The 63,274-nt window shown below is 42.9% G+C and overlaps 3 protein-coding genes and 1 pseudogene across 6 annotated transcripts in view; 2 read left to right on the top strand and 2 right to left on the bottom strand.

The window, feature by feature from the left end:
- IST1 (increased sodium tolerance 1 homolog (yeast)) overlaps window positions 1-15,764 on the bottom strand; it is a 17,595-nt gene extending 1,831 nt beyond the window's left edge. The window contains exons 1-9 of one of the 2 annotated variants that reach the window (XM_006860195.1): window positions 15,738-15,764; window positions 9,985-10,084; window positions 9,416-9,596; window positions 8,913-9,000; window positions 8,575-8,658; window positions 7,955-8,065; window positions 6,790-6,996; window positions 5,582-5,674; window positions 4,374-4,419 (exon numbers count right to left, since the gene is read on the bottom strand). In XM_006860195.1, the coding sequence (XP_006860257.1) occupies window positions 4,374-4,419; window positions 5,582-5,674; window positions 6,790-6,996; window positions 7,955-8,065; window positions 8,575-8,658; window positions 8,913-9,000; window positions 9,416-9,596; window positions 9,985-10,084; window positions 15,738-15,764 (937 nt within the window). Of the gene's footprint in view, window positions 1-4,373; window positions 4,420-5,581; window positions 5,675-6,789; window positions 6,997-7,954; window positions 8,066-8,574; window positions 8,659-8,912; window positions 9,001-9,415; window positions 9,597-9,984; window positions 10,085-15,737 lie in introns of those variants that run through there. The other variant, XM_006860196.1, reaches the window with a different exon arrangement.
- A 6,645-nt stretch (window positions 15,765-22,409) lies between these two features.
- On the top strand, window positions 22,410-22,703 carry LOC102825581 (annotated as a pseudogene).
- A 2,649-nt stretch (window positions 22,704-25,352) lies between these two features.
- On the top strand, window positions 25,353-47,157 carry ZNF821 (zinc finger protein 821). Of its 3 annotated transcripts, XM_006860192.1 has the most exons (8): window positions 25,353-25,628; window positions 26,226-26,288; window positions 29,075-29,191; window positions 40,245-40,370; window positions 43,043-43,188; window positions 43,780-43,884; window positions 45,144-45,310; window positions 46,192-47,157. In XM_006860192.1, exons 3-8 carry the CDS (start codon window positions 29,152-29,154, stop codon window positions 46,844-46,846), a joined length of 1,239 nt encoding a protein of 412 aa, XP_006860254.1. In that variant the 5' UTR covers window positions 25,353-25,628; window positions 26,226-26,288; window positions 29,075-29,151; the 3' UTR covers window positions 46,847-47,157. The 3 variants fall into 3 exon arrangements, with proteins under 3 accessions (XP_006860254.1, XP_006860255.1, XP_006860256.1); XM_006860193.1 differs by lacking the exon at window positions 40,245-40,370; XM_006860194.1 differs by lacking the exon at window positions 45,144-45,310.
- Window positions 47,158-54,568: 7,411 nt separating this feature from the next.
- ATXN1L (ataxin 1-like) lies at window positions 54,569-60,146 on the bottom strand. The gene is made up of 3 exons (XM_006860191.1): window positions 60,014-60,146; window positions 57,984-58,051; window positions 54,569-56,755 (listed from the first exon to the last, which is right to left on the bottom strand). The coding sequence occupies exon 3, from the start codon at window positions 56,636-56,638 to the stop codon at window positions 54,569-54,571; it is 2,070 nt and encodes a 689-aa protein (XP_006860253.1). The 5' UTR covers window positions 56,639-56,755; window positions 57,984-58,051; window positions 60,014-60,146.
- Between the last annotated feature and the right edge of the window lie 3,128 nt (window positions 60,147-63,274).

Here is a 63,274-nt window from a genome sequence, read left to right as displayed (position 1 = left end):
GAGCGATGGAGCAGCTGGAGACTTTATATCCAGAGAGGGAGAGCAACTGTGTGCTGAAGACCTGGGGGGTACGGGGGAAGGATTGCATGGAGGGGATCATAACCATGGCAATGAGACGATATACGAAAGAATGAATGTAAAACTAATGTTCTCCCAAGTAAACTATCACATAATGCACAATAAAACATTTAAGGAAAAAAAAAGTGTACCTCTTCACAAAGGTATACTTCTGTAACAACAAAGTTCAAAGGGTGGCACTAGAATTTTGTTGAAATTTCCTTAACAACAAAAACCACTCTTAAAACTTAGGAAAAACTTCTGTATAAAGCATGACAATATTTATCTGATTTACAGAACCTGAACTGTACTTTTAGTCTTCGGTTTTAGATCTTATAATTTAAAATTAGCTCCCTCACCCCAATCTACTGCATGCATCTATTTCTATGTAAATTCTAGAACAGGCAAACTATAGTTATGGAAGATCAATGATCGGACCTACAATCATTCATGGGAATGGCACAGACCCATTTTGATGTGTTGTGCTTGGGGTCACCATGAGTTGGTGGCTGACTCAATGACAGCTAACAACATGGAATATCAGAACAGTGGTTATCTTTTGGAAGTGGGATAAAGCTGGTTGGAAAGAAATATGGGAAACTTTACAGGATGAAGGAAATGTTCCGTATCTTCATCAGAGTGGTGGGTACCTATAATTACAGTTATCAAAACTCACCAAACTATGTATTTAAAATCTTTGTGTTTTATTGTATATGTACTGGTGTGGCGCTGTGGGCTAATGCGTCAGACTGCAAAGTCATTTGAACTGCAAGGTTGTGGTTCAAGCTCACCAGCTGCTCCTTGGAAACCCTATGGGTTGGAATTGACTTGACGGCACTTAACAAGTATACTAAATAGAACAACTGTCTCCAATTTACAAAAATAAAAAAACCCCACTCTGGATTTCTTGCTCTGTGAAAAAATATAATCCACTCTGGATAATATTTTGCTCTGTGAAAAACTTACTGAGTAGTACATCCTCAAATTGTGCATATTTTCTCCTCTTAACACCCCAATTAAAAAAATACAAATGGACAATGAAAGTTGAAGCAGCAGAAGCATAAATAAAGCAAGTGATCGTGACTGAAAAACTGGAAGATAATTAGGAGTGACATGGCTGAGTCACAGTATGGAAAACAATATGGCGCTTCCTCAGAAAGTTAGAAACAGAACTACCGTATGACCAACCCAACTGTCCCTCTAGTCAGTATATAATCACAAGAAATAAAAGCCAGGACAGGAGTAGATAATACGCAACAAAATAATAATAATAATCACAGCACTATTCACCAAAGCAAAGGGATGGAGACAGCCTAAATGCCCATCAATGGAAGAATGAATGAAAAAAATTTTGGTATATACACACAATGGCATTCTCTGCAATGTTGAGTAACGAAGAATCTGTAAAGCACCTCATAACATAGATGAACCTGGAGGACAATATGTTGAGTGAAATTAGTCAATCACAAAAGGACAAATATAATATGAGACCGCTATTCTAAGAACTCAAGATTTTCATTCTTGATGGTTACCTGGGGTGGGAGGGTAGACACATACTAACTTGGTGACCGGGAGGGCAACATACAAGAGGGAGGCTTGCAGAATAATGAAAAAGACAGGTAAAGAGACAGGACTAAGGGTGATACAGTTAAATAGTGTTATATAAACAACCCAATGATACAGGAAGAAGTCCAAGAACTCCTTTGAAGGTATTGGCATAGAACAAGACACCGGGAATTGATGGTATACAAATTGAAATCTTCCAACAGAATGATTATGCCATGAAATTTGGAAAACAGCTACCTGGCCAACTGACTGGAAGAGATTCATATTTGTGCCCACTCCAAAGAGAGGTGATCCAGCTGAATGCGGAAATCGACAGTATCAATGGTATCACATGTAAGTATAATTTTGCAAACTATAATACAAAAATGACTGTAACCATATATTGACAGAGAACTTCCAGAGGTTCAAGCCAGATTCAGAAGATGCTGATGTCAGATGGATCTTGGCTGAAAGCAGAGACTACCAGAAAGATGTTTACCTGTGCTTTATTGACTACACAGAGGCTTTTGATTGTGTAGATCATGACAAGTTATGGACAACACTGCAGAGAATGAGTATTCCAGAACACTTAATTTATGTGCTCATGAGGAACCTGTACATAAACCATGACATAAGATGTTCAAACAGAAAAAGAGAACACCAAATGGTTTAAAATTAGGAAGGTATGCACCAGGGTTGTATTCTTTCACCATATTTATTCAATCTGTATGCTGAGCAAATAATCCAAGAAATTGGATTATAATGAAGAAAAACAGGCATCAGCATTGGAGGAATCCTCATTAACCACCTGCCATGTGTAGCTGATACAATCTTGCTTGCTGAAAATGAAGAGAACTTAAAATACTTAGGATAAAAATCAAAGATCACAGCCTTCAGTATGAGTTGCACCTCAATATAAAGAAAACAAAATTCCTGGACCAATTAACAACATCCATATAAACAGAAAAGACTGAAGTTGTCAAAGACTTCAATTTGCTCGTATCAACCATCAACACTTAAGGAAGCAGCAGTAAAGAAATCAAACGGCATACTGCATTAGGCAAATCTGCTGCACAAAACTTCTTTAAAATGCTGAAGAGCAGAGATGTCAGTTTGAGGACTAAGGTGCGCCTGATCCAAGCCATAGTATCTTCAGTAACCTCACCATGCATGTGACAGTTGGACAGGGAATAAGGGAAATAGAAGAATGGATACATTGGAGATAAGGTGTTCAAGTATATTAAAAGTACCATGGACTGTTGAACGAAAAAATAAATCTGTGTTGGAAGAAGTACAGCCAGAATGGCCAGACTCCATCTCTCATACTTCACACATATTAGCAGGAGGGACCTAGAGAAGGATAGCAATCATGTTTGGTAAAGTGGAGGGTCGGAGACAAGGAGGAAGACCCCCAACGAAATGGATTGGCACAGTGATAAACAGCATGGGCTCAAACACAGCAACAACTGTGAGACTGGCATAGGACCAGGCAGTGTTTCCGTTTGTTGTTCACAGGGTCACTATGAGTCGGTACTGGCTCAATGGCCCCCAATAACACAACATGTTAACAACCTTGCAACAAAAGTGTTCTTTGGGTAGATACATGGACAGAGACACAAGCTGAATAGATATGGGAGGAAGAGTGGAAGTATGCCCACAAATGTATGAGTCTGAAAGAGGATACTTATACATGGCTATTTACCATTCCTGCAAATACAAATATGATTGTGGTGGAGCATACAGCAGGCAAAATAAAGAAAACTCCTTAGATATTATCAAACATCTTAAGGCAATGAGTTGCTGTGCCCGGGGGCTCAAGACCATAGTCTCAGGAGACACCATGGTCAAATGGTACAACACAGTCTCACAATGTTCTATATCCTACTTTGGTAAGTAGCATATAAAAGCTCATGAACGGCTATCTAAGGTCTCTCCATGTGCAGAAGAAAAGAGTGATGAGACCTGAAGATGCTTGAAGTCAATTAGTCCAACAGACTAATGGAACATTTAAACACCAGTCTCCGTAACTTTGAGATCAGAAGAATTAGATGGTACCCAGCTACCACTACCAATTACTTTGAAAGGGATCACAGTGGAAGGTCCTGAATAGAGTGGGGAAAAATGTGGAACAAAACTCAAAATTAAAAAGAATGAGCTTACTGGTCAGAAAGAGACTGAAGGAACCCAAGACTATGGCCCTCAACTACCCTTCAGGACTGGAAAGGAAATCACCCTCATGGCCCAATTTTCAGCCATGAAATAGACAATATAGAGAGACACCACCACTAGATAAGGTTTTCTCACCAAGGGATGGCCAATAATTCAAAATCAAAGGGCAACATTTACTTAAGGACAAAGTTGAGAAGGGATGGGAAGGAGGGTGGAATGGAAACAGGAAGCACAGGGAGGAAGCAGGACAGCTGTTATCACATGGAGGGGATTGCAATCATTGAGAAGAAACAAAGTGTGTGATTTATTGAATATAAAACTGATGATCTTGTCAGTAAACCTTTACCCAACTCACAAAAAAAGTTTCAAAGAATGATAGTTGCCAGTGACAGAAACAGGGCTTGGTGGAATCTTTGAGCTATAGAAAACCGTTGTTTTAGAAGAGGGAAATCCCAAGTTATACATTTACTATATTGCATTTGGGGAGAGGACAGGGTGTATGGGTAGAATGTCATGGACATGAAAATACTTTTTGAGGGAGGAATTAGAGGAATTAACAGGGTAGGTTACCACTGAGCTTTAAGAGTTTGACTCATACTCACCAACAATCTGTGTAGAAGAGACATTCTTATCAATATTCACGTCAACCTGAAACACAAAGATGATTTAAAGAAGAGACAACAGCATCACTGGAAAAAAAGTACTGATATTATAAATGCCTCTGTGTTGTCCAAAAGCTAGACTGCTCACCAAAAGCAATACACACTGCTCCAAAGAAACTGTCCCTCCAACCCCGTACTTTTCCCTGACCCTCCTCCAACCACATAACACCATGTTGAATTTTAATAGTAAAGCAGAGAAAATGCAAATTCTTAATATACCCTAAACTACTTACTTTAACCTGGTTTTCTTCCCCTTTCAAGCAGAGAAGTACTCAACTACTGAAAACTTAGATAAGAACCCAGACCCACAAATATTGACAAAGATCTTCACCTAGTTCCTAGAGACAGTCATGAGCAAGGCATCAAGGCCAAAGCATAAGAAAAATTCAAGCCCCACATAAAACACATCAGCTGGAGAGAAAAACCACAGGAAAAAACACTAAGCAAGCTCAGGAACAGGGAGACCCTTCTAAAAGAATAATGTGCACTGCAAATGACATACCAGTTTTTCTGAGTAACACATCAAATAGAAATGAATCTCAAAAGGCATATACTAAAAGAGTAAACAAGGCTGGCAAAAAGAAAAAACAAGTGATCCTAAACCAAAACTGTAACAACCACCTAAAGTTCATGGTATCATTACCCTATTAGCCATTTATAGCAAGTTATAACTAAAAGTCAATGTGAAATTAATGCTAGAGGCTGAAATTTACTAACTGGATACTTAAATTGAAGATTAAAAACAAAAGCTTTAATAACACTATTATTCCTTTACATGAGTGTTGAGAACTTAAAAAACTAACATTTTTTATGATGATAACATTCTAGCATCAAGGCTGTACCAGCCCAATGTGATTCTCTACTTAGCCAATCAAGAAATGACTAAGTATCCTGGTAGGACTAAGAGATGTGAGGCTCCGTTCTGATTCCTGGCTTAACTGCAGACAAAGCATTGCCGCCACTCATGCTGCCACCACCACCACCACCGCTTCCATTTTCAGGGAAGTATGAAAGCAACACAAGAACCCCAAAGCAGATTAATGCCAGGACTAAAAGTCGATCAAAACTTTGCCTTCCCTGTGGCCATTATTTTGTTCTCCATGGGGAGTCACTCTCCTGCTGCTTATAAAAGAGGCTCAGGCACTTACAGATTCATACGATGGGGGAGTTGCTGGTATCTGAGGTGGATGAATATTAGGAAAGGCCTGATAAGTCCCCATTGGCAATCCATTGAAATCCGACTGCAAGAGGAGAAATGGAACATCAGAGACACTGCCTCCTATTTGTGATTTCTCAGGTTTTGTGCATGTGTGGAGGGGGCAGAATGTATATATATTCAAGAGCCCCAGTCCAAAGGAAAAAAAAAAAAAAGCCCCCAAGGGACCACATATGGCCAGGATTCTAAGTGTTTGAAAATCAACAGTCAAAGGACTAGTCTACAATCTATTAAATCAACTGCTTCAGTGTTTATAAGGGAAGGGAAGAGTCTAATCAAACTTTCTTCCTAACAAGAAAATTGTCTTCCAAGAAGGCTTTCCTATCTGATAGTGACAGTTAATCATTTTTAGAAAAAGTACTACCATCGCTGCAACCGTTCCTATAGGTGTTCAGTACACCTATATGAAGAAGGCTTCTCCAGCACCATCTCTCTAGATTTTCTTACTTCATCAGTTAACCACACGACAATCTCTGAATCCCAGTAATAAAATAGTTTTTCCCACAGTATGATTTTTAGACTAACAATATGGAACCCCAGTAGCACAGTGGATCACAAGCTGGGCTGCTAACCACAAAGTCAGCAGTTCAAATCTATCAGCTCCTCCACAGGAGAAAGATGAGGCTTTCTGCTCCAGGAAAGATTAAGTCTCAGAGAACCAATTCAATGGCACACAACCACCACTACACTAATAGTAACTAATGTTTTACTGTTAAATCCTCTTGACAGCCTATAATTTTTTAGTGTATTTACAGTTCTGAATTGTCATTTCTATTATACTTTCTAAAGTTCTGGTGTGGCACTGTGGGTTAATGTGCTAGACTGCAAAGTTAGAATGATCTGCAAGGTTAGTGATTCGAGCTCACCAGTCGCTCCTTGGAAACCCTCTACAGGGTCGCTATGGGTTGGAACTGACTCGACAGCATTTAACAACAACAAAATTATACTTTCTAGAGTTCTGCTTTGGCACTAGAAAATAAACACTGGACTGCTAACCGCAAAGTCAGCAGTTTCAAACCCACCAGCTGCTCCTTGGAAACCCTATACAGGGGTCAGTATGAGTCAGACCCAACTCGAGAGCACGTGACATTATATTTTCTACAGTTCACATTCACTCATGTTATTTATGAGTATACTTACTGGTCCCTTTGGAAGTGGGTATGAGAAAGGAGGACCAGGAGATAGCATGGGCATGGGCATAGGCATGGGCACTGTTCCATCAGGTCCACCAACTGGTGCAGTGAACCCACCACCACCACCTCCTCCTCTTCCAGGACCACCTTTCTTCACATCATTTGTGAAGCCAACATCAATCAGATCTGTCTCTACCCCCGGAGGAGCTTCTGCCTAAGAAAAAGAGAAGCTCAGATCATTATCAGGTGTCTCAGGCCACAGTCCCCCAGCAGCTGACTCTGAGGTGAAGATGAATATGCAGGAAGTTTACTGAGGAGTGCTCTTGAGAGCAACACCTGCAGGGAAAGTGAAGGAAGGAGAGTTGGGCAGAGGAAGAAACTGAGGTGCAATGCAGTCACAACAAAGGCCCTGGCTGATTCCCTAGGGCATTCTGGAGCTGGGGTGGAGCTGCAGAGGTGTCCTTGACTGGGACTAGAGGGCAGTCTTTAAACCCCTGCATTGACCAATAACTGGATGCAGTGTGCATCCAAGAAGGAGTTATAACTTTGGGTCATGCAGCTCTCTTCAGCTGTGGGCCATATCTGGAGGGTTTCTGAGCTGTGTGTGAGTCATCAATATTCTCAAGAGCTGGAGTAATAACACATTTGTCCTGAAAATGTGGTGGGGATGTCTGAACAGAAAATCAAGGCATCCATTACACTCCATCAACCTTAAATGTTGAATGATCATCTTCTGGCTATTTTTCCTCCTGTATGGAAGCCTCTTCAGGATAGGGATCTTGTTTTTATTCACGTCTGTATTCTAAGCTTTCCACATACTGTCTGAAACTTGGTAGACACCAATAAGTACTTCATGAACTGTTTCAGGTCTTGAAGTCTTTCTTGCTATCCAAAGCAGAACTCCCAATTCCTTGAAGTTCAAAGAAAAGTAGCAATGATGCCACTTTACAATTACTTCAAGATTTGTACCATCTCAAACAGTATTCAGCCATTCCTCTCATCTGACCTTTAAATGCCCTATGAGATACATAGGCATATTTACTGTCACCCCAAAATGCACTAACTGGGACAAAGGCTTACCCTCCCATGTACAAAACACGAATACGGTCATTTCTCAAAAGTTATATGTACAAACTCAATTTATTTTGTCCTCTGGGGCATTCTATACTTACCATGACCACAGAATCAGGTTCATAGGGCACATTGTAATTCTTGGCAATTTCGATCAGATATCTCTCCACCAAGATTTTAGGTGGAGCCTCCACACTCAGTTTGTGCATTAACTGTTAAGTAAAGACCCAGGGATAAGTTATAATGCATTTATACCAAGCAATCTAATCGTAATCTAATTAAATTTTGTTCTCTCATTTTACAAGTAAAATTAGAAAAAATGAGGTTCAAACAAGCTAAATGACATTGTAAGACCATCTCTTTCTCATATACAACTATGAACACACACTCTGATTATACATGGTGTGTTGATCCAAAACTGATACTATGTTTCACAGTTGAATTTCTCCACCCTTCTCTCCATATCTTACTTCTACCTCCACTAGTCACAAAGGTAAATTATGTATGAAGGCACAAAGGACACAGGGGAAAGTCAGCAATGACACAGAACACCAGGAACAGAGGTAAAGAGCAGAGGGAGAAGGCGCTGGTTGGACTGTCAGCCAGATAGCCTTCCTTCTCACCCTGATGATGAAGTGACTACCCACTAGCGCTCGCAGCCAAGGAAACAGCACACTCCCACCCGGCCCGTTGCTCCAAGCTTCACAAGTATGTTCATTACCCTGTCATTCACAGTTCCAATCTGGTTGGTTCTACATAACTTGCCATATTCCTTGCTATACTTGGCACAGAGTTGATCAGCAACCTGCAGAAAAAAAGAGAAGCAAATAAAAGTGGAAAACACTCCTACAGACTACTTCAGTCACCCTACCAAGAAGATATCCACTGAACATTATGTGCCAAGCACTACTAGAAGTACTATAAAATATGCAATATAAATAGTAACAAAAACACTATTTCTACTATTATGACAATCTATGAGGAAAACAATCATACTTACTTAACCTTTCTAACAATATGCAAAACAACAAACATCAGTGAAACTTTTGTTGTACTCACTATTTTCAACTCTGCCACTTCTGACTGAAGTCGAGGAGCTGCCCAAATCAATGTAGACACTGATTCAGCCAGACCAGGATCTAGTTCCCTAGTCAAGAAAAAACTTAGTACAATTTAGTATTCCTTAAATAAACCAACAAAACCCTAGCTTTTGAATAACATATTTGATAGCCTCAAATACTCTTTCACAAAGCTCAACTGATTCTTGCAACTCTATAGGCTTTTAGCATTTTCATCATCATCCTATTGACTTCTGGGGAAAAGTACCCTTAGAAATGCTAAGTGACAAGAACGGCCACACAGTCAAGACTTACACCTAGGCCTCTTAATTTCACATTCCGTATGTTTTATTTGTTGTTGTTTTTTGACAAAACTAACTGGTAGGGAAAAGGTCCCTGGGTATGTGAAGTAGTTTGTTAGACCAAGTTCCTAGAGCAGAAAGAGACCATTCTTACTCCCTTCTCATACTTCAGATATGAGTTAGGTCTATGAATTGAACTTACTTCATAGATTGGATCAGGCCAAACCGAGCCAGCAGCAGGTCACAGTACAGCTCCAGGATCTCCATGGCCTCCACAAGGTAGTCTTCCCGGATAATGTGCTCCACCCGGATTCGAGCTCGTTCGTCCTTCCCAGCAGCCAGGTAGTCAGCAATCTCCTTCCTTGCTTTCTGGGCTAGTTCCGCTAAGGCATAAATCCCATCCTAGTCACATAACAGTAGTATACTGCTCCCTGTCCTGTGGGCCACCCCAACAGAGATAAGTGGGGCATTTCTGCTATGCCCAAACCGACTCTCCTTAGCAAATCTAGTACAGAATGTGCTGCTTAGTCAGTCTATGTAAGAACATGGTTTATATAGTCAGAAAATGTCTACAGGGTAGCACCTTTACCCATCCACAGAAACTATGTCCCTTTCCCTACAACAGAGTGACTTAGTCCTACTAGCCACAAAGCTAGTCAACCTCAAGTGCAGAAATGCACCCAATGTTTAAAGGTCCTGGGATTCCTAAGACCCCACAGCAATGGTTTGGGAGATACTTTGAGGAAAAAAGGGCAACCATGCACTACTCACTTTTTTTTTTCTCTAATAATTTCAGACGATTTATGACTAATCGCAAATTGACTCGCAAACGCTCAGCTTTAAACCCCGAGCCCAGCATGCTGTGCCGTTCCTTCTGGAAAAAAGCACAATGATTCACTTCAAGTTAGAGTTTGTTCAGGAACACTTCTCAGCGGGTTATTTTGACAAAATACACCACAGTGGTTTCTAAATACAGGAAAAATATTAATAAAAGATCTGATTCATGTTTTTAAAAGATTACTTTGGCTGTTAGGATAGTGATCCTGCTTGGTCACCTTAGAGCAGGTGGTGGGCCGGCAACTTCTGGCGCATGGGGTCCCCAGCCGATCTCCTCCCTCCCTGCCTTCCTCGGATGGTGGCTGTTTATGCTGGACGTGTGGCCAGAGACGGGTAAGGATCACGTGGAACCTCGGCTACTTAAGACAGAGCCATTGCCATGCTGCAATGAGTCTCAATGACTGGTAAGACTGAGGAATTCGCACTGACCGCCTAGGACAGGCAGCGTCCCTTAAACAATCAATAAATAAGGAGGATTCAGATGCAGACAGTGCAGACCCGGTCAGGAGGCCAAGCCCCTGTGGGCCCAAGCGTTGTTGACCGTCCAAGCCATAGGCTCTAAGGATCAGACTCTAGCTACCTCGTAGACATAGCAAGCTGTCCCTCATCTGATTATTCAGTAATGCTTGTTAGTAATCTCATACATGAGCCCTGGCTGGATATCCACAGACAAATGTAAAAACCTTCTCTAAAAGCCGAGACTGTAAATTCCAAAAAGGCAAGTCCCCCCCTACCCAAAAAAAAAAAAAAAGCTAAAGAGGATAGAGAGAAACACTGTTAACTGATGATATATGGAGGGGATAATAATCAATGTAATGAAACAAGCTATATGAATGGTTGAATGTGAAGCTGATGATGTGCCCTGTAAACTTTCACTCAATCCAAAATAAAAACATTTAATAAAAAAAAAAAGATTACTTTGGCTGTTAGGGAAGGGTAATAGAGGAAGCAAAATCAACAATGAGAAGGCCAGACAAGAGCTTAACCTGGTGATAGCTTAAACCAGAGTGGCTAATAGTAACAGTGGCACAAGTGGTAGAATTTGGGATCTATTCTGAAAGCAGATCTGAAAGAACTTGGTGGTAGATAAAATTAGTATGCATTGGTATAGGAGTCGGGTAATAAAAACGCAAACAGGAGGGCATCCTGTTTCTCCCCAAAATCTAAAAAGGAATAGTGATAGGAAAAGATTACTGAATTTGTGACTAAGTTCAAACACATTCTCTCATCTTTTTTTTTTCTCTTAAATTTTATTTCTTGTAGGGGTAAGGTGGGTAGAATTAAGAAGTGAGGATTAGGGTTGGGACTATGGCCAAGTCGAGGCTAGGCCTAGGACTTCGTGTAGTGTTAAGAGTTATGTTTAGAACTAGAGTTAGTGTTAGGGGTAAGGCTTGTGCTAGTTTTTAAGGTTACAGTTAGGTTTCTTTTTTCTTGAAATTTATTTGCATTTCCTCCTCATTTGGAGGTTCTGTAACTAAATTATACCCGCTTTTTACTGTGTTTTGCTGTTGTTGCAACTGTATCTCTGGTTCTCTATTTTCAGTTTTATTGGTCTGTTTTAGGATCCCTGGTAGTGTAGTGGGTTACGAGTTGGGCTGCTGATCAAATCTACCAGCCACTTCATCAGAGAAAGACGAGGCTTTCTGCTCCCATAAAGAATTACAACCTCGGAAACCCTACACAGGGTAGCTCTGAGGTGGATCCAGTACTTTAACCCACAAAACCATACCAGTCCTCCTCTTGACAGGGTCCCACAAATACCACTGGCTTTCTTCAGATTATTTTGTTCTTTTTTCTGACTGTTCCTCTAGCAAATGAATATTGAGAGATCGTTCTTCAAGCTCAGTAAACTCAACTTTCCAATGATTCAATTCTATTTCTTTGCTCTTTATAGTGTATAATCTATTCCTGGAGTCTTAATGTTAATATTCTGGCTGTCTACTTGCTGTTTTTATACAGTTCTCATATTTTCAATTATTTTGTCAGGGTTTCTGAGAGTAACTGGTGGGTTTAACCTGCCAACCTTGCGGTTAGTAGTCCAACACTTACCCTACAGTATAACTTTTAGTCCACTGGAAAATACAGATAAAAAATTCCATCAACTATTAAACTATTTGACAAAGACTTTAATTCTCAAATGGTTCCCAACCAAGGCAATTTTGCAGCTCAGGACATTTGGCAATGTCTGGAGACAACTGGAGTTGTCAAAATGGGAGGGGGCCCATGTTCAATGCAGCACTATTCACAATAACAAAACGATGGAAACAGCCTAAACGACATCAACAGAAGAAAGAGTAAACAAATTTTAGTACATACACATAAAGTAATACTACGCAACACTGAAGAATCATGATAAATATGTGAAATACCTCATAACAAGGATAAACATGGAGGACATTATGCTGAGTTAATAAATCAGTCAACCACAAAAAATCAAATTGTATGAAACCACTGTTGTAAAGGAGCTCCAGTAGCATAGTGGTTATGAGATAGGCTGCTAACCTCAAGGTCAGCAGCTCGAAACCAACAGCCATTCCGAAGAAGAAAGATGAGGCTTTCTGCTTCCGTAAAGATCTACAGCCTCGGAAACCCTATGCAGGGTCATTTTGAGTCGGAACCAACTCCATGGAACACCACCACCACTGTTGTAAAAAGTTAGATTTCTTAATAAAATAAACATTCTATGATGGTTACCAGAAGTGGGAAGGAAGGGAAAATTAATTCACTGCCTAGAGGTTGGACATATTAGTAAACTTGAGTGATGCGGCAGGCAGTAAATAACAAGAGGGAGGTTGATGGAGGTTGGTAGAGGAAAGACGAAAGCAGCAGCAGATGAGGAGAAATGTAAGCACTAAGGAATGAATAGAGGTAAACACTGTTAACTGATAGTACATGGAGGAGGGGATTGCAATCTCTGCAAAGAAATGAAGCACATGATTCGTTGAATGTCAAAGTGATTATCTTTTCTCAATAAACCATCACTCAATTCACAATAAAAAGTTTTAAAAACAATCAACAAAAAACAAGACAAAGGTGCTTGTTGCTGACATCAAGTAGGTGGTTGTTAAGTGCAGTCAAGTTGCTTCTGACCCATCGCTATTTTGTACACGGTTTCTGAAGAGCAGCTGGTGAGCTTGAATAACCAACCTTGCAGTTCAAATCGACTTTGCAGTCCAGCGCATTAACCCACAGCACCACACCAGTACTCCATCAAGTAGGTTGCTGTTAAGACTACCAAATGTTCCTATATTTTCAAAAACTTTTCTGAGGTAGGAGTGACAGCATCTTCCAACATGGACAATTGGTTTGTAGATCTGGGAGTCAAAAGCATTCAAACCTGTAGTCTTATAGAAGAATTGCTGTTGGTAAGTACCATGAAGTACGTTTCTGCTCCCAGTGACAAAGGCACTGAAGAACATTGGGTTCCAGATGTGGGAGTACAAAGCCTCAACCTTCTCCAGAGAAATGTTAAACGGGCTCACACTGCAGACCTTGTGGTTCATAGTCCAGTGCTTATATCCTATGGAGCCACCGTGCTTCCATATACAAGAATGCTGTTTGTTGTTGTTAACTGTCATCAAGTTGGCTTGGACTCTTAGCGGCCTTGTCTGTACAGGGTTTCCAAAGAGTAGCTGGTGGGTTTCAGCTGCTGACCTTGTGGTTCAAACCAACCTTGTGGTTCAGTGTTTATCCTACAGTGCCACAGGACTTCTATAAAAGAAAACTCATGTATTTATTCATTTATAAATTTTTAAAAAATATGTCTAGACATAGAAACCTATTTTAAAATAGACCAATATATAGTGAAACATGGTGTGCTGGTGTGGCAATGGCTGCAGGATAAGTGCTGAACCACAAGGTCGGCGTTCAAATCCACCAGTTGCTCCTCAGAAACCTTGTACAGGGTCACTATGAGTGGGAACTGACTGGAAGGCACTAATCAACATCAACAACATAGAAACATACACAGACATATATCCCGAGGGGAGAGGATAGGAGATATAACATAACTGGCTGTGAATATGTTAAAGTTGGGTAAGGAGCAAGGAAATTCATTATATACTCTTTATTTTTGTCTGTTTGAAATGTTCTGTAACAAAAAATTAAGCAACAGTCAATATGTAAACGTAACAGGATAAGCACTGGACAGCAAGGTCAGCGGTTCAAACTCACCCGTGAAACCCTATACAGGCCTAGATGAGTCGAACCTGACTCAATGGCACTTAACAATAGGAAAAAAGGGCAACCTCCAAAAGGGGCTTAAGACCAGACTGTCATTTGATGACCACAGAGTGGCAGTGGCTGCGTCTCTAGGGACTGGCCCACAGTTCTATTACCTAATTATTAAACGGAAGCTCTTGGGCCCTGATCCTTGTGAAAGTTTAGGCTGGGTTCAAGTCCTCATCTCCAACAACCCGGAAGAGAAGGAGGAGAGGGACGAGGGTAGGGCCGCAGCTGCCTCTGACCCTAAAGGAGGCAGAGGCAGCTGTTTGCTTTTAACAACAAAAGGCTACTTCCTCCGACAAAACGGGGCCCAAATTCGGGGCTGTCAAGAACAAAGCCAGAAAAGCGGGCATCCCACCCGGTAGCGGCTGCCGAGATTCGGAGGCGATCAGGGATTCGTGGGCACTAGAGACACAGACGACCCTCTATGGCAAAAGGGGTAAGCGTTTGCCCTATGAGGCCAAGTCGAGCTCTGTCACCAACAGGGACTGCGTGTCCACTTCAGGAAACACTTTGGGGTAGGAAAGTTTGATTGCTTCCAAAGTCCAGGACTAGCTATTCCCTAGCCATTCCCAAGAGCCCGCGGCCTGCCACGCCCCCCGGTCTCCGTCAGCCTCCCGCGCCCGGGCCCCTCCGGTCTGACCTCGGACCTGACACCCATATCCAGATCCTTTCCCTTCTCACCTGCCTTATCCAGGCTGCAGCCTCCTATAACAGGAGCACACACAGGGGCTTCTAAATCAGGAAAACAAAGACCCTGACACCGAAGAAGCCACACTCACCTGATATAACTCTAGCAAGAAAACCGCACAAGCAAGGATCGGTTTCAAAGCTCAGCATCCAAAATGGCGGCCTCGATGCCGCACCACAGCAAGAGCGGCGGAAGGATCCGCTGGGCCTAGTCAGGTACTCCCTTCGATTTAGGGATTGGCTGATTCCCGCCGCCCTCGAGCTCTACGTCCAAGGTCCTACGCCCAGCTCCCTTCGGAACTAGAGATCCTGGGGAACTACTTCCTGCGGCGGAGGCACGGTCGTACAGACGAAAAGTCTTGGTGTCTGAGTCACTCACCAGGGGCGCGCCCTGATTTCCTCAGGTTTCTCCACGGGCGCGGGGAGGTCAGTTGTGCTGGTTACTTCTCCAGCTCTAGCATAACCGGCTCCAGTATTCCCTTCAGCGCCTTGAGTTAGTCTTTGAGATTTGCTCTTCCTATCGCTCCACTCTCCTTCGAAGACTTTCTGCCTGAGTTTGGATTTCTTTCTTCCGGGCCGAGTGGTCGAGTGAGTTTCGATCCCTTTCTGAGACCCACAATCTCTCCGTTTCCATCTGTCTACCCTGATTCTCTTGCCCTGCTTTTAAAGAGTCTAATGACTTCATTCAGAATCTGTGGAGTCTGTATAATGTGTTTCCTTAGCACCACGTTCTGTGGCTACTTACCTTTTTAACGGAAACTTTTGCACCTGGCTGTCTTTGTTTTAAATTTGATAACCATTCTCTCAGTTTAGCTTTGGAAGGAGCTCCCCTGACCCCCTGGCTTCCAAAGGGAAGTAATCTCGCCTCCCTTCTGTAGATGCTCCTTAAAAAATAATTTAAAAAACCGTTGCCATGGAGTCATTTCAGATTCAGCGACCTTATAGGGCAGAGAAGAACCGCCCCACAGGTTTTCAGGGTTTTAGGAAAGCAGACTGCTACATCTTTAACCCTGAGAGGGGCTGGCGACTTCAAACCGCTACCCTGATCTTTTTGCTGGCGGCAGTGGAATACTTAACTGCTGCGCTACCAGGGTTTATAGGCTGCATCTAACGGTGCTTAAATTATGATGGGACAGTCACATGACAGTATGTTACATTGTAAGATTTCTATGATTTAAAAATGTTGTCTATAATTTATAGCTATTCACAGTTGTTGGTATTCAGTTTCAATTCATTTGTTGTTGTTATTATGTGCCGTGGAGTCTGTTCCAAGCCGTACTGATCCTGCACAGGGTTTCCGAGGCTGTAAATCTTTACGGGAGCAGAAAGCCTTATCTTTCTCCCATAGAACCGCTGGTAGTTTCCAGCTGCTGACCCTTAGATTAGCAGCCCAACTGGTAACCATTCGTAGCGACCCTGTATAGGGTTTCAAAATGAGCGGCTGGTGAGTTTGAACTGCCGACCTTGTGGTTCAAAGTCTGGTGCTGATCCTACAACGCCACAACAGGAGTCCACCATTCACAATATTTCTAAATAAATCAAGGTTCCAGAACTTGAAAATACAGTATTTGGTTTCTTTAAAATATGCAATAATATATGTGTAAATTGCATCCATTCTGCTACAAGATAATGGTTGTTTTAAGTGACCACTGACTATATTTAACAGCTTTAGAGAATCAAGTGTGATGTATGTGGACCTAATGTAAATTCTGATTCAAACAAACCAACTATAAAAGATGCTTTTTGAAACAGTTGGGGGAATTTGTTATTAGACAATTGCCAAGAATTATAAGGAGCCCTGTTGGTGCTGTGGGATAAATATTGGGCTGCTAACTACAAGGTTGGTGGTTCAAACTCACCCACTGCCCCTTTGGGAGAAAGATGGGACTGTCTGGTCCCTTAAAGATTTATTGTCTCAAAAACCTTATATAGGATCACTATGAGTTTGAATCAACTTAATGGCACTGGGTTAAGGTACGAAAATGGCACTAAGGTATTTTCAAAGAATTGTTTACTGTGAAAGTGATAAACCAGCTGTATAATCTTGATAATTGTTGAAATGGATGGTGGCTAATGTACTATTTTCTCTGCTTTCAAGTGTGCTTGAAAATGTTCATGGTAAAATATTTTAATTAAGCCCATTTCTTGGGGGAAAAATTACAAAAAATTATTTTTAACATACCTTACAGCAATAAAGCTTGTGTTGTCTGCGTATCGCAGATTTTTCTTATAATTCAGCTTCTCAAATTATATATTCAATATTCAGATTGAATAAATATGGTGAAAGGATATAACTCTGATGCACACCTTTCCAGATTTTAAACCATTCAGAATCCCCTTGTTCTAACGACTGCCTCTTGGTCTGTGTACAGGTGGTCTATGTACAGGTTCCTAGTAAGTACAATTAAATAGGAATCCCTATTCTTTGCAGTGTTATCCATAATTTGTTATGATCCGCATGTTGTTGTTGTTGTTAGGTGCCATCGAGTCGGTACCGACTCATAGCGACTCTGTGCACAGCAGAACAAAACACTGCCCAATCCTGGGCCAACCTCACCACTGTTGCCACGCTTGAGTCCATCGATGCTGCCACCTGGCCAATCCATCTCGTTGGGGTTCTTCCTCTTTTTCTCTGACCCTCCACCTTACCAAACATGATATCCTTCTCCAGTGACTGGTTCCTCCTGACAACATGTCCAGAGTACGAGAGACGAAATTTGGCCATCTTGGCCTCCAAGGAGCACTCTGGCTGCACTTCTTCCAACACAGATCTGTTGTTTCCTTTGGCAGTCGATGGCACTTTCAGTATTCTCCTCCAACACCATAACTCAAAAGCATCAATTCTTCTACAGTCTGCCTTATTCACTGTCCCGCTTTCGCATGCATATGAGTTTATTGAAAATACCATGGCTTGGGTCAGGTGCACCTTAGTCCTCAAGCTGACATCTTTGCTTTTCAACAATTTAAAAAGGTGTTGTGCAGCAGATTTGCGTAATGCAGTATGTCATTTGACTATATGACCCACATAGTCTAGTGCATTTGGATGATTAATAAAGCACAAGTAAATATCTCTTTGGCATCCTGGTGTGGCACTGTGGGTTAATGCCTTGGACTGCAAGGTCATTTCGAACTGCACAGTCAGCCACTCCTCAGAGATCCTATATAGGGTCACTATCTGTTGGAACCGACTTGACAGCACTTAACATCAACAACAAATATCTTTTTAGTATTCTCTACTTTCTGCTAAGATCCATCTGACATCAGCAACAATATCCCTAGTTCCACGTCCCCCTCTGAATATAGCCTGAATTTTTAGCAGCTCCCTGTCTATGTACTACTGAGAACATTTTTGAATTGTCTTCAGCAGAATTTTACTTGCATGTAATATTAATGACATTATTTGATTATTTCCTCATTCTGTAGTGTCATCTTTCTTAGGAATGGGTACAAATATGGATTTCTACCAATTGGTTGGCTAGGTAGCTGTCTTCCAAATTTCTTGGCATAGACAAGTAAGCACCTCTAGCGCCATGTCAGTTTGCTTTTATATATGAATGCAAATTAGAGAAATAACCATGACAATGTATTTACATTTATTAGTAAACTCACTATATACTAGTTAAAGGTAAAACTGTTGTTGGAATTGTTAAGTGCCATCAAGTCAATTCCAGCTCACAGCAACCCTGTATAGATAGAGTTTCTGAGGAGTGACTGGTGAGCTTGAACCACCAACCTTGCAGTTCAGCACATTAACCCACAGCACCACACCAGGACTCCAAAGGTATATATCCACATTACCATAAAAATTCATGTAGTTGTTTTAAAGGTAAAACTAACAGGTGAATTTTTATGGTAATATGAATATTATGTGGAAAATAGAATGTTGAGTCTTTAGATCTGGGTTCAAGACCTATTCTGGTACTTCATAGCCATGAAGATTTACACTTATGTCTTCTTATAAGAGTTTCATAATTTTAGCTCTTACATTTATGCCTTTGATCTATTCTGAGTGAATTTTTGTATATAGTGTGAGATTCGGAATCCAATTTCATTCTTTTGTATGTGGATAGCTACTTGTCTGAGAACTATTTGTTGAAACGACTTTTCCCCCTATCGTGGTTCACAGCCCAGTGATTATCATATAGAGCCTTCGTGCTCCCTTCACACCCACTAGAATGGCTATAATGAAAAAGGCAAACAATAGCAGATGTGGAGAACTTGGAGCCCTTCAACATTGCTGATGGAAATAGGAAATGGTTTATCCACTTTGGAAAACAGTTTGGCAGTTCCTCAAAAGTTAGACATAAGCTCTTCCTGGGTGCTGCCTACGGAGGAGGCAGCCGTCTCCACTGGCATCATGGCTGCCCTCAGACCCCTAGTGAAGCCCAACGTCATTGAAAAGAGTGCCCAGAAGTTCCTTCAGCACCAGTCAGATCGTTATATCAAAATTAAGTGTAACTGGCTGAAAGCCCAGAGGCATGGACAAGATTCTGGTGCTGGATTTTGATGCCTAACACTGGTTATGGAAACATCAAGAAAGCAAGACACATGCTGCCCAGTGGTTTCCATAAGTTCCTGGTCCACAATGTCAAAAGGCTGGAGGTGCTGCTGATGTGCACTAAATCTTACTGCGCAGTGATTGCTCACAATGTTTCCTCTAAGAACCACAAAGCCATTGCGGGAAGAGCAGCCTACGTGACCTTCAGAGTCACACAAAGTCAGGTTGTGCAGCCAAGAAATGAACAGACTGCCAGTTTGCAAGTGTTATTTGTGCTAAATAAAACCATAAAAGCATTAAAAAAAAAGTGACTTTTGTTAAGTGCTGTTGAGTTGGTTCCGATTCATAGCCACCCTGTATAGGATTTCTGAGGAGTGGTTGGTGAGTTCGAACTGTCGACCTTGTGGTTGAAACTGCCTTTGTGGTCCAGTGCTTATCCTAGAGCACCACCCCACTCCAAGAGAATTGAAAATGTGTTGACACAAAAACTTGTACATAAATGCTCAATGGATAAATAAAATGTGGTATTTCCATACAATGGGACACTATAGCCATAAAAAGTAATGAAGTACTAATAAATGCTATAATGTGTTTGAACCTTCAAAATAATGCTATCTTTAAAAAACCAGACCCAACAGGCCCCATACTGTATGATTCCATTTATATAAAATGTACAGAATAGTAAATCAATGATCAATTAAAGTAGATTAGCAGGATTAAAGGGATTGGGGGAGTGACTGCTAACGGCTGTAGAGTTTCTTCATGAGGTGATGAAAATGTTCTGGAGTCAGATAGGATAATGGTTGTACAACCTTGTGAATATAATAAAAACCACTGAATTGTCTACTTTAAAAGGTTGGATTTTATAATAAGTGAATTATATCTTTAAAATAATTTTAATGAGGATCTTAAAATTCTACTTGCTGTTTCCTATAAAGCCCTAACAAAGTCACTGTTGTTGTTAAGTGCCGTCAAGTCAGTTCCGACCCATAGCGATCCTGTATAAGGTTTCCGAGGAGCAGCTGGTGAGCTTGAACTGCCAATCTTGCAGTTCAGGCGGCCTTGCAGTCTGGCACATTAATACACAGTGCCACACCAGGACTCCAACAAAGTCACTGTTGTTGTTGTTATTGTGAAGTGCCGTCGAGTTGGTGCCGACCCATAGCGAGCCTGTATAGGGTTTCCAAGGAGCAGTTGGTGAGCTTGAACCGCTGACCTTGCAGTTCAAACGGCTTTGCAGTCTGGCGCATTAACCCACAGTGCCACACCAGGACTCCCAAAAACAAAGTCACTGTAGGAGCCAATAAAAAGAAAATATATTAAAAATATATTTCAAGGGGAAGTTAATATAGTTGAAGTAGCAAAATAAGAGTATAACTGAGCAGACTGGGAAAGTAAAAATAGCAAAGCTGATAAAAGTACATAATTAATTAAAAAGTCTTTTAGAGCAAGGTTAGGCAAGAGGAGCGGGACACTAAACTAGTTCCTAATTTAAAAATTAATAATTTTCCCTTATTTGATTATAATCTTGAGTCAGAGATATTATTAAAGTACAAGAAAGTAATAAGAATAGCATTATAATGAACCCATACTGTTTGCAACACAAAAAGATGGAATAGGTTGCCCACCTTTACACAGCAGCTCAGTGATGAAACCAAGGTCACTGGAAGCTTACTTCAAAAGCTTTACCTGTTAGCTGGTTTCCCATTGAGAATATCAATGACAAATTTAAGTCATATTTGTATCCCTTAGTCAGATCTCATCAATACTGACTGTTGTTGTTAATATAAAAATCAGTGTTTAAAAAAAAAAAACAATGTTTATTGCACATTGCATTTTTACATAAAACTGTCTGAAAACTTGCTAGTTGGCTAAGAGTATTCAATTTTTGGATACCTGGTGGTGGTAGTAGTGATGGCCCATCAAGTTGGTTCCAACTCATAGTGACCCTTTGTAGGGTTTCTGAGGCAGTAAAGCTTTACAGGAGTAGAAAGCTTCATCTTTCTCACTCAGAGCAGAATTGAAAATGTAAATGGAATTTAAATCTATTAGTCAAATGCATAGAGACAAAAGTTTATTAGTTATCAGGGGTGGGGGGGGAGTGAAAAGTTACTGTGTAAGAGATACTAAGATTCTTTTTGGGGTGATGAAATGGATTGGAATAGTGGTAATGTTTGTACAACACTGTAAGTGTAATGTTACTGAAATCTACACTTAAAACTGGTTATAATGGAAAAGTATTGTTAAATATATTTTACCACAATAAAAAATTTAAAGCATTTAAATGTTTCTTTTTCTGATGTTTAAGAATAATGAGTGTGTTCCAACCTGTCTAGACAGGGCTGGTGAAAGGAGATGAGGATAAGACTCTTGTAGTTCAATAGTGAATAATTGCTATCAGGACTGATTGTGATGCTGCTAATGTAAAGGCAGATGTTGTGTAAGAAAAGGAGGGGAGTGGTTGAGCTTGCAGTCTAGGAACAGAGGACCCTGGGACCATCAAGGGAGAAGAGCAGAGTGCAGGACCCTATCCAGAGAAGCAGCAACAGCAGAGACAATGACGTGAGGAGATGGAGCGGCTGGGGCCTCTAGACACAAGGAGGGAGAGGGGCTATGTGCTGGTGGCCAGGAGGCAAGCTTGCAGGGTATACCCTTTGGTTGTTTGAATGGTTATATATTCCTGATTACTTCAGTGTACATCCAAAAAAAACAAAGGGAATGGAACCAAATGCTGTTGAATATGATGCATGGAGGGGATTGTAAACATTGCAATGAAACAAAATACGATAGGATTAATGTAAAGCTGATGTTCTCCCATGTCAGCTATTACAATTCACAATAAAAACTTTAAAAAAATAAAGGATAATGAGTATGACTGTCCCTGTGTCTTACCTCACTGAGCGTCCACCCACACCTCCTAGCCAAGACTCCAACAGACCTCACCAAAATGCCGTCTCAAATGGAACATGCCATGGAAACGATGATGTTCACATTTCACAAATTTGCTGGGCATAAATGCTACTTAACGAAGGGAGATCTGAGAGTGCTCATGGAAAAGGAGTTCCCTGGATTTTTGGAAAACCGAAAAGACCCTCTGGCTGTTGACAAAATAGTGAAGAACCTGGAGCAGTGCTAAGATGGCAAAGTAGGTTTCCAGAGCTTGCTTTCATTTATTGCTGGGCTCACCATTGCATACAATGATTATTTTGTAGTACACATGAAACAGAAGGTAAAGAAGTAGAAGTAGGTAAAGTTGAGACATCACTCCCACCTTGATAAGAGTCATCCCAAAGAGCTGCTTAAGGAACCTACCCCACAGCTCTCCCCTGTGTAAGAATTTCATGAGCAGATTGGGATGCTTTAGAATGTGTACAAATAAAACCCATCCCATTTGACAAGTGGTGGTGGTAGTTATGTGCTGTGGAGTCGCTTCCGACTCCTAGTGACCCTGTACACGGTTTCCGAGGCTGTAAATCTTTACGGGAGCTGAGAGCCTCATCTTTCTCCCGCAGAACAGCTGGTAGTTTCTAACTGCTGACCTTGCTGGGCACAGCCTGATTTGTAACCACTACACTACCAGAGCTCCTTCATTTGACAAGTAGAGAAAGAAAAGGCTATTCAACACCAGATAATTTTTTTTTTTTAAATGTTTTTATTTTGGATTGAGTGAAAGTTTACAGGGCACATCATCAGCTTCACATTCAACCATTCATATAGCTTGTTTCATTACATTGATTATTATCCCCTCCATATATCATCAGTTAACAGTGTTTCTCTCTATCCTCTTTAGCTTTTTTTTGGCGGGGGAGGCGGGGGACTTGCCTTTTTGGAATTTACAGTCTTAGCTTTTAGGGAAGGTTTTTACATTTGTCTGTGGATATCCAGGGCTCATGTATGAGATTACTAACAACCATTACTGAATAATCAGATGAGGGACAGTTTGCTATGTCTACTAGGTGGCTAAAGTGTGATCCTCAGAGCCTATGGTTTGGACGGTCAACAACGCTTGGGCCCACAGGGTCTTGACCTTCTGACCGAGTCTGCACGGTCTGCATCAGATTCCCCCTTATTTATTGTTTGTTTAAGGGACGCTGCCTGTCTTAGGCGGTCAGTGTGAATTCCTCAGTCTTACCCGTCATCGAAACTCATTGCAGCATGGCAATGGCTCTGTCTTAGCCAGATAAACTTGATTTTTATATCGTTTGCACCTTGCCCACAATAAAAAAATTCCTTTTTTTAATAACTAAAAGAAGAAGAAGTAAATGAATTAGCTATTTGGCACAAAGATCTTTCAGGGAGCACTGTGACGCCATATGGTAAGCATTGGGCTGCAAATCACAAGGTTCAAGTCCATCTGCCACTTCACCAGGAAAAAGATGAGGCTTTCTGCTCCTACAAAGATTTAGAGCCTCAGAAACACTATACAGGGTCACTATAGGTCTGAACTGACTCCACGGCACTTCACAACAACAAAGATCCTTCAGTATAGTCATTCTGTAACCACATTAAACACATGATACAATCATTCCAGAGTTGAAGGAAGGATATTTTGCAAGAGTGCTTTATGCAAATACCAGGATTTTTTACCCTATCCAGTTGTGGCACTGTAGGATAATCACTGGACTGTGAACCATAAGGTCGGTGGTTCAAACCTTCCAGCTGCTCTTTGGAAACCCTGTCCAGAGTCACTGTAAGAATCCATTTGATTGCACTTAACAACAAATAGAAGTTAGCATCCTCATTAGCTCTGCTGTTGAGAGACCAGTAATCATAAGAGATACATAGTGCTTTAAGATATTTATTTTACTTGATTGGCACAACTACCCTTTTTTGAGATTGGAGGCGAGCAATTATATTAACCATTTCTCATTTAAGAGCAGAGTCTCAAAATCGGAAAGTGTCTTATCCAAATCCATTAGAATGGTGAGAAGCAGAGCTGGGACTCAAAGCTGGATCTTTTAAGTACAGAGCTCATCTTCTGCCCCCCACACCTCCTTCCTCCAAATTGTTAAGTACCATCCAAAACGTAGTCACCCTGCATGGGTTTCCAAGGAGCAGCTGGTGGGTTTGAACTACCGACCTTGTGGTTAGCAGTCTAGTGTTTATCCTACAGCACTATACCAGGACTTGTTTCTCCAAGTAAGCAGAGGTAGTGGTTAAAGCATTCTGTATAAAGAAAGAATGAGAGGAAGGAAAGGAGACAGAAAGAGGTGCTTTATTAGGAAGTGAGTCGGTACACTTGGATTTAGTTGCCCCAAATACTCATAAGTATCAACAATGCTGTAAATGAATCCTTTGCCCCTGGGTCTACAACTACGTTATTTTATTAATTGAAAATCATGTGCCTACAAGAAATCTAAGGATTTTTCTTAGAGTTTTTGACAGTTGAATTTAGCCCCTCCCACAAAGGCCCATGATCCTCTGCCTCGGTCCTATTAAATGCCTCAGGGGCTAAAGAAACTGTGAAGCTTGAGGGAAATGAACGGAAGAGGATTAAGGGGGGGAGGGCTAGAGACAGGGAGGCTGCGGTGGGGCTGTGGGTTCTGTGGTTGAACTCAATGGTGGGGTGAGAAACCAGTATGAGAGTCTATAGTCGGGGTGTAGTGTACAGGCCTCCTGCAGGGTTTGGACCAACGGATCTGAGAGGTCGAGTGACCCAGAAAAAGACTTAAGGTGGTTGCAAGGCTCGGGGGTCTCCCCGGCTCCAGGATGGAGGCGAGGCCTCTCGCCGACGCCTGTGATTGGGTGCTCCCATAGGCCCCGCCTCCCAAGACCCCCTCTCCCCTCAGGTTCCGCCCACATCGCTGGCGCGCGCCTGGAAAACCAGAAAGGGTACCCTGGCGGAGCGAGGGGGCGGTGGAGAGGAGCGACTCGTGCACGCGCCCTGCTCGCTGCGAGTGCGCGAGCAGCGCGCTCCCGCCACCCGCGTCGCCATCTTTTCCCCTTCTGTCTGTCTGTCGGCGGGTGCTTTGTCCGTCTGCAGCGCCGCCCCTCGGCTACCTGCCACCAGTTCAGCCCGGAGCCGCCCTCCGCCTGCCGGGACCCTGTCCCGGAAAGGCGCGGCCCGGCTGGGCTCGAGCTGCGGCCCGAGGCCCATTGTCCGGCGGTCTGTCTGTCCGGAGGCGGGGCCCAGGGACACGGAGCGAGCGGAGCGCGGAGGCGTTGGGTAAAAAGACCCCCGACTCCTTCCCTCTGGGCCCCACTGAGGATGCTGGGGATCCCCGCCCCCCTCTTGGTCGCCAGCTGTCGGCCCTTTTGTCTGTCTGTGTCTGAGGAGGGGGCTCGGGGCTCATTGTGGCCTGAGGGCGGCGCAGCCCAGTCCCCCCACCCGCGGTCCCTGAGGCGAGGCCGCGGCGGGCCGGCAGTCCCAGCCGTTCTTCCTCCTGCGCTCGGGCCTCCCCGCGTGGCCTCGTCCCCCGGCCGCGGGCCCGGCCACCAGCCGGCGTCTGACAGGCCTGGGTGGAGCTTACGGGCGGGAGGATGGGCGTGGGAGGGCAGACCCGGGGATCAGCGCCAGCGTCTCGGGCTCTCAGAAAAGCTGCTAAATTTAGATTTCTGAGAAGACTGTGCTGTCTGCGCCGCCTCCGAAGATCTCTGGCACTTACCTGATCATTCCCGGGAATTTACCTGTACTGCCCCTGGAAGAATTCGGAGGGAACAGCTCGGTTAATTGTACACACCCTCCTTACCCAGCAGAAGTGGGAACGTTGGGAACTGGAAGGCGGCTACGTGATCTGCTCTCTTGTCCTCTCCTTTTTGGCAGATACAAACCACTCGGATTCGGGCGAGTTTGCTTTGCGCCGTGGGAACCGCAGCAGAGGTGGAGGTGGGAGTGCACCCCGTTTTCTTAAAGATAGCCTTTCACCCCATTTCTCTTGCTCAAGTCTGTGGTGTGTCCTGGCAGCTGCAACCTAACACCTGTGGGAGAGCTGGGACCGCGTCAGGTGAGGGCAGTGGAGAGACATTGTCCTGAAGACCGATGAAGCGCCATTCCTTTATTGGCAGACGCCCCCGGAGGCCCGAATCCTCCTGTTGACCATTTCTGCCCATCTCCTTTTTCTTTGGGATAGCGATGCTCAACTAGCTATCCGTTTCATTTCTTGGACCACTCTCAGATTGGCTTTTGGGAACTGAGGCAGGCAGTGTTGAACGTAGAATTGAATGACCTTTAGGGCAATGTGTCAGTGGGTTTTATTAGCTTTTATTGCCTACCATTACCTATAAAACAGCCGGGGTCCTCGGAAATCTTGATATGTCATGAAGTGCCCTGTCAATGCCATTTATTTATTTGTTTATGTTGTAAAGAGTCCTTGGTGACTTATGGGGGGAGGGAAGGGTATTTGCTGATTTTTACCATAATCCCTCAGGTGTGAAGCCCCGTTGAGTACCATCTGGTCAGTTCCCCGTTTGGCCACTAGGAGGATTCTGAGTCTCAGTGGACACTGCTGATTTAAATATGCAGATGCTCATCTCAGCCTTGTGACTCTCAGCTTCTATATTGAACATTTGGCTCACTAAGATGATCCTTAAAGAGGTTAACGATCTCAAATGATTTGGTTTTCCTTCAGAAGGACAGAAGGGGCCTTATTACCTTTACTTCACAGGTACTGTTTCTGTTCTTGATGGGGAAAATGTAAAGATGAGCTAAAATTTCTTTTTTTGCCTTTAGATAACAAAGGTATATTTTTGTAAACTTTAAAAAAAAATGATTAAAAACCTTGTAGTTCATTTAACTTGCCATTTTGTGATTCCAAACGCATTAAAAATCCAAAGTGTGATACACACGTACTGCCTCAGTAATTTAAAACAACCACCAGCCGCTCCATGGAAACCTTATACATGGTTGCTAGAAGTCGAAACCAACTCGACACCGCTTAACAACAGCTTGATTAGAAAGAAATAATATAATCAAATGAAACTTAGAACCAGGAACACATGTAATTAGTATTAATCCTCAACATTGTTGTTAAGTATAGTTGAGTGGGTTCTGACTCATAGCAATCCTGTATAGGGTTTCCAAGACTGTACATTTTAGCTGGAGCAGAAAGCCTCATCTTTCTCTGGTGGAGCGGCTGGTGGGCTCAAACTGCCAACTTTGTGGTTCCAAGTCCAGTGCTTATCCTCTAGATCCCTTTGTATACTGCCCTCTAAATAGTTAAAATTTAATCTTACTGTTATACATTTGGACTTTTTGTTGTTGTTGTTTTAATTAAAGGTCTGAAAAACAACTGTTTGATATGCAGATATGATAGAAGACTGCCTGAAAACTGGTCCCTTTACCACTTCCTGTGGAGGACTCTCTTTGCCATTTGCGGTTTCTTTCTTCTTGTGGTAAGGGGAGGCAGGATCTGATTACAGGTCTGAGGTCCTTTCTAGCTACATAGAGGAGTTAGTTGGCCTAACAGGAGGTGAGTCTTTACGAACTGGAGGGCACTGTATAACTAGTTGTAGCCTCTCATAAGTCCTTTTAAAACAGTTGGCTGCAATTATATTTATTCAATGTAAGTATAATTTGAGAAGGTAGGAACTGAAAAAAAAAAACTTCAAGGGTAGCAAAATCATTTTCTTGTCTTTGGTAGGAAGAGAATCCATCTCTTTGTAATCTATAGGTTTGTTTATTCTCTCGGCTTTCAAAGAAATTTTTACTGCTTCTGTTACTAAACCATGCCAGATTCTAATAGTACTTATTGATGGGAAAGTTTTCCTTATAGTTAACCAGGAATCTCCATACTTGAACGTCTGTTCACTCCTATAACAAGAAGGCAGGTGCATGTCTCTACCACACTTGTAGTTTGGAGAGTTTTCTCTTTGCCCCTCCCACAGCTTCTTTGCCATATAGAGGTTGGATAAGAAGAGACAGTAAAGTTTTAACTTTGACCATTACTCCAGAGCATGTGAGTCGAGCCACCACAGAGGCTGATGTTGCCACACTGGGGTCTGAATTAGGACTCAACAGTGTGGATGTGAGAGCCCATCTTTGACACTGGAAGTTTGATTTGTTCTCTTGCCCTATCATCCATAGTGCCCAGCACTATGCCTGCATCACAAAACATAGGCTCCATTTTCGTTTACAGATGCCTAAGAGTTTTGAGACATTGCTTGTCTCACAGGGATATGATGCCTCTGTCACCTCTAGGCGAGATAACTTCTTGAAAAAACATCTGGAAGCTTCCATTGGTGCAGATTGCAGTGTTTGACTTCCAGTGAGCGTGTGACATGTGAGCTGCCACCCTCTTTGACTTCCTTTTACAATTTGTGGGGATTATCCCTTTGAGTCCATAGTACTTCTAACCCTGGTTTCCTGGGTTTTGCTTCCTTTTCTATCCTGTGACCTTGATCATGATCACTTAACAGTATTCTGGATTTCACAGATGGATTTAGAGTGGAATTCTCTTAAGTCCTCTGAAGGAGTCCCTTCTCTCACTTAACATTGTGGTACCTTCTTGGTACGTTGAAATTGTGCTGCTAAAGTTGTATTCATCTCTGTCTTTCCATCATTAGTTCAATTATTGATAACTCGTGAGTTTTATATGCTCTGGGGCTATTTTTAAGTCTTTTTATCTTTTAGTTTTAAGTAATTTTTGTGCTAGCAATGATCCTTTTTCATTGTAGGTCAGCACCTTACAAGGAGGTAGGAACATATCCAGTCGTGAAACTGGGAAAGACCAGAGCTCTTGGATCAGGGAAACATGTCCCGTCGGAAACAGACAAATCCAAATAAAGTTCACTGTGAGTATTGGACTTTGTCTTCTGGGAATGTTGAGGGTGGAGTGGGAGGGTAACCTGCATTTTGAATGAGAGGATCACAATAACTTGTGAAGAAAGAGCTAAAGGTATTGAATGTGATGGACTTAGAGTGTGTCCTGTTCTTAACAGAGGAGGTGTTTAGAAATCTGTCATTGGGTATGTGCATTTAATTCATCCTTAGAATATCTATTTTTTGAAAGACCTTGTCTTAAATAGGAAGGCTGTAAGATGATTTAAGATAAGTAAAAGTATAATACAGCCTCAGATATATATCTAAAAAAATCTATAAAAATACTACAAGATAGTACTTGTATAGGCTAACTTATAAATAGGGATGCTATAGACTGTGTATACTAAAGACATTAAGAAGAAGGAGAAAGCTCTGGACTGAGGTATAGTGAGGAAACACTGGATGGAAGAGGTCCTAGACTATGAACTTGAACTGGGACTTTTTGTTTTTGTTGTTGGTTGCTGTCAAGTTTTCCAACTCATGGTGATTCCATGTTTGCAGAGTAGAACTTCTCCATAGGGTTTTCAAGGCTGTGAATTTCAAAAGCAGATTGGTAGGCCTGTTTTCCAAGACTCCTCTGGGTGAGTTTGAACCATGAACTTGTCAGCTAATAGGTTGAGCACTTAGCTGTTTGCATCACGCAGGGCCTTAGAAGGGAGAAAGCAGATTTTTTTTAAAAAAGGAAAGGAGCAAGATAGGCAGGTGATGAAAACAATGTGAGCAAAGAGATAAAAGGGAATACACATGCTACACTTAGGGATAAGTAGACTTTGTATAAAGCAACTTTCATTTGTCCAGAAGTCATAGGACATAGGTGGGAAATGTTTGACTACATTGTGGAGACCTGAGTACCATGTCAAATTCAAACATCATTCTGTGGACTGTAGGAGCCACGGAAGGTTTTTAAACAAGAACAGAGTGTTTGGGGACTATGAAGCAGTGTGTGAGATGGATCATATGGAGAAAAGACTAGAAATAGAGAAACTGGCTATGCACTTTTCTTGCATTGTTTCCTAACAGTTTCATATGTATGTTTTGTTTCATTAATTAGACTTTTAGAGTGCAGAGGTGGTCCTATATATAGTTGTTTGTACATCCCTTTCTACTTCCATCACTACTCATAGAGGGTGTTTAAGAGTTCCCGATTAAATAAACATGAGTATATTGGTGCAGATTTGAGATAATTAACCATTATCCTATGATCTGGGGAGATAAGCATTCTCACCCAAATGTTCATAAAAGAGACAAATAGCTTCCTATTATTATGGAAGACTGACAAAAGTGCCACAACATTGGGAGAGAATTCAGAGGTGCAATATGAAAAAAAATTTTAAGGGGGGAAAAAAACCCTACATTTGAAAAGATGGATTATTAGTGAAAGAATTAAGAGAACTAACATGTATTAAAATATACTATATGTCAGGAACTATATAGTTTTCTCTTACTCGGTAATTTCAAGAGTAGGAGAGAAAACAGTGAAATTAAGAGGACATCAGTACCATATAGATGAATGAGATTAGGGTAACAAACCTCTACATAAAGTTAGTTCTTCAATTTAAGTCATGGAAAAGTTTTATAAGAGAAAACAAGTTGGATTTTTCTAAGACAATATTCCAAAATAGGTAAATACAGAAGGCTGTTTAATGTAAGCAGAAAAATTCAGTAAGCCTAAATGTAATGTGAGGCTTATCACAGGAAATAAAGTGTCTCTCACATAGATAATCCAGCACACAGATTTAGAGGATTCTCCTCTATGGATGAAAATAAGGACTGATTTTTAAATCCACAGCTGTGGTCTCAGGGCTGCAGAGTAGAAAAAGATACTCTTACTAGAGATGAGTTTACAAAGAAGGCATTCATAGGTGCTGGGCATTCACCTCCAAAAGCTATCTGTCCAAAGAGAGAAGCTGATGGGACTGTTGGCATGATAAGCGTAAGGCAGGGGGCCAGTAGAGGCATATGTAGACTGTGCCTATGTCCACCTAACAGATATCCATCAGCGCATCTCCTCCTACCATAGTCAATGTCCAAGAAGAGCTGTCATTGGAGAGTCAATAAACAGATGCACAAACAGACCTTGGAGAAGGGGAGAATATCACACATTAATAGCTGAAGAAATACAATTGTCAGAATTGAGGGAGCGAGCATTTTATTGAGGTGGAGTGGGTGGTATTTCATAGGCTCTTCACTGGTGACTGTTAAAGGGTCTTTAGTCTGGGGCAGTGAAAAGAAAAGTTTAGCAGTTTCTAAAGAGCAAGTTCCCAAGGAGATGTTGTTTTCAGTGATGCATTTGGGTAGGGCACCGTGAAGGCTTCACAGGTAACGGACTTAAGTTTGACCATAAAAGAAAAGACACTCAACTCTGAGGACCTTTTGTTTATTTATTACTTGGGGACTTTTCGAAAGACCATCTTCTCATTGCCCATGGCCATAGTGGCACATAGAAATGGATGGTTTCAGTCTTCTGACCACTTGAACCTCCTCTTCCCTTGCAGTGAAATGGTACCAATCAAATGTAGTAAGTCGAATGCTGCCTGACTATTTAAAGTAAGTGGAATGGACTTAGGGTCTGGGAGGCAGGAAAGTCTACACAACTTTGGTTAAATATCAAAGTCAATTAGCACTTGAGCATATTAATGGCTGAACTTCATTAGAACTGCATTCTGGGAAGAAAACGAAGATTGTGTGACATGAAGCTATAAAAGTCCATCTAAGAACATGCTCAGAATCCCATTATTATTGCCCAACAGTGTTTGTCAGATCCACTTTAGCAGCCGATGGCATGTACTTGATTTGGCATACACTTGGTTTTCTTCAGGACTGTTTTTGTATCTAAATCATGGGCACAATCTCTCTTTTCCCCCCAGAAATGTCCAGACAGATTCTTGTGTTTTCCCCAATTCATTTCATTAATAGCTTTTGGAATGAAACCCCAAAATAATTCAGATAGAAATAACAGACTGACTGAAATCTCTATTAGACAGTCTCACCTCTCATCGTACTTTCTACTGAGTACAAATATCTGTCAAATATTCCCAGGGAGACTGAAAATACAATCACTGTCATAGTTTCAATTGGCATATTTGAACCCAGCAAACCACTAAGAAAAGGAAAACTTCTTTTCCTTAAGAGACTTTTGCTTTCTGAGTGTAAACTACATAAGAAATTAAAAAGCTTCAATTGAAGATTTTCCACAGAGAAGAGAGAAGAGTTTCTTCTAAAAAGCACAATTTGTTTTGTTTTCATTCATTTTGTTAGCATCCTTATGAGGTAAGTGGCTGTGTTCCCAACATGTGATTATACCTTGGGTTACCGAGACTGCAGATAGAAATGGAATCCTAAGTAACTTACTTATTCCCAACACTAGCTCATGTTTTCTGAACTTGGCATCTGCTCTCTCTGAACATTTTGATTGCTTTACTCAAGTTTAGTCACTCTGAAATTGCATTTATTTAATTATCCCAAGAACCCAGGAAAGAGAATCGTAAACTCTCTGCCTTTATAATAACTTTGATTTCAGGTTTCTCATCCATTCTACAGACTTGCTAACAAAGCCTTGCTCTCTAGCGTGAAAACTGTTCACCAAATCAGAGACGAGCAGTAGCTTGATTTCATACCAAAAAAAAAAAAAAGCCAGAAAACATTAAAGAAAGAGAGGTAGCATCTTGCTTTTCACTGTGGAACATAGATGCCTCTTTCTCAACTACTAATAAATAAATACCTATGTGAAATAAGGTAATTTCCTACATTAATGTCTAGAGACCAGAGGATTTTTTAACTTACTTCAACAGTCTCAAGATAGAAGGAAACAATCTTACATTAAAACAGGCAATTCTATACTACTTCTTAATCATTAGTATCTCGATGGATCACATTCTTGAACTGATAATGGAATACTTTTGGCAAGTCTCACTGCCTTATGAAAAGATCGTTCCAGACAGTCAGATATGAGTATTAGGTAAATAGTGACTACTGGAAGATCATTTACATTTATTTAACTATGAGGTTTATGAAAACTACCTTTAAAAATGGTTTTTATGTAGTTTGCTTTATGTTAGTATTTAAAATAGTAAGCACTCTTGAGTAAAATTCAGCTTAATCCTTTTCCCAAGACATGAATAAAAGACCACAGATTTTCAAAACAGCCAAAAAAAGAATTAATTTTATCCTAACTATCTTGGATGAGATTGCCAACCAGAGCCCTAGATAGGAAAGTCATATTGAACAGACTCTTATTTGTTCTATGAAGGACTATATTTAAACCATTTAAGTTATTGTTGTTAACATGCTGTCCACTTAGTGCCAACTCATGGTACCCTTTGCATAACAGAACAAAACACTGCCTGGTCCTGAGCCATCCTCACAATTATTGTTAACACTTGAGCCCATTGCTGCTGCCACTGCGCCAATCCATATTGTGGTCTTCCTCTTTTTCGCTGATCCTCCAAAGTGTAGAGAAGTGTCACCATCCTAGTTTCTAAGGATCATTCTAGTTGTATTTCTTCTGGCACAGATTTTTTTCTGTTAATCTGGCACTCCATGGTACTTTTGGAGCTTTGGTAGCATAGTGGTTACGAATCGGGCTGCTAACCTCAAGGTTGGCAGTTTGAAACTACCAGCCGTTCTGTGGGAGAAAGATGAGGCTTTCTGCTCCCGTAAAGATTTAGAGCCTCGGAAACCCTGTGCAGGGTCACTAGGAGTCAGAACTGACTCCATGGTACATAGCAACAACAATATGGTACTTTTAATATTCTTCTCCAACACCACAACTCACATGTATCTACTTTTCTATGATTTTCTTATTCACTGTCCAACTTTCACATGCATATGTAGAAGTTGAAAATGCCATGGCTTGGGTCAGGTGAACCATAGTCCTCAAACTGACATCTTTGCTCTTGAACACTTTAAAGAGGTCTTGTGCAGCAGATTTGCATAATGCAATATGTTGTTTGATTTCTTGATTGCTGCTTCCATGAGTATTAATTGTGGATCCAAGCAAAATTAAATCTTTAATAACTTCATCATTTCTCCATTTATCATAATATTATTTATTGGCCCAGTTGTGAGAATTTTTGTTTTCTCTCCATTGAGGTGTTAACCATGCTGAAGACTACTGTCATTGATGTTTATCAGTATTTTAAGTTATCGTTACTTCCAGCAAGCAGGGTTGTATCATCTGCATATTACAGGTTGTTAATGAGTCTTCCTCCAATCCTGATGATATGTTCTTCTTCATATAATCCAGTTTCTCAGATTATTTGCTCAGAATATAGATTTAATAAGTATGGTGAATGAATACAATCATGTTTCACACCTTTTCTTCTGATTTTAGACCACTTAGTATCTCCCTGTTCTGTTGGAACAACTGCCTCTTGGTGTATGCATATACAGGTTCTCCTTGAGCACAATTAAGTGTTCCAGAATTCCCATTCTTCATAATGTTAACCATAGCTTGTCATGATATACAGATCCACACAGTAGAAAGCCTTTTTTTAGTTATTAAGGCACAAGTAAGCATCTTTCTTTCATCCATGACCCATGATTCACCTAACATTAGCAATGATATCCTTTGTTCCACCTTCTCTTCTGAATCCAGTTTGAACCTCTGGTAGTTCCCTGTCAATATACTATTGCAGTAATTTTTGAATTATCTTCAGCAAAATTTTACTTGCATTTGTTAGTGATATTTTCAATAATTTCCACATTCCATTGAGTAGCTTTTCTTTATAATGGGCACAAATATGAATCTCTTCCAATTGACTGGCTAGGTAGCTGCCTTCCAAACTTACTGGCATAGATAAGTAAGTGATTTCAGTGCTGCATTAGTTTGTTGAAAGACTTCAATTTATATTCCATTCATTCCAGGAGCCTTTTTTTTGACAATGCCTTCAGTACACCTTGAACATCTTCCTTCGATACTATTGGTTTTTTATCATTTAGTACCTTTTGAAATGGTTGACTATCAACCAATTCTTTTTGCCACAGTGACTCTGTATTCCCTCTACCTTTTCATGCTTTCTGCTTCAGTCAATATTTTGCCCATAAAATCCTTCTATATTTCAAATCAAGCCTTGAGTTCTTTTTTCAGTTCTTTGTGCTTGAGAGATGCTGAGCATGCGTCTTCTCTTTTAATTTTCTAACTCCTGGTCTTTGCACATTTCATTATAATACTGGACTTTGTCTTCTAGAGATGCCCTTTGAAATTTTCTGTTAAGCTCTTGTACTTCATTTCTTTCATTCACTTTAGCTTCTTTATACTCAAGAGCAAGTTTCAGAGTCTTCTGACATCCATTTTGGTCTTTATTTCTTGTCATTTTAATGTTCTTTTGCTTTCTTCTTGTCTAATGTTCTTTTTTTTTTTCATGATGTTCTTGATATCATCCCACAACTCTTCTGGTCTTCAGTCATCAGTGTCTAATGCATCAAATCTGTACTTGAGGTCATCTCTCAATTCAGGTGGGATATGTTTAAGGTCATATTTTGGTCTTCATGGACTTGCTTTAACTTTTTTCAACTTTAACCTAAACTTGCATATGACCAGTTGATGGTCTGTTTCACAGTCAGCTCTTAACCTTGTTTTGGCTGGAGACACTAAGCTTTTCCACCATATTCTTCCACAGGTGTAGTCAATTTGATTTCCATCTGGTGAGGCCCATCTGTATAATCGTCTTTTATGATGCTTTTAAAGGTATTTGCGATGAAGAAGTCATTGGTCTTGTAAAATTCTATTATGTGAACACCAACATCATTTCTTATAACCAAGGCCCTATTTTCCAACTACTGATCCTTCCTCTTTGTTTTCAGCCTTAGCATTCCAATCACTAGTAATTATCAGTGCATCTTAATTGCACATTTGATCAATTTCAAACTGAAAAAGTTGGTTGTTGTTGTTGTTGTTGTGTGCTGTGGAGTTGGTTCTGACTCATAATGACCCCCATACAGGGTTTCCGAGGCTATAAATCTTTACGGGAGCAGAAAGCCTCATCTTTCTCTCGTGGAACAGCTCGTAGTTTCGAACTGCTGACCTTGAGGTTAGCAGCCCAATTCATAACCACTATGCTAAGAATTCTTCAAGTTCATCATCATTATAGCTTTAATGGTTGGTACATAAGTTTGAATCAGAGTGGTATTAACAGGGCGTCCTTATAGGTGTATGGATATTACCCTATCACAGACAGCATTGTACTTCAAGATAAATCTTGAAATGTTCTTTTTGACAATGAATATGACACCATAGCTCTTCAATTTGTCATTCCTGGCTTAGTAAACGATATGACTGTCAGAAACAAAATGGCTAGTACTAGTCCATTTCAGCTCACTAATGTCCAGGATGGAGTCCAGGTGTGCCATTTTGGGTTAATGTGCTGGACTGCAAGGTTGGTTTAAACCATGTTGGCAGTTCAAGCTCACCAGCTGCTCCTCAGAAATCCTATACAGTGTTGCTATGAATCGGAACCAACTCAACAGCACTTAATACCAACAACAGTATCTAGGATATCGATTCTTATGTGTTTTATTTTCTTTTTTGACAACTTCTAATGTTCCTAGATTCATATTTTGTACATTCCATGTTCCAATTGTTAATGGATGTTTGCAGCTGTTTCTCTTTTTGAGATGTGCCCCATCAGCAAATGAAGGCCTTCAAAATTTTACTCTATTCATGTCATTATGGTCACTTCTACTCTGAGAAGGCATCTCTTCCCCAGTCATATTTTGAGAGTCGTCCAGCCTGAGGGGGCTCATCTTCTAACACTGTATCTGACAGTGTTCTGCTGCTCTTCATAAGATTTTCTGTGGCGAAACATTTCAGAAGTAGTCCACCTCTCTTTCTTCATAGTGTTTCTTAGTCTGGAAGCTCAGCGGAAAACTGTCCACCATGGGTGACCCTGCCAGTATTTCAAATACCAGTGGCATTGCAGCATCACAGCAATACACAAGCCACTGCAGTATGACAAATGGACAGACGACTAGTAGAGACCACATCAATAAACAAAATAAAATTTGAATTTCAGTTAATGAGAACAAAACTGAATTACTGGCTTATCTTGAAAGAACCCATATTTTCTTAAATGCCATTCTGCTAATCCAATGGCAATTCCCTTTTCAGAATGGAAGATTAATAAATTATATGTATTTAGTATATCATAATTCTAGCATTCAGCAATCTGTATATCCCTGGCTGGAGAAGGGTATCATGTTTGGTAAGGTGGAGGGTCAGAGAAAAAGAGGAAGACCCCAACGAGATGGATTGGCCAAGTGGCAGCATCGATGGACTCAAGCGTGGCAACAGTAGTGAGGTTGGCCCAGGATCGGGCAGTGTTTCATTCTGCTGTGCATAAGGTCGCTATGGGTCGGTACTGACTAGATGGTACCTAACAACAACAACAATTTCTTTAGAGACCAGAAATGTCATTGATGAGAATGGTCTTCAGGTTGATAATTATTTGAAGTGGCTTCAAAAAGTTTGTGGAAAAATTGAATGAAAATATAGTAGAATTTTTTAACACATTTTTTTAAAGCCCCCTTGTAAGCTAGTATATAACTTGTTCCTTAATGCCATATCTGTCCATGCCACCAGATCTGAAAATATGCATCCACCCAGAAGGTAGATGTGTCTGCCAGATGCCCACTGTTTTGTTGTTGTAGTAAAACCAACATGGATAAATTGTTTCACTTCTGCAAAGAAGGAAGAGGAAGCACTGTAACACAGCATTCAGGTGTTTGCTTTCTCTAGGAATCTTGGTGTCCTGGTGTGGTACTATGGGTTAATGCACTAGACTGCAAAGTCAGTTTGGACCGCCAGGTCAGTGGTTCAAGCTCACCAACTGCACCTTGGAAACCCTATACAGGGTCTCTGTGGGTTGGAACTGACTCAACGGTACTTAACAACAACAACAAAGAGTCATTTCTGTCCAGTCATCTCATATTGTGAAGATAGACTTCAAAGCAGCTTCTTTTTACCCAAGGTCTGTGTAGATAGGAGCACACTTAGCACTGATTATTCTCCACTCCCACTCAATATGAATCATGGGAGCCTTAATATTAGCAACGGTAACCCAGGTATGGTCATTTTTCACACAGTATTAGAACCATACTTTTCTCCGATGATCAAATACTTACCCTGAGAACATTATCGTGGTATGTGAATTGTGTGCATCCATTTTTCATGGCATAAAGGTAACAAACACATGAGGATAAGAGCCATTCTTCTCACTCTGTGACATTCATTTTTAGCAAAACCATTCTGATAAACCTTCTGACTTGCTTATAACTAACTATTAGAAAGCATTTTAAAATGTAGACATTATATATTTAGAGACTGTGTGGGTTTTTTAAAAGAACACTGGCTTGGGGATCAAAAACTTTGGTTTCTAGATCTGACTTTGTGGTAATTAGCATAGCAATCCAAAATTAGTGTGTTCCCATTCTTGGTCCTAGTCCCTTTATATTCCTAGTGAAAAGATTGGGCCCAATACTCCGTAAATTTCTTTCCACCTCTGATATTCTGTTATTTTAGGATTCTACATTCTTCAGAATAATGTGAAGAATGCACAATTGTAGAATTTCAAGATCATACAGAGTTGAAAGCCCTCAGCAACAACTAAACTAAATCATCTTCCAACCATGACTTGAAGACATCCAGCACCCACACTGTGATTGTTGTTATGTTAGCTGCCTTCTAGCCGCCTAGGCCCCAACTCATGGAGGTACAGGGGAATGAAGTGCTGTCTGGTCCTGTGCTTTCCTTATGATAAACTGCAGATCAGGCTGTTGTCATCCATGGGTTTTAATTGGCTGATTTTTGGAAGCAAATAATAATAATAATATGGATATTAGAGTTGGGAAGACCTAGACTTGAATCTCTGGTTCCACCATAGACAGATCTTAGTTTTCTCTTTGTTAAATAGGTATAATACTTCATAGGGGTTTACAGAGAATTAGTGAGTTAACAGATAGAATATACTTAACATAAAGTCTAGAACCAGTAAGTGCTTATTAGTAACTATTATTTATGTTCAGTATATAATAAATGCTCAATGAGTATTTGCTGAATAAATAAGTGAATTCGATGAAGTCTATGCCACAACAGTTCTTTAGTTGTCTAAGGACTAGTAGGGCATGTTAGCTCACTACTCAGTCCTTTCCTCCTGCATCTTTGTATCCTCTCTCAGAACCTGAGCCTGTTTACTTTCTCTTCTCTCCTCAGTGAAAATGGGCCTGGTCTGTTGTCAAATGTTTCACTAGAGCTTTTCATTATGCTCTTTTGCTGGCTGGGGAATGGGAGCTGTAGTTTCCACTGTGAGATAATGGAAACCCTGAGAAACCAAACACTTTTCTCCTTATGCCTGGCCTCTGGCAATAAAAGAGCCCTTAAATGTTAACTCCCAGGCAGAGTGTATCAGAAGGAAGTGCATATCAAGGATGAGTCCAGGGATTTGGGACATCTATTAAATATCAAAACAAAACCATATTGGATCAAGGAAAATAGAGGAAATATTTATTGCTAATTAGTCCATCTGTTTCAGGAAGGTTGTACCTCCACATAAATGAGTTTGTTTATTCTAGCTTCCCTGTGGAGTCCATTTTCAGCCAATTGTTAATTTGATTGTGACTGATTTTGATAGACATTAGAGAGTTGAGGAAGAACTTCCAGACCGTATCTTGGAACAAGAGTGGATGAACGATTATTAGAGAGATTGCTATTTAGAAGAATTCTTGAAGTACTTGTTTGTAGTCAGGAAAATTGAGATTCTGCAGTTAAACTTGTAAAGTAGCAAATGATCACCTTTGGAAGGGAGTCAAGACTAGGAGGAGTGATAACTTCCTGGAGCTTCTGGCCTCCGGCCCAGGAAGAGTAGCTGCACCCAGAAACTGTTGGAGGCAGCAAGCTGACTTGGAGACGAATGACCCTATCATAGGGTGTCTGCCTGTCTCCTCCCTTTGAATGGTCTGACCTTCCAACCAGCTTGCCTGGGGATGTGCTACCTACCTGGTGGCCTGACTATTTTTCCTTGTGACCACCAGGGGATCAAGTATTTGCGGGGCTGGAAGAGCAAGCCCGCCAGGCGATGATGAAAACTGATTTTCCTGGAGACCTTGGCAGTCAGCAACAAGCTATCCAACAACTAAGAGATCAGGACTCCAGTAGCAGTGAGTTCTGCACCTTCTGGTAATGACTCAGGGCAATGGGAGAAGAATTATCAGAGTGTGTGTGCTCTGGGGAATGTGCATGGGGGTTGGGAGGAAGACATAAAGAAGGAAATATGTGGATTCTCAGCGTACCTGCAGGTGTTCTAAGGTGTATATAGCAAGAGGACAGGTTTGGCCTGATATCTTTGTAATTCATGGATTACAATACTTTGCACAGTGCCATATGCAGATAGGTTTGTTATGGTTGTTAGAGGCAGGGGCAGAGGAATAATTAATGATCTAGCCCCAGGGTTAAGTCAAATGAAAAAAATTACAGTCTACTAGAATCAGTTTGTTTATAATTAGTAAATGTAAGGGTGGTAGTTATGAAGTTTTTGCTTGAGTGTCCAGTTTTAGTGTCACACAAGGGAATTCCCTACTAAGGAGATTATGCAGCATAACAATGCTAATGTCGAGGTCTCTCCACACCCAAGTCCTAGGTAGGTGCATGTGATTCAGATATGGAGAAGACAGTGACTGGTTGCAAGTGGAGCCTCCTGAATTGTCTGTTCCATGACCTGTCTGAACATACACATATTTAGATTTATTTCCTGAGATGGTTTTGATATTTTACTAACCGCATCCATTGGATGTTGATTATTGATAATGTCAGTTTCAGAGTGACATTCTGGTTTTGTCTCCATGTTTGGGGGTGGGGAAAAGAGGAGGAGAGAGTTCTGGAACCTTCTAGAAACTACTGTTTCCACCCATACGAATCATTTAGCAACAGAGGGCTAATTGTTCAAGTATTAAAAAATGAACTTTATTTCTGAAAAACCTGTTTCATGAGTAATAGATGGGTAACGTTTGTGAGAGACTTAAGGCTTACAGTATGGAAGGTGCTCATCCCTCTAGACAGTGTACCTATCTTTTTTTTCAGTCTATCTAATAGATGTAGTTAAGGAGTCCTGGTGTGGCGCTGTGGGTTAATGCGCCAGACTGCAAAGCCATTTGAACTGCAAGATTAGCAGTTCAAGCTCACCAGCCACTCCTTGGAAACCCTATCCAGGGTCGCTATGGGTCAGAACCGACTCGATGGCACTTAACAACAACAACAATAGATGTATTTGATTTTTTATAAATTACAAAAAATGTCTTAGACTAAGGCTAGAAGTATTTTAAGTAAGAAGCTAGTGAAGAAACATGGTACAATTTAATCTATGCCAATCCATCATTATTGAGATGAATTCAAACTAAAGGAAACTTTGGGCTGGGAAATAAAGCATACATCCATAGATCTTTCCAGAATCTAAATCCAGTCCACCAACCAACTGGAGTATCTAGGAGAGACACATGGAGCTATTAGGAGATGATTTGGTTAGACTTTCTCATGAAGAAGGAATGTAACCAGTTTTGTCTAGTTACCAGTTGGATTTTAAAATTATGCAGGGGATGGTAGAAATGAGACAGTAAACATTGGTAGCTAGAAAATCTGAGTCTCACTGCTAATGCAGAGCCTGGTGAAACTCTGCTATTTCTCTAGTTCATAGTCAGGCCCCAGAGTTAGGGATCATGGTGGGGTTGGGGAAGGGCCAGGGTCTGACAGCTGCCCTAGGCTTGGTTTCCTCTTGTGTTGTGGTCTTTAAAGCACTTATTTTTCCTTTCAGATAGAATTTCCTATATTGCCTCTCTCACTCTTTTTTTACTATTTTTTTACTATTCTATAAGTAATGGAGAACAGGATCAATTTCTACAGACCTTGTAGATTTATGGCCATGGTCAGACCATCAGACCTCCCCAAAGCTACATCCTGTACCCCAAACTAAAACTAACTCAATTCTTAATTTACTCACAAGACATTATGTTTCACCCTAAAAAACTGTACCTTCCATTTAATGCATAAGACAGTCCTTAGAATCAACAAAATAATGGACTTATTTAGCCTACACTGCTGCATTCCTAACAATTAGAACCTTGAGTCAAAATACCTGTACAGACTGCCTGGGCGTGGTTGCTGTGCTAGGTTTTCCACTGTACAGAATAGCCTTTTCCCTATAAAATGATACCATTTTAAATGGGTTTACTACTGCTTCCTTTATTGAGAAGATTAAGAAGTTGCTGGTATTTCTCTAAGTGCTATGGGGCTTGTAGAGAGAGATGAGATAGTGAGACTTGGAGTAGAATAATATATGTGACACCATAGAGAAATTTACACAGTGTTATGGAGAAAAGTAAGTAATGAAGTCAGTAGAAAGTGTTGGTAAATCAAAGGTGGTGTGTGTGCGAATGAGCATGGTGTAAATTGTGTGGGGAGGTATTATATGAAGTGTGAGGTCTTTGGGAACTGTGTGAACACGGATTCTTGTTTTGAAAATGTACTGGACCCAGTAACCACATTTCAAAGCAATGTTGTCTCACATTTGCTCTGTAGTGTATACAATGCAATATACACTACAGCTGTAACTTGATTTACACCTAGTGGAGCACTGATAGAAACATACAAGGGGGCTTCCAAAAATTCGTGGAAATTTTTCATTTTCTTTTCATTCCATTTCTCCACATGCTTTTGAAGCCCTTGCCATTATGGAAGATCTAAAAATGTTTTCCACCAGAGCTGCAAACGTTAGTCTGGATAGCAGCTCAGGATCTATTCATGCAAAAATCAGAACAAGTGACCAGTTTGTGTGTTTCAGGTGACAGTGAGGGTGATGAAGAGGAGACTACACAAGATGAAGTCTCTTCGCACACATCAGAGGAAGATGGAGGGGTGATCAAAGTGGAGAAGGAGTTAGAAAATGCAGAGCAGCCTGTTAGTGGGAACGAAGTGGTAGAACATGAGGCAAGTAACGCATGGCTCCTAGTCCAGAACACCCACCCTTCTGCTCTGTCCTGATGCTTCTCATCCACTTCCAACAATCCAGCCTCTGGGGGTCTCCACACCCCAGATGCACAGTTTTCAACACACCCAGCCTGCCTTTCCACCCACAGAGCATGACACGCCTCTCCAGACAGAATAGTGTCTTCCTTGCCTGTCCACCTTTGCAAAACAGCTGACTTTACAACAGGTGTTACTACATATGCTTGTAAAGTAAAGTCAGTGTGTGCTGAGGTGCCACATTCCACTGAATTGTCTCCTGAGGGTTCCTGTAAGGAGCATGAAGAAAGGGAAGCTCTGTAGGGGGCTTGAGGGGAAACATAGATAGGATCTCTCTAGGGTTGTCCTAGGTCCTCACGGCAGAAGGCCTTGCAGAGAATGAAGGTGGGAGCAAACCTAACCCTACTCCCCTATTTTCCCTTCAACCCACATTAGGAATCTAAGAATAAGATCAGAGACCAGGTTGTGTTTCTACTTACAAAGAACCCTGTTAAAAGAGGTAGGGGCAGGGAGGATCTGGTGAATAGTCGTAATTGTCTGATTTTTGAATTGCAGGTCACAGAGAATTTGAATTCTGACCCCCTGCTTGAACTCTGCCAATGTCCCCTCTGCCAGCTAGATTGTGGGAGTCGGGAGCAGCTGATAGCGCACGTGTACCAGGTATGGTGGACGGAGTGGTTTCTTTGTAGCCCAGCTCCAGCCTTGGCCTTGGCCTCGGCCCCCACTCCTGAAGGAACCTGCAGTTGTTGCGTCCTTTCCTAAGCTCCACTCTAGAACTCAGAACCGTTTAGAGAATAAGTGAAATGTGTTGGGTAAATGTGTTTAGATTTCCCAAGAAGACACACTATAGAAATTAAGTATCAAAATGTGTTTCTAAATGATTTCATGCCTTTTTTTAAAAAAATAGCGAAACAGAAACTAACATCTGTTAATAATGAGAGCTTTGTTTTAAAGAAGAAATTAGTTAAATGTTTCTGAAATACTGGTGAAATTTAGCATTAATGATCAAAATAAGACAGACTTTATGTTCCTTTTACTCTTAACTCAGTCGCACCTGTGATTTTTCATCATTATTGAAAAGGCATCAGCACCACGTGGTGGCCTGGCTTTTACCATAAGGTAATTAATTGGTTGTGAACCTCATGGTCAGCAGTTCGAAACTACCAGCTGTTCCATGGGAGAAAGATGAGGCTTTCTGCTCCCATAAAGATTTACAGCCTCGGAAACCCTGTACATGGTCGCTATGAGTCGGAACCAAGTCCACGGCACATACAACAACTACAACAAACTGGTTCCTGGAGGAGCTCTGGTAATATAGTGGTTACAAATAGGGCTGCTAATCTCACAGACAGCAGTTGGAAACTACCAGCTGTTCCACAGGAAAAAGAATCTCTGCTCCCGTAAAGATTCACAGCCTTGGAAACCCTGTGCAGGGTTGCTATGAGTCAGAACTGACTCCTCGACTCCAGGGCACATAACAACAACAACAACTGGTTTCTGGGGAGGAATATTAAAAGTAGGATACTTAAATACCTGTTGCACCCTAGAATTCTCAGCTAGCTTCTCAAGGTTGCTGTCATCGCCTCTTACCATGTACTTGTGAGTTATGTAGATGGAGAGAAATTGCCCGGAGCATGAATTCTCTTCTGGTGGGCTCTGGTTCTGGAGCCTACAGATCGTCAAACCAGCCACATGTCTAGGAGGTAGTCAGAACCCAAGCCAGTGGAATCTGAACAGTGGTCTGAATGGAACTCAAGACTCTCAACTATTACAGGTGCTCAACAGAGAGAATCATTGCAAATCCCTTATTCTGAGACTAAAGGAAGGGAGCTACTTCCAGAAAATCGTTTCAAGTGCGTATTGTTTGTCCTGAAGGTGGCGTGAGATTGGGAGATTAAAACTAAGGCTCTGTTCTACAGCACACTGCCGCAGTGGTGAGCGCCAAGAGCTACATGTGTCCTGTCTGTGGCCGAGCCCTTAGTTCCCCAGGGTCATTGGGCCGCCACCTCCTAATCCACTCCGAGGACCAGAGGTCTAACTGTGCTGTGTGCGGAGCTCGTTTCACCAGCCATGCCACCTTTAACAGGTTAGCTGGGCATCTAACTGTATTGTGCTGGGTGTGGGTTCAGCTTTCCCAAGTCACCACGGAGGCTAGACTAGAGGCAGGGAATTCAGAAGCAAGTGACTCATGATCCTTTGGAAATACAAGTAAATAGGCTAGTGAACATACCCGTTCCATGAGATATCCCCAGAGGAAAATGGATTTCTGTATCAGAATAATATTTACAACTAGAAAGAAATGTGAAGTCCAAGTGCAGTATTCGAAAGGCACTTTGCAATAATTGTAAAGAAGTTACAGGGTGCTGGTGGGCCCCTAATGTGAGGGCTGTCTCTATCATGTCTTAGGAAGGCTAAGTGAACCTTGTGTGCTAACTCTCTTGAACTAAGAATATACTATATGCCTTTATACAAGGGCTTTTCAAAAAGTTTGTGAAAAAATGAAAAGATACGGAATTTTCAAATGAACTTCTTGAAGCCCCCTTGAATTGTTGGCAGTGCCAGAGGAGCAGAAAGTTGAGTATATCTTGCCTGAAGGAAGTCTCCACATCAAAGACCCTTCGTTTCCACTGTAGGACTGCCCCTGCACAGCCTTCACCAAACACTGTCATCCCGGCACTAATGAAAATATTCATTGTAAGGCTTCATCTGATTTCTGGTGGGCTGTTGTGACAGACGGCTCAGTCTGTAACTCCAGGTGGGCTTTGAGACTAGGTAGGTACCCAAGCCTAAAGGATAGAAAGGGTGGGAGGCAGAAGAAATCTCCCAAAGATTCAAACAGAACCCGTAGTGATAAACTTGGAGCAACTGGCCTGGTAGGTAAAAGCATAAACCAGACCCTAATAAAGGAGACAGGGCCTGAGCTTTGCTAGAAGACGACCTTAACCACCCAATTTTTTTACTTTCCAGTGAAAAACTTCCTGAAGTACTTAATATGGAATCCCTACCCCCAGCCCACAATGAGGGCCCCTCCAGTACCGAGGGTAAGGACATTGCCTTTAATCCTGTAGTGTACCCTGCTGGAATTCTGCTTGTGTGCAACAACTGTGCTGCCTACCGTAAACTCCTGGAAGCTCAGACCCCCAGCGTACGCAAGTGGGCCCTCCGTCGACAGAATGAGCCTTTGGAAGTACGGCTGCAGCGGCTGGAACGAGAACGGACAGCCAAGAAGAGCCGGCGGGACAACGAGACCCCTGAGGAGCGGGAAGTGAGGCGAATGAGGGACCGGGAAGCCAAACGCCTGCAACGCCTGCAGGAGACTGACGAACAACGGGCCCGCCGGCTGCAGCGGGACCGGGAAGCCATGAGGCTGAAGCGGGCCAACGAGACCCCGGAGAAGCGGCAGGCCCGGCTCATCCGGGAGCGGGAGGCCAAGCGGCTTAAGAGGCGGCTAGAGAAAATGGACATGATGTTGCGAGCTCAGTTTGGCCAGGACCCTTCTGCCATGGCAGCCTTAGCAGCTGAAATGAACTTTTTCCAGCTGCCGGTGAGTGGGGTGGAGTTGGACAGCCAGCTCCTGGGCAAGATGGCCTTTGAAGAGCAAAACAGCAGCTCCTTACACTGAACCAAATCCTTCTGCGTGACTACCCATCCTTTCAGGCCCACCGGGATCAGTGTTGCACCACCCACAGGGGCCTTTCCTCGCTGCCAGAGGCAGCCTGTGTTTCTTGCAGGTGGACCCATGCCCCCTTGCATGTGGGAGCACAATGATGAGATGAGATCAGGAGGGAACTGCTCAAAGTGACTGGGAAAGGGAGCAGGCTCTCCATGGAACCGGACTCGCCAGCACACCACTGCAGGGCATGCTGATTTAAGACTGTAGGGACCCTGTGTGGCCCACAGAGTTGTGAGGGCAAATAAATTAACTTTATCTTTCTTGGCTTTCTCCTGCTTTTCTCTGTTTCATTCTAACAAATGAAGTGACCTTAGCGAGACCTTGGAGGAGGACAGTTTTAGGTAGTGAGATTTGGGGGCTTGTACTTTTCTCAGAGGATGCTTTTTACTTGGGCTGTCCAAGCAAATGCCTTCTTTGGACCTTCACAGGTTGATAAGGAATAACTCTTGGCACTGAAGAAATGCCTGTCCCAGAGAGCAGTCAGCTACATCTAGGAATAGAGAAGGCTGCAGTATCTAGGTCCACTGCACCAAGGAACTCATGTTTGAGAGAAGAGATAAGTCGTCATTTCATTTATTCCCCAGAGCCAAGATAGGATAATAAAACCTACTGAGGGAAATCCGGAATTAAGGTGATGTGAGAACTCAAGTCAAAAGTGGTGAAGGCTGGAGCAAAAAGACAATTTGTATGGTTCTAAGGAAGAGACAAGAGCTGAAGTCATTTCTAAAAGTTTGTGATGGTACAGAACAAGTACAGAGCTTTCCTCAGCCTGCACCAAGGAGACCGTATACAGTGTAGATAATTATAGCTCTTGAGGTCCAGAAGGAAGTGCCCTAGTTAAACTGTAGCCAGGAAAATAACTATGCCAGGAATGTGAACCTCTTCCAATATCATAACAAGGAAACTTCAACTTTTCTCCGACCTTCATAGGTTCAAGGCTATTTAATAGTATTAACTGACTCCTACTCAACTAGGGGCTGATTCCAGGCACCCTGAAATACAGTAGTATTTCTGTCCTGAGGAATAAAAATTTGTTAATAAACTAATTGCAAAGTACTACACATTTAAGGTCCTGGTGTGGCACTGTGGGATAATGCACTGGACTGCAAGTTCAGTTTGAACCACAAAGTAGGCAGTTCAAATTTACCAATCGTTCTTTGGAAAACCCTGTACAGGGTCGCTACGAGTCAGAACCAACTTGATGGCACTCAACAACACATGTAAATGAGTGTTGGTGTGGCACTGTAGGATAAGTACTGGACTACTAACTGCAAGGCCAGTGATTGAAAGCCACCAGCTGCTCCTCAAAAACCCAATACAGGTTCACTATGAGTTGGAACCAACCAGAAGGCACTTAACAAGATATTTAAAAGAAACAAGTACTAAATTGATCCAAATGTGTCTCTCTCACAGGGCTCCATACTGAAACCCTACATATATAGATTTCAAATAGCCAAGTATTTACTATGTGCTAGAGATTATGCTTATAGTAAATACTTGGCTACTTTGAAATCTATATAAGTAGGGTTTCAATATGGAGCCCTGTGAGAGAGACATATTTGGATCAATTAAGTATTATGTGCTAGAGGTTTTGCTTGAGTCCTGGTGTGGCGCTGTGGGCTAATGCATAGGACTGCAAAGTTTACTTGAACCACAAGGTCGCTGGTTTAAGCTCACCATCCACTCCTTGGAAACCCTATAAAAGGTTGCTATGGGTCGGAAACAACTCAAAGGCACTTAATAACAACCACAAGAGAGTGCTGAGCACTTTACATAGATTTGTCATTTCATTTTCACAAGAAAAAGTACTGACTTGACACAAGCTCAGGAACCAGATGCATGGGTTCAACACTCTGCCCAGCCACTTAAAAGTAGCTGTGTTTGTTTCATAACCTGTGCCTTGTTATCCTCCTCCACAAAATGGTGCTATTAAGAAAAAATCACTGTAAGTACACATACAGCACTTAGGATAGTTTTAACACACAAAGTTAAGTGCTGAATAAATGTATCAGAGTAACTCTCATATATCTTGATGTTTCACCACATACTAGTGGCATGCATTCTCAGAGCGGTTGCTATGACTGGAGCTGAAGTATGCGTGCAATTTCTGGCAGTTCTCCCAGCAAAGACAAGAACTGAGAGGAAGGCCAACAGCAAGGATACCTACAAATCCTTGTGATTGACTTTGCTAACATCCAAGCCTACAGGTAGACTTGGGATCTCTGAAATATGCACCCAGAGACTATGTAGAGCATGCTTCAAGGCTAGCCCTTACAGTCTACCCTGAGCTTGGGGCCAGCTTTCCACCTCTCACCACATGAATATTTATTTATATTACAGGTACTCCTGGGAAGGGTTTCTATCCCCCACCCAATGGCCACAATCGAAGGCCGAAATAGGAAGAAGGCGCAAACACCAAAAGGAAAAGCTAGTAGTTTATATAGATAGATATATAGATATTGATATATATTGTGTTTACATAGTCCACAAGTTAAATGCAGGTATCCATAAGAAGAGCATTAACAATAAAAATACAATCTGTGTGTAGCCAAGTACAGAGACTTAAAATGGTAAAACAGCAAAAAGGATCTCACAAAAGTACAAATATACAGTACAAATTGATTTATTTAAAACAGTTACAAAAAAGCACAACAAAATAGAGATTATCCTTAGAATTATTAATGCTTTGTTAAAGATCAGGTAGGATTAGAGGGTAAGAAATGGTATTGGGTGGGGGGAGCACCTGACTAGTTCTAAGGCTTTAGATACAATGCAGTTGATTACATATTAATTCAGCCATTACATACTGGGGATAGTAGTTGGGGGGTCAGTAATTTATCTACAGGGAACTCCTACACAAATCTAATCCATCCAGACCTCCCCAGTGCCGTTGTCCTCTGCTCCTCAGGGCACTAAAGTCACCTGGATGACATTTCCACCCTTCCTTCTCCACCCCAGTCCCTATCCATATATTCTCCCCTCCCCTAAGGTGCTGTGCAAGCTGAGAGCCATTTGCTCTCTGCAGCTGGAACATATACTGTTTTGGCTACAGGGATCCTGTGTGTGGCGAGGAAGTTTGTAGGGGACAGCCTTGTTTTAATACTTCAGGTTTGCCATGAGGACAGTCAGTCTCTTCCTCAACACAATCTGGAAAATCTTGAATGCAATACACATACACGTATCAAGCAAGTGAGGGATCAACCCTGCCGACAGCAAAAGCAGCACTGCACTAACCACTACAGCTCACAACTTGGTGCAAACTCCCTGTGCAGGGGGTGAGTGTGTCATCAGCTCTAGCTCTCTCAAGGACCTCAGTCTCCATGAAAGTCATAAAGACAGAAATAAACATGTGCGAGTTTGACAACAGGTAAAGGCACATGGGCTGCTGCCACACACTCTGCAGGCAGGAACCCAACTTGAGGCCATCTTTACTGCTGGGCGTTTGCAGTGGAATGGCTTTGGGATCATACAGACTTTTGAGTCTGCTATCTACTGGGGGAGGATGTAGGCTTAACAGGAGAACTAATAAACCTTTAGTGTGAAAAGTGCATTTATTACTACTGTTCCTGTTGGGGAGGCTTAGTAGGGCAAACTGCACCTCCTCTCCTCCTTCCGCCCCAGGCACTGTGCATAGTCTGCAAGGAAGGAGAGAGTGCAGTCGACTCTAGCATCTCAAGGGCCAGTGTCACCTTTGGCCCAGACCAGGTCTCTGGTCCAAAGATGGATCCTAGAATTGAAAGAGCAACTGGCAGCTGCCAAGACTCAGATGCTTGTTTTATTATTGCATAATGTGGGAGACCTTCCCCACCCCAGGGAAGCTGGAGTGGGAGGGTTCCCAGCAAAGGGCTACTATATTTCTGACCAACATCCAGTTTAGTGCAGTTCAGCTCTTCAACTGTAGTGTACACTTTTTCCCATCTGTAAAGTATTGTAGCTTCAGTGTGGCTTAGTCTAAAAGTTGGCCTCTTCCCCTTACTTTGCTTATAAAACCAGGACCTAATCTCCCATGACCAATTCAATTAATGAGGTTATTTTTACTACAATAGACCAACGCCCTTTCCCAGTCAACTCATATCTACCCTTCATCTGCAGAGTGATCACACAACTCTTCAACAGGCCTACTTGTTGCAAGTTTAAATCACACCACCCCCATGTGCTGCCCATTTCATACGACAAGCACTGATAAAGAGAAAAAAAAGTAAAACCCACTTGATGGACTATTCCAGCCTAACTTCAAACCCTTTCAACCCCATAATCACATAACTGGAGTTAGATAGATGAACCTCCTCGGATGCTGACAGAGCCCCTAACCTGGTTCCCCCTTATTTTTTTAAAACAGGATACAAGATACCACAAAAGAAAACTTAATAGAACAAAAAACACCCACTATGAGGACCTGCTTGTTTCTCCCTCAAGAATGTTGAGCTATCTGGAGCTGAAGGTCACCTAACAATCACTGCAGCCATATCCCTTTGGATCTACCACCCCATCAGCAGCATTTCATTCTCTCCCTCTTCCACACGATTTTGCTATAAAGTAATGCAGAACACAGGTAAGAATGCACACGATGCATGGATTTAATCGAAATGGACAAGACCTGGGAGGCCCAAGAGCTAGGAAGGGCAGCAGGCAGGAGGTGAGCGGACAGCAGCAGTGGCAAAGCAGCACACAGATCAACGTCCTGCAGGTTAGGACCAACTGGGACCAAGAATGTAGAAGGGTCAGTCCAAGTCTGCTGAGGTCTCTTGTCTCTCACCTCCCTTCCCAGAGCACACTCATCTGGATAGTAACGGTTATCTACGGTTCCCCTACTACCAAACTGGGACAAGCAGGTGTGTACAGTGGCAGGCAGCAGTCCTTTCTGTTTGCAGACTTTGGGAGTATCCTGCCACTGACAAGGGACTGGCTATGGCCTCCTTTCCTTTAACTGTCCATCTCTAGAAAGCTGTCAACCTCTCACAAAAATGCTCAGTCTATCAAAACCATTAAGATCTTTTGCAAACTTTCAAGATTTCTAGCAAGAATGGACATACCACAGGTTACTTGTATTTCTCATGCCTGGAAGCAAAGAATGAACCAGAGGGTAAAGCCATAGTGCTGAGCAATACTCAAAGCAGTTGCTTTGCCTGGGAGATTATAATTTACGAAAGACACCTCTGCAGCTCAGCAAAATCAAGTATTAATATATTACAAATGCGTGGCTGAGCTGTTGGTATTGCTTCACCAGGAAGGACAGAAGAGGAAGAGCAGCAGAGGTCAGGGCCAAACGTATCCAGGTCTGTAAGAACTTCTTTCTAAGTTCAAGGTGCAGTTACCAGGCTGGGAAGTCATATCTAACCCAGGTAGTTTTTAAAATAGGAACAACTTTGCCTGTATCAGGTTTGATAAATGTTTGCTCAGTTGGTGGTCCTTGGTGGCATTTCTTGAGTGCCTTACTGTGTACATGTCACTAGATACAGCTGATGAGCCTTCCTCTGAGGAAAGACGTTTCTGAGAACCCGTGCAAACACTACTCCCTAAAAATGAGGGGCTCTTCCAAGGCTGTCATCTGAAAAACCTCATCAAGACAACCCACAGGCCCCCACTGTGGAAAACATACCAGAGAAAGCAGCATTCTGAGCCAAAGGGGAAAGAGAAGGGAAAGGACAGGATACCAAATGCAGTACAGGTTGAATGTTTATCAGAGTTGCTGTGTGGTTCTGATTGAACCAGAGCCTTAAGGACTCACAGGCAGGTCAGCAGCTTCCTTTGGATGAACCTCCAAAAGCTGATGAACCAGGTAACTGCTCTCACGGAATGAAACATTGGAGTGTAGGGCTTGCAGCAAATGAGAGCCCTTTTCAGTCACTCTGTTCCCACAAGAGAACAACCTTTAGCACCTGAACACTAAGAATGACTCCATTCTCAGAACTCCCCCTCCCCCCAGGAGGTAGGTAAGAGTATTCATCCCCATTTGGCAGCTGGGGAGGAAGTGAAACAGCAAGAGGTTCACAGGACTTGCCTAGTTATTGACAGAGCAGAGAGCAGACCCCAAAGGTTACAGGTCAGGTCTCGGCCAGTCCAGATACAACTATACAGGAAATACCAGGATCCATACCCTGGGAGAAGCCTAACCAAAGAGCTGGGTGGACAATACCCTGAGTTGCCTTTAAGAGTCTAAAGACCCACAAGAAAACAAAAAAATCACTCACCTACCTGATAAAATGGTAGGGGAGCCTAATTTCCCCAAACCCAGTGGAATCCCACAGGCCAAGCTGATACTAAAAGTTGTGAAGAAAACGTGGGTTTAAGACACAGGGGGGGCAGATCCAACTAAGATGAAAATACTATTCACAGAGGGATATCTACCACAAAACGAAGTCTTTGGGACTTCAGGTGTTGAAATGTTATCAAGACTACCCGAGAACCTTAGAGCTGGCTGTGGGAGGGGCAAGGCCTAGAGAAGCCTGAATGCTGGGACAGGAGAAGGAATAAGATGGAAGGAGCTGTGAGGATACCAGTGTGGGCATGGCCCACCCCAATGGATGAGCCTTGACCTAGGACAGAGTTCCCTTCTCATTTCTCCACCAAGCTGCTCAGGAGCAGATGAGAAGGGGACATGATTCTGAGTGTTTAAAATAGTGGCTAGAGAGGAAGAGGAAACCAGAGACCCCCTATATCTCCAAAACTAGAGATCTTGGTCAAAGTGGACAAACTAACTTTGCAGAAGGGGAAGAGCGGTGCAGCTACGAGTTAGGCCCAGGTCAAGACACCATGCAGGGAGGTCAGCAGACGGAGGGACAGCGCAGGCACTTAGGCACAACAGAGACAGACAAAGGAGGGATGTAGGTGCCTGGGGGGAAAAGGTCCACTGGTTCTTCCAGAAGTCACCATTACCATCTGGAGTCAGTAAAATTTCCAAGCGGGTCAGGCAAGCCAAAGAGGATCTCTGTTAGGTCAGCTGCCTGTCTGATGGCTCTGCCTAGCCATCAGGTCTCTCTCATAAAACATCCCCCCAGGGTCCCCAGCAAGGCCAGACTTCACTCTGCACCCTGCAGGGGTTTCTCTCCATAAGGAGATGGGGAAGGGCTGAAGTCCAGGTTCAAGCAGAGTCCTAGAGAGGAGAGCGCTCCTTGCCCTGAAATCCAGCCACAGACGTCTGTAACAAAATTACCCTTTAAAGTGCACATCTCTCAAAAGAAGGGTTCTGGGTAGGAACCCCCTTATTTCCAACTGTGGGGCCTCCCGCCCTCCCACCACAAAAAAGAAAGGAAAAAAACTTCAGACAGTTTAACTGCTACTATAAGCTGTGGATCATCATTTTTGGCTCTTTCTTTGCTCCCACCCTCTGCTGCCTGCTCCCAAAGCCTGGACTTGCCCGTGCAGGAGCTCGGGATGGGGAGGAAAGAACAAGGAGGCCCTGATATTTGGAATGTTTCTTTTCCGTGTGCCCCTTCCCTCCTTGGCCCAGGCCTGCTGATCCCCATCACGGCACCCTCTGGGGCAGTCCTGAAAAGGTACCATGGGAAAATCAGCAGCAGACCCAGCCTTGGGAGGTGGCCTTCACTCCTCCCCTGCGCCTCAATTTCACTGCCAAGAGAGCCTGCTCGGAGTGTGCAAATCCTCTGCCTGCTCTGCTCGCAGTGAGGCTCAGCTCCCGGGAAAGACCCAGTCCTGGTCTGGGAGAGAGGTTCACTTTCCTGCATTGGAACGCCCTTCAATGGACAGCTTCACCTCCTGTGGAATGAAAGAGGGGCGGAGCAGGGTGGCTCTTGCCTCCTCCCCTGGCATGCTGTATCTTTGGAAGCTTGGGGCTGGCCAGCAGGCCTGAGCACTCCTCTCAGGCTGGGTGGGCTCTACCATGTGGGATCCCTCTCCTGATGGCTGGCTCTTCCCTTCACTGTCACATAGCTCTCTGGGTCCCACCACTGTCCTCTCAGGCCTTTCTCGGGGAGGACCCAGCTGGCCTGGGGGAGCACAGCTTGCCTGAGAAACTGAGTTACTGTTCAAGCTCTGTAAACTGATAGAGATGCAGACATCTCCCACCTGTAGCCGATGGCAGGGGAGCGAAAAGAGCTGTGCAGTCCGCCCGGGGCTGCAGGAGGACCAACCCTGGCCATACACAAAGAAGGGGTGCTCAGGGGGCACCTCGATGCTCACTTTGCTCTGCTGCTCCCCAACCACAAAATGCAGCATGACAAATCCAGGCCACTGGCTCTCCTGAATGTCCACAACTGTGCTAGAGTCAATCTTCAGCCCCCCACTCACTTCGGCACTGCGCACAAAATCCTGGGTCTGGAGGTCCTCCACCCGCTTCAGCTCCCCCGTGGCCAGCTGGATGATGGCGCCTTTCATGAAATGGGAGGGCAAATGAGAGGAGGTAACAGGGGATGGCGTTGGCTCCTTGTCTGGGAAGGTGGCTCTGGCCTGTGTGTCCAGACTTGATGCCACCAGGATCTCTGAGCCCATGGGAAGCAGGCCAGGGTCAGTTCCAGTGGGCACCAGGTTGCCATTGGCTACAACCATTGCTTTGGGTAAAGGTCTATGTTTCACCAGTTCCTGATGGGATTGAGAGTAGAAGCCCCGGGCATGATTTTTCTCTGCCAGCTCTGCTGGGTTCTTGGCTGACCCTCGCCCCTCACCCTGATGGTCAGGGGTATGATGGGACAGGTTGAGGGGGCTGGGTTCATCCTTCCTGTGAGCTGCCACCACACGATAGTCCTGAGAAGCTAAAGCGCCAACTACCCGCTGGACTTCGAGGTCGGTATCTGGAGTCCCCCGGTGTGCTGGCACCATCACCTCCACACGTGGAGTCTGAGAACCTGAAAACAACTGTCCATCCACCACACATTCCACCACTGGCACTGGTCCCTGGCCTTCACCCTTGCTGTTGGGGGAGTCAAGGGCTTCACTTTCCCGTCTTGCTAAATTTCGCTCTCGCTGTCTCTGTCCTCCATTGGCAGCGGCTGCTTCAACAGCAGACTGGCCCTCCTGAGGGGTAAGAACGGGGCTGGCACCTGCTGGAGGGTTTTCATGCAGGGTATACCCAGCAGGCAGCCGGGACATCTGATAATAAATGGGCATCCGGCCTGCAGCAAGGTCCAGTGGCTGAGTACTTGAGTGATGTGGCAACTGCCCAGGTGGGGACGCAGTGGAAGGGGCTTTGTTAAATGAATGGGCTGGGGAGGAAGCTTGGGGGGGAGGGGTGGCTCCTTCTGCCAGAAGTGAGGCATATGGCACAAAGTGAGGAAGGTGAGAGGTGGCAAGGTTGGCAGAAGGAGAAAGGAGGGGACTCGGTAAGAAATTGGGTGGCACAGCATAGGGAAGGCTATAAGGAGACCCAATAAACTGCAAAGAGGTGGATGGGAGCTGAGCATAATGGATTGGAGGATAGTGGATTCCTGGATGTTGAATCAGTGAAGACGCTACATTAAATGTGGGGGGCAAGGGGCTCATGTTCACTATGGATGGGAGGCCAGTTGGTGAGAAGGTGGCAGGTGGCATAGCCACCTTATACAGCATGCCATACTGGTCCACTGTCAGACCAGTAATGGCCTCAGCTCCATCACCCCCCAGGCTGACTCTGGCTCCTGCCTGACTCTGTCCGGCCACCACAGCCCCTCGGGGCCATTCAGAGGCATCACTGGAGGGTGTGTGGTTGGTTGAGCAGCTGGTGGTTCTCCCCATCTCCTCGCTGGTCACGGGGAGGTCTCGTTTCTTTGGTGGAAGGCATTCCTGACTCCTCTCATGAACAGGTTTCATATTGCTTTGTGGTGTTCCTAGAGCCTGGAGGGAGTTGGCTTGCTCCTTGAGGCATCAGAAGGGGATTCTCTGTGGCTTCCTTGCACCCCTCTCTGCTGCTGACTGGGGTGCCCTCATCTGCTAGGGAGCAAATCAGAGGCAAAAAAAAAAAAAGAAAGGTAATCTAGGGGTGAACCATAGTATGAGGAATTGTACACGTAAAGAAAAGAAGATGCAACAAAGAAAAGATAACTGGAAAAAAGGAGTTATGAGAAAGGAACAAAGATGTTCCCCCTATTCACCCAACCTAGGATGTGAAAGAAACAGACAGGGAAACCACAAAGCATCAAAGGATACAAGGACAAACATTCGATGATGTATAAATAACCTGTGGGCTCCACAACCACAGAGAAACCCACAGCTTCATGATTAGTCATGCCTCTTCGAAGAGGACCATGAGCCTCGACTCTTCTCAGTCTTCTCCCTTAAAAGCCATTTGCACACATGGTCTTTGCTGCTCACTCTCTTTCCTGACATTTCCTTTCTTTTTGCACCAAAGAGTAATGTGCCATCTTCTTTCCCTGAACATATGACCTCATCCTTGCCTCCTTTCCCCAGCCTAATTTGGATCATGATCTCACCTATTTCTACCCCCCTCCTCCCCAAGTCTAGCTAAACTCTCTGCTTCTTTGCCTCTTGTCACTATCCCTGAAGGACTATCTCAAATATCATCAGTAAAACTTAGGGTATGCTTGTCTTTAAAAAAAAAACTAAAAACAACTTTCTGCCTAAAAATGTTATGAAATCTAGTATCTGCTTTGCTTCACAAAATACAAATCAAACTTGGGCCCTTGATGGGGAGAGTGCCTATACCAGTTTGCTTTACAATTTACTGTTTCTCCTCGGCCCCAAGGAGAAAAAAAACCCTCTGACCTCATCCAGACCTCTTATTCCACAGATCGGCTGGAGCATCTTTTCTTCTCATTGACCACTTGCAATGCGCTTTCTTTTTTCTCTTTTGTTTTCTTTTGCCAATGGCTCCTTTTCCATTGTAGTTCTGCTCTACATACAGTGCCCTAAAATCCTGGTTTTCTTCCTCCATACGTGCCTGTTGATTCCAATCTTAGGTTCACATGATTAGAAAGGAAGCTCTCTCTCTCTCTCTCCCCTTCTCTTATTGGCACCTTTCAAAATGCTTTCATCCTTTGTCACACAGCATCATTTTGGTCAGAACACTGCAAATGCCCATAAACTTAGTCACCTATTCCTCTGAATCAGATCCTCTATGACATCACACTTAGTTTTTTTTCCACTGTTGTGTCCCAGATGCTTCTGTGTAACAAGGAACCCAAAGTGCCTGCATTACCTGAGCTTCCAGTGCTACTTCTGAGCAGCTGTAGTAAGAAGCAGTCTCCTCCCGACTGGCTTGGGAGCCTAGAAGACAGAAATATGGATGAAATAAACAAGTGTCTCATCTCTGACCCTGCTCAGGATCATTAGGAAAGGTAATTCCAAAGCCACAAAGACATTCAAGTCCAAAACATGTCTTTGCCTCACTTTCTTCTCCTGACGTAACAGCACATTTATCCACAGTGTCCAGGCAGCTGAATAGAAAAAAGGCCATTTCTTAAGCTCCAATTTGTAGGAAGACATTCCTGGAAATTTTTTTCCATGTGTCAAATTCCATTATTTTCCTTAATACCATATTCTTTATTCTGTACCCATGCCATTTCCCCAAAGGTTAAACAGACTTCCAATCCCAATTTCAGTTAAATTTACAAATAAGTGGAAAAGACTCAAATTGTTCCCCCAGAGTAAAATGGAAAGCAAGAGATAAAAAAAAAAAAAAAAATCAACTTCATGAACTTCACCCTTCCTTAGCTCTGATGAAAACACAGAGGTGGAGGTGGATTTAAGTGAAAAAAGCAGCATTACAAGTAAAAAGAATTGATTTCTGTTTCTGGGGCAGAAAAAGAGGTCAAGGGGGAGTCACTCAAGGGGAAGGCTTATTAACAGAATTTCAAGGTTAAGAAAAAAAAACTGTCTCCAGGATGTGTGTATGTGTGTGTAAAATGTTCTGAGTGACAAGTGGATGAGGTTTAAGAGAAAATGACAATATCAGGCTGGTCTTCAAGTAGCTAAATACGGGGAAACAAAATACCCACGAAATGATCAATACTTCCATCTACACATGCCACAGATATTAAGCACAGAATAGGAGCCTTAACATCTGAAAACTGAGAAAGCAGTGCTGATGAATACTTCCAACTGCCCTGGCCAACTCCTACAGAATACTACAAGGCTTAATCCCAACTGAAGGCCAGCTGAAGTTATATGGATGTAGGCCCTTCTGTAAACATTTATCTCTTCAGATAGGCAAGATAAGGAAGTCCACAAAAGGTGTAGAGATAGGAAAACAAGGTGAGAAGACAAATTCCTAGTTCCACAAACACAAATTACACCTTGGCAACATGTATCCCTTTCTCTGTCAGCAGTCCCAAGTAACTGAAAAACAGTCAACTTTCTCCTTCATTCCCAACAGAAGTTGGCATCACATCTTCAATCCCAGAGTGGTCCTTGTCACTTGCAACCAAAACTTTAAAGAAAAAAACCTGTCCTGAGGCCACTGAGAGAGGTTAGCAAACAGAGGCTAATAAAAAGGGCTGAAAGAGGCAAAAGGTCTGCGGGAATGACAACAAAGAGACAAGCTGTGCACCGGATTCCCACAATGCAAAACATTTTGGAAGCTGAAACCTTAGCTTCTGGCAAGATTCAATGAGGATTTCTCAAGGAGAAAACACGCTTGTGATCCCCAGCTGAGCTAACGGGGCAGGAGGCCGTTCTGGGCAGCTGCCAACAGAGCCCGGAATGAAGCTCCCCATCACGCTGGAATAAGAATCAACAGAATGAACCCACTCAGAGATCCAAATTAGCGAAGGGTGAGGACACCGGACAGACAGGGGTAAGCTTGGAAGGGGCGAGGGTTTTGGTTCCCCCATGAACCCGCCATCCCAGTTCTAACAAGGGTAGGAACCGATATGAAGAATTCTGTGTTTAGAGAGTGGGGTTAGACGCTTCAAGCTGACTGGGTAAGGGGTGAGGGTCCGCAAGCGACGCTTCCTTGTTTAAGGGCCCCTTCCCGCCCCGGGACTCGGACACTCGGCCCTCACGGACGCAACCAAGGGGGCGCTGGGGCCTGAGGTCGCCTTCCCGGCCAGGCTGGAAAGAAAAGCACAGAGGTTTAGGTACGGCCTCTTTCGTTCCTTCTGTCCGCGGTTCTCGGGCCCCAACCCGGTGGGGCAACGGGCTCCGGGGGGCCACTTCCTCCGGAGCGCCGAGCTCAGGCCTGAACTTAGCATGGCCAGCCTGACTGCCCTAATTCCCAACGACACTCACCGGCCCATCTCACGGATCTCCCCGGGCTCCTCCCTCACGTTCCGGAGCCGCCGCAACCGCGGCCGCCGCCATCCCCGGCCCCGGAGCCGCCCCACACCCAGCGCCTCCCCCCCTTTGCCGGGCGCCGGGAGATGGCGTCACCGCGTCCCGCCTCCGGCGCTAAGAGATCGCGTCAGGGGCAGAACTGGGGAGCGACATCTGGGACTCCCCTGTAGGAGTAGCGGTTGGCCACCTGCCCTCGCTCACAGCACCCTCTCTGGTAGGAAAACTAACTTCTTCCGGCTGGAACTGGGTCACGTGAATAGGTTCTCTGTACCACCACCAGCCCATGACCCTCCGATGACCCGCAATCTCTTGCCTTTAAATTTAGGGGTTTTCCAAATAGAGCCTTGAGGCGTGGCCACAAGCGACCCCTGCTTCCTGGACTGCCCGGGCTTGACTTGTGGAGCCTCCTCTCAAGAACGTCAGGAAACACCAAGGCGACTGAAGCCCTGAAGAGTAAGGAGACGCAGTGTGAAGGCAGTTTTTAAGTGCCAGTGCCGTCTTATCAGTTCCGACTCTTAGAGACCATGCATAGTGTTTCCGAAGAACGGCTGGTGGATTTGAACCGCCAATCTTGTGGTTAGTCCAGTGCTTATCCTCCAGCACCACGCTCCAGGGTGAAGATGGTGGTGGTTGTGTGCCTCCAACAAAATATGTGTAGCGTTTCCGATGCTGTAAATCTTTTCAGGGAGTCCTGGTGTGGCGCGGTAGGATAAGCACTCGATCTCAAAGTCGGTTTGAACTGCAAGGTTGGCGGTTCAAACTCACCATCCGCTCCTAGGAAACCCTATAGAGGGTCTCTATGAGTCTGAACCAGCTCTATGGCACGTAACAACAACAAATCTTTGTGGGATCAGAAAGTCTCATCGTCTCCCATGGAGCGGTTGGTGTATTTGCATTCCAGACCTTGAGGTTAGCAGCCCATATCGAAATCCTCTACACTACCAGGCCTCCTTTGAAGATTGTGGTTGTTAGTGCCATCAAGCTGGTTCTGAATTAGAGCGACCCAACATAGGGTTTCCGATGAGTGGCTGGTGAGTTTGAACCTCCGGCTTTGTAGTTCAAACTGACCTTGAGGTCATGCCTTATCCTACAGCCCCACACCAGGACTCTCCTTTGAAAATGGGAACCAAAGATGAGAATTGAACCTAAAGGAGACAGAAAGGTGAACAGGTGAAGCAATAGGAGACCTGAAAATTAGTGGGGTGTGACAAAAAAGAGGTTTAGTACAGAGGGATGCCCTTGATTTAGTGAGAAGAGGGCTGGACTACTCCAAGAAATGTTAGGTCATTATCCATTACAGATTAATTAACTTCTCATAGAAACATGAAAGTCCGATCAAGTGGGGAATAATAATAAGAGCAGTTGAATTTATGCTTTGATTAAACCTGGTAAAAAGAAAGTTACACATATTGACAACCAAACTAAAGAAAAATTAGGTTTGATTATTAGGGAAATTGGGTTTTGAATGGAATTTTTTCTTTCAGATTCTGCAACCTCTATTCAGTAAATAAGTGATTTTTTAAAAAGTTTTTATTGTAAATTGAGTGATAGTTTACATGGGAGAACATCGGTTTTACACTCATTGTTTCATTGCAATGATTACAATCCCCTCCATGCATCATCATTCAACAGTATTTACTTCTATTCCCTGTGTTTTGTTTTTTTGTTTGTTTGTTTGTCGGGAGAATGTACACCAAAACACTCAGGAATATGTAATCATTTAAACAACCAAAAGGCACATTCTGCAAGCCTACCTATTGGCTACCAGCAAGTCTAGAGTCCTCAGTTGCTCTCTCTTTCCATGTCCTCATCTCTGGTGTTGCTGCTTCTCTGGATAGGGTCCCATATTCCGCTCATGCTCTTCTTTCTTGATGGTCCTAGGGTCCTCTGTTCCTGAACTGTAAGATTAATTACTCCCTGCTTTATGTTACAAGACATCTACCTTTACAGTTGTGACAATCGCAATTAGTCATGATAACAACTACTCACGTTTGAATCATAAGAATTTTATCCCTAACACCTTTCACCATACCTGTCTAGATAAGATGAAAGCTATTCAGTGGGGATTCTACCTTCCCCCGCACACTCTGAAACTAAACTCCCTCTTGAAAACTTGTAAGTCAGTCACTTTGTGCCCTTATAGCCTCCCCCCTCCCATTTTTGGTAGCCAATGTCTAAGTTGCCCATTCCTATAGCCCCTGCGTACAGAGTGGGTAGGATAAAAGATTTCTTCCCTCTCAGTTGGTATTTTAAGCTACTACATCAATAAGTATAGGTCAGGTTCATCAAATTGTAGCAATTTACACTTGTTTCCTTTATCAAAAATTGTTTTTTTATCTTCCTCTAGTTGAGTTCTGATTGTCAAGCCATTGAGGCTAGGTACTCTCTGCAAGTTTGGGCGTTCTCGTGTGTCTCCCCTCATTTCTTATAGCTGGATACTTCACTCTCAGCTCTAGCCCTCCATGGCTATGTCCTAATAGCACATTATTTTTGTTTGTTGCATCTGATCATAGGAAAGCCATGTCCCCACTTTAGGCTTGGTTTTCCACTTCTGCAAAATGAAGGAGTTGGAGTAAACTGTAGATAAAAGAGCCCTCCAAACAATTTGTTAAGTGAAAAAAATAAGCCGGTAAGTACAGTAGGGTATTTATTTAATGTTAAAAAGCATATAATATTGTTGTTAAGCGCCACTGAATTGATTCCAACTCATAGCCACCCTGTATAGGTGTTCCAAGGAGCAGCTGGTGGGTTTGAACCACCAACCTTGTGGTTAGCAGTCTGGTGCTGATCCTACAGCGCCAAACCAGAACTCCTACATAACATTACAGTTGCATATATTTATGTATCTGTATAGAAAAGTGGAAGGATACTTCACCAGTTAACATTGGCTACTTTTTTTTTTAATAAAAACAATGTATTAATGATTCAGTATTAGAAAAACAATCAGCATAATCTACCATATACATACAAAAAAGGAATAAAGCCACATGATTATATCAATTAATGCTGAAAAAGCATTTGACAAAATTCAACATCTATTCCTGATTAAAAACTCAACAAAGTAGGATTTGAAAGGAAATCCTCAACATAATTAACAGCAATATATACAAATCCAAAGGCAACATTACCCTCAGTGGTGAGATGCTTAAAGTATTCCTTTTGTAAACAGAAACCAGGCAAGGATGCCCTTTATTATAATTCCTATTCAATATTGTT

Source organism: Chrysochloris asiatica, unplaced genomic scaffold (assembly GCF_000296735.1).
Source record: "Chrysochloris asiatica unplaced genomic scaffold, ChrAsi1.0 scaffold00037, whole genome shotgun sequence".
Classification (NCBI taxonomy): Eukaryota; Metazoa; Chordata; class Mammalia; order Afrosoricida; family Chrysochloridae; genus Chrysochloris; species Chrysochloris asiatica.
The sequence above is the reverse complement of the archived record's forward strand: the minus strand, read 5'-3'. Positions and strand labels throughout refer to the sequence as shown.

What these genes read in the sequence shown, in the direction of transcription:
- ZNF821 (XM_006860192.1), top strand. Translation starts at nt 29,152, where the DNA reads ATGTCCCGTCGGAAACAGACAAATCCAAATAAAGTTCACT. An exon ending in AAATCCAAATAAAGTTCACT is followed by an intron (nt 29,192 to 40,244) that starts GTGAGTATTGGA and finishes TGTGACCACCAG; the next exon opens with GGGATCAAGTATTTGCGGGG. An exon ending in TGATAGCGCACGTGTACCAG is followed by an intron (nt 43,885 to 45,143) that starts GTATGGTGGACG and finishes TCTGTTCTACAG; the next exon opens with CACACTGCCGCAGTGGTGAG.
- ATXN1L (XM_006860191.1), bottom strand. Translation starts at nt 56,638, where the DNA reads ATGAAACCTGTTCATGAGAGGAGTCAGGAATGCCTTCCACCAAAGAAA.